General features: G+C 42.3%; 1 protein-coding gene across 1 annotated transcript; it reads right to left on the minus strand.

Moving 5' to 3' along the window:
* Nucleotides 1-5,155: 5,155 nt before the first annotated feature.
* Atg14 (autophagy related 14) lies at nucleotides 5,156-41,761 on the minus strand. Its single transcript, XM_051177100.1, has 10 exons — nucleotides 41,507-41,761; nucleotides 27,606-27,668; nucleotides 24,958-25,000; nucleotides 20,935-21,016; nucleotides 16,590-16,827; nucleotides 14,134-14,363; nucleotides 11,902-12,023; nucleotides 10,043-10,129; nucleotides 9,879-9,964; nucleotides 5,156-7,476 (listed from the first exon to the last, which is right to left on the minus strand). The coding sequence occupies exons 1-10, from the start codon at nucleotides 41,725-41,727 to the stop codon at nucleotides 7,170-7,172; spliced, it is 1,479 nt and encodes a 492-aa protein (XP_051033057.1). The 5' UTR covers nucleotides 41,728-41,761; the 3' UTR covers nucleotides 5,156-7,169.
* Between the last annotated feature and the right edge of the window lie 30,328 nt (nucleotides 41,762-72,089).

Genomic DNA, 72,089 nt, shown 5'->3' on the forward strand with positions numbered 1-72,089 from the left:
ATAGTAGAATTCTATCGTTTCAAGTCTGTTTCCTTCCTTTGGGTTCAAACGGGCTAGTATTTGAAGTGTGGGAAGTACACCATATCTTCTGGTGTACACAGCACTCCTAGCTTTATGGAAGTTTCTAGCCATAGCTGATGTTTGCAAAGCCTCATGGAAGAGTAAACATTGTGCCCCATGTCTAGTTGTGCCTAGCTCCTAGAGCAGAACCTCAATGGAGCAGCCCCCTTGGCCTTGTTATTTGAGGTGAGCAGAGTCAATAGTTAGGAGCTGGGAATAGAACTGGAATGGCATAGAGATGGCATCATTGTGGAAGGGAGGAGACCTACTTAAAGCCAATGAGAGCTGGCAAGAAGGTCTTCTGGAAAGGTGCTTTGCTGTATGAGCCTGGCATCCACATTAAGGAGGACAGAGAAGGGAGTCTCCAAAAGATATCTTTTTTCCTCCCTATTCTGGTAGTAGAAGTCCAATCCAGAGCCAGGCTGGGTAGATGGGTCTCCACTAAGCTGCACCCTGCGCCCTTTCAAGCTTGGCTGCTGCGTTTTTGAGATAGAATTCCAAGTTGTTCAGGTTGACCTTAACCTGTCATTCTGCCTCAGCCTTTTCAATGCTCAATGCTGGGTTAGCCTATTCATATCCCCCCCCCCCCCAGACCGAGTCTTCCTTTTTTTTTTTTTTTTTTTTTTTTTTTAAGATTTATTTATTTATGTATACAGTGTCCTGCCTGCAGGCCAGAAGAACGCACTAGGTCTCATTTCAGATGGTTGTGAGCCACCATGTGGTTGCTGGGAATTGAACTCTGAACTTCTAGAAGAGTCTCTCCAGCCCAGGATGGGGTTTTTCTATGTAGTCCTGGCTGTCCTGGAATTCATCACTTCACACTCAGAGATCCACCTGCCTCCAGAGTGCTGGGATTAAAGTGGTGCACCATCATTGCCTGGCCCTGACTTTTCAAAGATAGGGCTGACATCACAGGGATGTGCCATCATTCCAAGCTCAAACCATATTTTGAGATTTGAAATCAAAAGACCCTTGAACATTTCCTCTTTGAAATGATACACATGGGAACTACATTCTCAGGAAAGCACTGAAGGGAAAGTGGCACATGCCCAAAATTACTCTTGAAAATATGGTGCCCACCACTTGGCCGAAGGCAGCTATTAACAGTGCATACGATGTCATGTTGGCCAGGGAAGGCTAACTGCTATGGCTGGTGTCTGCACTATGCCAGGGCTTGAAGCAGCAACAGCAGGGCATACAATCTGCTGTGCCTTTAAATGACCTCCCTCCTTTCTCTTCTGCACACACTGAACCACAAAAGTCAAAGCCCTGAGGCTTAAGACCTGATAATGGTCTCCATTATGGAGGACATTGATGTCCAGATACAATCAGAAAGATGGGAGGTTGTATCTAATGCAATGTTTTTCCTGCCACATGTGCATCACATGACCTATCTGCATAGCTGTGTCTACAGTTTGGTAGGAATGGAGCCAAGCTTGGCTAACCAGCCTTCTTTATTCTGGGACCTCTAGCCTTCACACTATCCTTCCTCCTTCCAGTCCTCTCAGAGTGGCTGCAGTGAGTGCAGTCATTGGCTCTACTTTGACCTTATTTTCCCTCCCAAGCAGAGATGAGAGGCTGGCTGTCCTGAGGTTCAAACTGGGACCTGTGGCCTTTTCCATGGCTAGCAGTCTTGGCACTGGCCTTCTTGAGCCTCCTAACTAGATTCTGAAGAACAAATTACTACACTATGGAAATGAACAAGTTCATGTATTTATAAGGGTGTGGATATAGGGCTGTACCCATCACCAATATTTGCCAAATCCTGGGCAAAGACCAAAAACCCACCTTCAGCCCATCTACCACCACTGCCCCTTTCTGTCTTCTACACAAAGACACCAACAACACTTCAAGGTTTGTTTTGTTGAGACTCACTAGTAGCCCTGACTGTCCTGGAAATCACTATATAGACTAGGTATCTTAGGGTTTCCATTGTGAAGAGACACTATGACCACAGGAACTCTCATTAAGTAAAAACATTTAATTAGGGCGGCTAACATTTTCAGAGGCTCAGTCCATTATCATGGTGTGACATGCAGGCAGACATGGTGCTGGAGAAGTCTGAGTGTCCTACATCTTGGGATGCAGGCATATCTCATTGGGAGTAGTTTGAGCAACAGACCTCAAAGCCCACCTCCACAGGACACTTCAACAAGGCCACACCTTCTCATAGTGCCATTCCCTTTGGGGGCCATTTCCTTTCAAACCATCACATCTGAGTTGGAGGTTAGTCTGATGTGATGTAACCTCCAACTCAGATAGATACACCTGTCTCTGCCTCCCAGTGCTAAGAATACAGGCATAGACACCACACCTAGCCAAACACTTCTCCACAGAGGACAAAGCTCAAGCCTCATCCTTTAACTATCACCTTTGGGAGTCCCTAGGTAAGTCCAAGGTGGCAGCTTTGCTTCACAAGGTATGTTTGACAGAACTAAGGGTTCTGTATACACTGATGGGTCTGAGGGCTCATAGGCATGGGAAGGAATAACAAATAGATGGGATGGAGCAGGAAGGCATCAAAAATTAATGCCCTGGCTACTGAGCAAGAAGGAATGAGCCTGAAGGGGCAAATGAAAAAGATAACCCAAGAAAGCCCTGTGTGGGATACATGAAGCAGGGCTGCAGTCATTGTATCAGACCTTCCCAACATAGTCTCTTAAGGGCTACTTCATAATATTCTCCCTCTGTGCCTGGGAAGAAGGAACTTACTGCCTAAATCTTGAGGCTCTCCCAGAGGCCCTCAGTACTTAGATATTCCAATTTCAGAATAGGCCATTACTTTAATGAGGCCATGCACAAATCACTGCAGACATTTTACTTCCCCTTGACCAAGCAGCTCTACTCGACTGATCTTAAACAGTACACAGATGTGTAGAAGGGAAGGTTGTGATTTAGTGGATTCGAGGGAGTGCCCCACATGCAGAATTTCTAGCAAGTTCCCAGGTGATGCTGATTTTGCAGTTAGAGGCTCATACCAGTAGAAGTGAGGAATGTGAGAGCAAGCATCTTGGGCATGCCCGGTGCAGTGCAAGCTTGAAGCTCTTAGGATCTTTCTCTAAGGCCATCAAGGAGACAATTCCCTGATGCCATCACCATACATACCCACAAGAAAACATGCTTCCCTATCAACACTAGACCGCCTCTCCTCAACTGCTCATCAAATGTTACTGCTGACACCTTCTGGCTACTGCTGCCAAATCAGGTAGCAATTATCCAAACCAAGAGCTATGCATATGCTTGTTTATACCCTCAGAATGTCTTCAGAATCCTTTTAAAGTTAGGAAAATGCACTACTAAACAAGTGTAGGCAAGTTCTTTCCTCAACATCTGGGTGTCTTTGGAAGTCATGATAAATGTTAAAACACCACATTCAAAGATGAGGGGAGTATGGAATGATGATGTGGGTTCTGGGAGAGTCTTCACTAAAGAGTGTTCTCTCAACTGGCCCCAGCACATTCTCATCAGACCTTGAACCTCCAGTCAATTTCTTGGCTTTTGAAGAAAAAAAAAAAAAAAAAAAAAAAACCTTATAGCTTGGGCATGGTGGCAGACGCCTTTAATCCCAACACTCAGGAGGAAGGGGCAGGTCGATCTCTGTGAGTTTGAGGTTAGCCTGGTCTACATCACAAGTTTCAGGCCAGCCGGGGTTTCACAGTGAGACTGTTTCAAAAACAGAAACAACAAACAAAAAAATGGTGTCTAAGACTTATTTAATGTGTATAAGTGCTTTGCCTGCATCCAGATATTTGCAGTGCATGTATCCCTGATGCCCACAGAAGGCAGAGAAGGCCCTCAACCCCCTGGATGGAGTTAGGATGGTTATGAATCACCATGTGGGTGCTGGGAACTAAATTAAGGGCCTCTGGAAGAGCAGCCAGCACTCTTAACCTCTAAGCCATCTCTCCAGCCTCAATTTCTTAAATTTTAAATATATTAAAAGTTTCCACGAGAACCCCTCTCACATCCTAGTGTCTTGTACTCTGTCCTACAAACACGATGACATTTTAATGTGGCTCTTGCTGAATTACCATTTTAATTCTTCAAGAAATTTGCCCTAGGTTGCCAAGGTGGCCCAGTGGATGGATGGAAGCACTCACCAGGTCTGCTGACCTGAGTTCAACCCCTGGGACATAGGAGAATGAGAAAGACTCAAACACGTTGTCACTTGACATCCACACATGTATGCACACAAAATAATTTTTAAAATTAAGTTTGCCACCCTGGTGGTTTTTTGTTTCCAAAATATTCACTTTCAATCTACTTAATGCTATGAGTAAAAACCTTTACAGACAATTTTCTCACCAGATGCTTGAATGGAGGTAATGGTGCTCAGATGTCACACCCAAGCCTAGGTTCAAACTTCCTGTCACATTTTATTGAAGCACTTCTACCTACCGGGAAGTTATCCTTTTCTTCCCATCTGCCTCACTTCCTGCACCAGACAAATGTAACTGTGAATGAGAAGCCTCCCCTTTCCTTTGTAGGCTACATGGAAACTTGCTTCTGGCTGCTATCTAGGAAAATGGAAAGGCAAGAACTCTGAAACACACACACACTTTTAAGAGTCTTCCATCTCAGGGAAAGCAATGAATAGGCATGACTAACCCTTCAGTGTCCTTCCTGAGGGCCCAAACTGTTCACTGCAGTCACTTATCCCCCATTACCCAGAAACTATTGGTGCCCATCTGAGAGATTAATTACAAAAAGGATTTCCAAGGCTAGCAGACTCCTCTTGGCTTGAAAAGTCCTCTTAACATTTTCTCTCTTGTCCTGAAAGGGGTGAGCAGGTTCCATGTCAGCATCTCAGAGGCCCACTCTTCCCCAAATCAAGCACCAAGGTAATAGGTAGCTATCAAAGAAAAATACATCTTTTAGAGAATGAAATACATAACTGATCAGCAACTATGTTCTGTTTGCCACAATGGGCCATCATTATTAAAGGCCCCATAATCAGTAATTTTAAAAACAAATTTCTTACCTAGCAAAAAAATCTTTTACTATTCTTTAATTTATATGAAGTACTCCAGGGTTAGCTTGCACTCGTTAACTAAATGTAGCAGCAGAAATAATAGTGACTAGGAAAAGGCACACATAGCAAAGTACTGTTAAAGAATTTATTGCAGTAATACAATAAAAGAGTAGAAAACGTGTGTGACTCACCCTGACTTGGAAGTCTCAGACACAGCAGCACGGGGGTGTGATGCTGCAGCTCTTTCCCAAAGCACACCCGAATCCTCGCCCAATGCTGTCCACCATACCATACTGACTTATAGTCTCTCCAGGAAGTTACACTATTGGTTCTCTTCAATTACTTATGGGTGTTTTATGAGATTCTTTAAAGCAGCCTACATGGTGCCTCTGAGTTTCTATTAGTATTACCTTGTTTCAATAAACCATTTTAAAATGGAAAATATGACCAACTTCTATGGCTTTTGGTTTAAAAAAAAAATACCAGCTTCATCTTTTCAAAAAGCTGTTTACAACAAAGGTTTTGATGAGCAGCAAAAAGTATGGGAAAACAGTGGTTGAAATGTGTATTTAAGACTATTCACAACACGTGGATCCAGTGCAACACAATGAAACTCAAAGCATTTCTGCAGCCTAGGGCCACCATTTACTATGACATAAAGTGACAAAAGTGCCTCTATTTGATACTAGAAACAAAATACCCCGTCAACCCTACACTTCCTGCATCTTTTTCATTAATGGTTGTAGACATGAGTTGTGACCTCTGCACTATCTGTAGCTTCAGCTGAAGCTCATGGTGTTTTTCAGCTGGTTCGGTTCATTCCACCAGACTTAGTCTACAAACTCTAGAACTAGAGGGCAAAATGCAAGCCCAACAATTATGAAGCTGAGCAGAACAGACTCCAGCCAGATGAACACCTGCAAGAGGGAAGCTGCCTCCTCCCCAGATGGAGGATCTGGAGTTAGAGTTAGGGACCATGGGGCTCCTGGATAGGAGTAAAGTCCTTTCTACAAGTCTACCAACAGCAGAAGCTCTATAGCACCTCAGTCTGCAAAGTATCAACTCTAACAGCAGGAACCAGAAACGAGGGCTGGACAAACTGCTGAAGGACTTTGCCTGAGGTACCATCACACCAGTCACGCTAGAAAGGTGTGGCACCACCACCTGGAAGGGCGCTTCTTCACAGGATTTCTGTGGTCTGTTACATAGGACTTCTTTCTTTTTTGAAGTTATTAAAACTAAAAAAAGAACTACTTACAAACTTGAACATAATGCCTCTTGTGACAGTTGTCTGTAAGATTGTCCTTGAGCATTCCTGGTACAGCTGCACAGTACTCCACATTCCACACAATGTGCTGCCTCCAGAGCCTCGGAGACCCCAGGAACAAGCAGGGGGGGTTTCCCGGGAACACCTGATACTAGTTAACACCCACCTCCAAGAAACTGGACAGCAAGAGAATGACAGTGTTCAAACAGTGCCCAGGCAGCATTTAGCTCATATAGGGAATGACGAAGGGGGCAAGTCCCACTTTAAAATGAGTGCAGTACAGTAACTCCAATGACTTACACAAGAATCAACTTATTTCTCCTCCGAGTACAAGAAAACTGTTTAGACATTTCTATACATCGAAGCTAGGATTCTCCCCTTCATGGGTGTGGGTCTGTAGAATAAAGTCCATGGTTTCTTTGGTGTGTGGTAGAAAAATCAGGAATGTGATGCATGGTGACAGCAATAAGCTTTCACCTCCTCCCCTCCCCCAGATAACCGCCTCCCCAATAAGACTAAAACTGTGGCTGGAAAGTCTCTCAAAAAGACAACAGAAAAACAAACTCGGCTTTTGTCTTTCATTCCTCACCACTAAGAAACACTTCCTCGTGAACTGATAAAGTCTAGAACTTGTGTCGGGAAGACTCTCAGCATCCCAGGAACCAGCACACTGACAGGTATAAAGGGTAGGACCAGCTGTCCAGGAGGCCACAAGCTCAGAGCTGGCAGAGATCCTGAGCATGTCTATCACCATCACAGGCCACCCAACAGGCATATGTGCTGCCCTAACGCTAGGTTAGCCTCTCTGGTAACTACAGACAAGGTTATTAGAGTGCAGTGGGAAAGATTTCATGTTCTGGTCTACACTTATTAGCGGTGTCCAGTATAAGCTTTGAACCAGGAAGTCACCGAGGCTGCAGCAGAGGAGATCATCCCACCAGCGCTGCTGCTGGCTATGGGTGGGGATGCCTGGGTGCTCTGGCTCTGGGAAACTTCCACTGGCTGGGAAGGGATGTCACAGAATCGGGGGCTTGGCAGGTTCTCCCAGTCTGTGCCCAGGTCAGTCTCCTCGTCGCTTACACGCTCGTCTCCACTTACATCTGATTCTCCAGCAACTCCAGGGTCTACAAATTCCATTGACTCCTCAAGGTCTGCTCGCACTTCAAAAGGTCCTGACCTGTGAGCACACAGAGGGGCTGCATAAGCTGGGCATAACGCATTCCTTTCTTCTATAAAGTTTGTTCTTTAGTTTCTTGAGTCCTTTGTTTTTCCCTTACAGACCAAAAGACTGACCTACTACAGATTTGATTTGCTCATTATTATAGATGTTGCAAACCTGTATATTATATATAGGGCCTTCCTTACTAGATAGAGTCAGTTAGTTCCTGCATAGGAATGTATGTAGGTCTTTTAGGTCTCATTGTTTTTCTATTCTCTTGTTTTTGGTTTTTTGAGACAGGGTTTCTCTTTGGTTTTGAATGCTGTCCTGGAACTAGCTCTTGTAGACCAGGCTGGTCTCAAACTCAGAGATCCGCCTGCCTCTGCCTCCTGAGTGCTGGGATTAAAGGCCTGTGCCACCACCGCCCAGCTAGGTCTTTTATATATTATTTAAAAACAGGATCTTTTATTTCTGGAACTTGTTTTTGTATACAAAATATAATAAAAAACCAACTTCTTCCTTACTTGAATTCCAACTAACCCAACACTATTAACTATGATCATCTGATTCAGCAGGGAGATGAAACAGTCCTGTAAGAACATGATTTGCTTTAAGACTTGGATCTCTTCTTATATGCTAACAGCATCTTTCTTAATGACTGGAGATTAGTATTTGACAGTACATCTTACTATGTAGACCCAGATTGGCCTCAAAGTCATAAACCTTCTACCTCAGTTTCCCAAATACTGAGATGATACAAACATTTTTATCTTTTGTTTATATTACTGGGGGTGGGCATGCCATAGCAAGCAAGTAGAAGTCATAGTACAATTTTGGGGGTCGCTTCTGTCCTCCCACCATGTGGGGCAGGGAAATCCAAGTCTGGCAAAGCACCTTTACTCCTTTACTATGCCACTGCCCCACCTTCCTCAAAAACACCATTTAAAAATTAACTTGAAAAAAAAATTTAATTTTACCAGCACTCGGGAGACAGAGGCAGGCAGATAGAGTCTGTGAGTTCAAGACCAGCCTGGTCTACAAGAGCTAGTTCCAGGACAGCCTCCAAAGCCACAGAGAAACCCTGTCTCAAAAAACCAAAAACAACAACAATAACAAAAAAATTAACTTTATATACCCTGTTTGGAAAGGGGCCAGCCCTCATTATTTCTTACTCGATCCTTGCTGCCAAAGGTTTGGGGGTGAACTTTGGAATCAGTTTGTCAAAACTCTGAAGTACCTGCTGCAATTGTCACCAGTCTTCCTTTTGGGAAGATGTGGCACATCTTTAGCTGAGAAAATGATGAAGGATTTCACTGCTTCAGACCTGCTTCTTCCAGTCTATTCCTTATCCAGTACCAAGCCATTCAAGAAATGTGTGCCAAATAAAACCTCATTGTTTCTTTCCACAGAAACTTGAGAGTTGAAAATATAATGAGTCAAAAATGCAAACAAATCTTTTAAGTACTGCACATGCTAGGTTCGTGCTTTACTGTAACTCAGCATACACCTGCCCCCTTTAAGACAAGACCTTACTTACTAAGCTGCTCAGGCCGGCCTTAATTTTCAGTCCTCTTCCTCAGTTCCTGAGTGGCAAGATTACAGGCATCTGCCACCTCAGCCAGCTCAAAAACTCTAATATACTATAGTAACAAACAACAACATTTAGTGTAATCTAACTTAAACACACTCAGAGGGCTTACAACATTAGTCTATAGTTTGAGCAAAATCACCTAATAAAAGCCCATTTTCCAAAGTGTAGACACATCTGCTATATCCCCCTCTACAAAAACACATGCATATATGCATGACAGCAAGGACATGGGTCAGAGCCTAGAGCAGGTACAAAGATGAGCCTTGTCTGGTTTGTGCTCTTGTGACTAAAGTTATCCAGAGCAGACGGTAGAGAAGGTCGGTACAAACCATGGAGAGGGTGTGGTTTGTTGTTACTGATTCTGGTTTGAAGCAGATGACTTTCGAGCCAGCTCATTCTATGAAATTTCCCTACTTTTAACTAATGGTGACCATATTAACTTGGTAATGAAAAGAAATTCCATAGACACAGGATATGCAAGCACAAAGGAAAACACAGAGAAGACTGCACAGCTGCCAGAGGCAAGTCAGAAAAGAAATAAGTGAGGTTCAAGAAAAGCACAAGGTGGTGTCCAGGGCATGGAGTCTGCTCTACTACATGTCACATGCTAATTGTACTCTATTGCAACTTTCTCTCAGAAAAAACTGCAAAAGGATAGTAAAAGACCATGTATGATCAACTGCCTCCTGCACAGTACTGTATAACTTATGTCCTTGCCAGAGAATTTGGGACTTGGGGAACACCAGATACTTGCCAGTGTGTGCCCTGGTGCTACTTAAAAGCAGCCACAGAGAAAAACGATTAGAGAAAAGCCATACATACAACTCACCTGCCTAGGTGCTCGGAGTGTGGGCTGACCAAGTGCATTAGGTTCCTGAGTGTATGCAGTGGTTGCAACTGATCTAAATTCACATGCTAGGAAAAGCAAATGCTTGATTAATACTTTCAAATACACAGCAAATTAAAAATGAATTCAAAGCACAGGGCTCATACCTGAGAGGAACACAGGTAAAGGATGTTTGCGTTCAGTCTCCTCACTGCCCGAGTTAGTTTCTGTTTGCTGAGGTTTTCCCCACAGAACTCACTGCAAGACAAGGGTACGATTTCTTACATTGTTCCCTGAGGAAGGTCTATAATAAAACATTCCTGCTGAAGGTTATGTCTTAACCACAGTTTAGCAGCAGCCCTGTACATTCTTCCTCCTTAGTAAACTGCCTGAAACAGACACTTCCTAAGTACTGAACTACTGCCCTGATGGGGAGCAGTTCCCAGCATCTACAAAAACTGCAAATGCATGTTCCTGGGTGACTAAGCAACTCTGTCTCAGGAGCTCATTCCATGCCACACAAACAGGAATGCTATGGAAGTGATACCTGTGGGAGCCCATTTTAGGAAGCATCAACAGGAATGCGAGTAAGGGAAAACTCAACCACCACCTACTTTGTGCAGAATGACAGCTGAAAATTACATGGATCCATGGGGCACATGTGTGTTCCTCTTCATCTCTACTGCCTCCGCCTCCCGGAACTTTGTACCTTCTTTGCCAGCAGCTTTCTTCCTTAGGGTCCCCATCTATGGCTTGTTCCCTCCCTCCTTCATGCCCTGAGCTAGGGATACAGTTCAGTAGAAAAGCACTTGCCCATCTGGGTTCAATTCCCCAGTACAAAAAGAAAAAAAAGAAAAGAAGGAAAAAGTAACACATGCCCTCCTGGCCTTAATGATCTCCACATGCACTTGTCACCATCGTAAATTCTGGCTGTTAATTACTTGAACACATGCCTAAAAGCCCAGCAACCAGACTATAAGGCAGTCGAAGCCTCCAGGCCAAACCAGCCTGGGCTGTATGATGAGACCATTTAAAAAAAAAAAAAAAAAAAAAATCCCTTAAGTATAGCCTGCTAACTGTCCAGTGGTAAAAGGTTTACATTTGCCAGAAATGCAGGATAAATAGAGGGTGAGAGCTCTAAATGTGTAGTGTGTAGACTATGTCTCTGTGTCTTTATAATTTAAGCCTGAGGCCGGGGGTGGTGGTGCATGCCTTTAATCCAAGCACTAGGGATATAGAGGCCCTTTGAGTTCAAAGCCAGCATGGTCTACACAGCTAGTTCCAAGACAGCCAGGGTTATTACACAGAGAAACCCTGTCTCAAAAACAAAAACAAAAACAAAAAAAAAAAATTAACATGAAGCTTGGCGGTGGTGACACATGCCTTTAATCCCAAAAGGGGGTAGGTGGATCTCTGTGAGTTCAAGTCCAGTCTGGTCTACAAAGTGAGTTCCAGGACACCTAGAGCTGTTACACAGAGAAACAGTCTCAAAAAACATAAAAGGAAAAAAAAAAATTTAAACATGAGGCTGGGCACTAGTGGCACACCCCTTTAATCCCAGCACCTGGGGAGGCAGAAGCAGGCAAGTGTGAGTTTGAAGACAGCCTGATCTACAGAGTGAGTTCTGGGATAGATGGGACCACACAGAGAAACCATGACTGGGGGGTGGGAGAGAACATTAAAAAAAATAATAAATAATAATAGTAATAGTAATAATGTAAACATGAGGTTTTCCTAAGAATGAAACAACCTGCCCAGTCTCCACCCTGTCAAAATGTACTCAGCTCAGTGCACAGAGGCTGCAGCACCCTCCCTGCATACCCTGTTTCTTCCCTTGCTTATTTCCCCAAGAACCAGATGGGTTCTCAGTGGACTCTTCAGATTTCAAGCATGACTGTAACACAATGAAACTGGCAACATCTTCTGAAAATACCAGTATTTCTATTAAGCCTTCTCTTAGCTAGTGTAAGGGCACACTAGGAACACGACAAATCCATGATGAAGACGGTACTATCTCCTTAATTACTTGCCTGTTGCACAGCTTTTTAGGAAGATTGACATCAAGTATGTGAGACACAATGTTGACCAGCTGAGTGGCATAGCAAAGCGCAGCGCTGATAGTGTAGGCAGGGTTGTTATGCTCCATGTCTGAGAAGGGACACAAAAGTCACAAAGTACCTATACATTAGAACAAATATCAAGGAACTGAGATTTTTCATTTACAGTTTTATAGTTACATTAATGATACTAGCTTTCACTCTTACTGCATGGTGCATGGTCAGACACAAACAGTCTGGAATAAGCCAAGCATAAATGGAATTAAGGTCTAGATTGATTGGGTCTGGCAATGTGTCATATAACAATTAATGACCAAACTGTGGTGATTCCTATCTGCTAATGCCAACAATGGGAGGCTGAAAGAAGAGAATCAGAAGTCTGAGGCCAGCCTGAGCTAGATGAGACCCTGCCTTAAAAACCAAGGGGGAGGATAAGGAGGCTGGAAAGGTGGCTCAGCAGTTAAGAGCGCTTGTTGCAGGGGGAGCTCATGGACCCCAGTCTGATAGCTGGGAAACCAGCATAGGACTGACCCAGAACCCCTGAAAGTGGGTGTCAGGAGGACTGGGCAGTCTATGGGGCCTATGGTAGTGGATCAGTATTTACCCCTAGTATACAAATGGACTTTGGGAGCCCATTCCACACAGAGGGATAATTCCTCAGCCTAGACACATGGGGGAGGACCTAGGCCCTGCTGCAAATGATATGACAGACTTTGAAGATTCCCCATGGAAGGCCTCACCCTCCCTGGGGAGCAAAAGGGGGATGGGAAGGGGGGGAGGTTTGATGGGAGGACAGAGGAGGAGAGGAGGGTCAGGAACTGGGATTGACATGTAAAACAAGCTTGGTTCAAAATTAAATTTAAAAAATTATCATTAAAAAAAAAAAAAAGGGTGCTTGTTGCTCTTCCAGAGGACCTGAGTTCAGTTCCCAGCACAAGTGCTGAATGGCTCACGACTGTATGTAACCCCAACTCCAGGGTGATCTGAAACCTTCTTCTGGCCTCCACACTCATGTATATACATTCACACAGACACACAGGTACACAGTTAAAAAATAAATCTTTTTTAAACAGACAAGGGCTAGGCTACAGCTTATGATCAGGCATTTGCTTGATCTGGGCTTGATCTCCAGTAAAGTCTAACTCAAATGTCACCTCCTCAGAAAGGCCTTTCCTTTTGTTGTTTTGTTTTCCAAGCAGGGTTTCTCTATATAGCTCTGGCTGTCCTGAAGCTCAGCCTTGGAGAACAGGCTGACCTCGAACACAAAGATCCACCTGCCACTGCCGCCCAAGTGCTAAGATTAAAGGTGTGCTTGTCCCTTCCATTGTACCTCTGCCCTACCCCAAAATCTGCTGGCTGTTCTCTTAGCACCCGCCCTTCTCCATTTCTTTACAGCCTGGGATGGTTAGTTTTAATAAGTAACTTAACACTCCTAGAGTCTCCAGTAATGTCCAACTCAAAATACATGCTGAATGACTAAATGGGCCATTCTTCTCCATACAAGCCAAACTGTAGGGGCATTTCAACTTCCATTTAGTACTCCAATAGTTCAAAGCTATCTATAAACCAAAGCCAAAATACAAAGGGCATGATACACTTCTATAAATAGGAGTTTTTCCCCTTTGCCTTTCCCTCCCTTTCTTCCTACCTAAAGAGATAAGGTCTGGCTATACAGTCCAAGCTGGCCTTGAACACTGGACAATCCTCATGATTCAGCCTTCCAAATGCTAAGATAATAAGCATGAATCACCGGAATTGATCTAATTATGTCTTTTTATATGAATTAATATTAACCCTAAAGGTGAAAAAGCATCACTCTATCAAGTGATATACAATGTGGTATATCCAAACAATGGAATAATAGCCATAAAAACTAACATGCCATATGAACTTTGTAAAAGAAGGCTAAATGAAAGAAAGCAGAAGAAAAAAACAAAAAACTACACAATGCATGATTTCACTCCTGAGTTGTCAAGGATAGATGATCTATTGCCTCCTAGAGCTGGGGAAGAGGGGAGGGGATGTATGGCACCTGCACAGTGTGCCTGTCATCTGGGATGAGGAGAATGTTTACAACTACACAGCTCATGCTTAAAGAGTGCTGTGCATGCACCACACCCAACTGCACACTGCTCACTTTGCCATGAAAACTCTACCTCACAAAATACAAAGATATCTTCAAACAATATTTTGCTTCTCACCAGGCCCTTGGGTTGTCTTCTTCTCTTCTACCCAATTGTAATAGGCAGAGTAGTCCCCATTGTTTGGGAGGCTAATCCAAGGGCCTGTAATGCTAATGCTGGTGTCACCATTGTGGTCGTCACAGACCCATCTTCCAGAGAGGTAAGTTGTCCTCCGGGCCTCAGCAAGTTTGCTCACCATGCTGGAGGTCATGGCACTGTCACTCTCTGAAGACATGTCTGCAGGGTCTCTGCAGACAAACAAGGAAGATTACAGAGGAAACTCAAAGCCACCCAAGTTCATAAAAGAGCAACAGTGTACATCCAATATTCGTTAAGAAAAGGTTACCAGCTGGCACAAGCACAGGAAGCAAGGTTTTCCTCATGTCTTGTCCAGTCACAGAAACATGTACAGTCATGAGAAACACACAGTCACAAGTGTCACTGTGTAAACAGCAGAGTGCACGCATGCAATGAAGACCACATCACTATGTGGTACAAGACCATGGGACTACATGGTCCTGGTGACTGAAAGTCATGTGCCACAGGACTACATGTATACATACATGTTTTCTTTGTTAAAAAAAAAATTCAACCTTATGGAAAAGTTGCAAGAGTTTTAAAGTTTTACACAAATTGCCAATTCTGGAAAGTGTAATGATCAAAATTAGGAAGTCTAAATTCAAACCTCATACTGAAAACAAACAAAACACAACAAGGAAGGAATTAGTCTTTTTGTTGGTTTGTTTTCTGAGACTGGGTCTCATGTACCCCAGGCTGGCCTTGAATTTGCTATGTCACAGAGGCTGATCTTGAACTCCTAAAGTTATAGGCATGTGCTGTCATGCCTGGCTACTGTGGTATAAAAATCAGGTCATTTATACTAAAGTATTACTAACTTACCTACAGACCTGATTTCAACTCTGCAAGTGCCCTGTTAAGATCTCTTTTGCAGTCCAGGATGCAAACACAGAATTATGCCCTGTGCTTAGGTGCCTGCTGATCCATCAGGATGGAACGCTGGCACAAGGGTTCTTTCTGTTCTACCCGCTTCCCTCTAAGGCAAATGTTTAGTACTTTAACTTTCATCCACTGATCCAAAATACTTACCAACTTTGTATCTGGAGTTTGTATCTGGACTTTCTATCAGTGCTGAGGGACTAAATCTAGGGTCTCTTGCTTGCTGCCTGAGGGCTTTACCACTGTGCTATATCCCTGAACTTAAGGGTCTCCTTAAGTTGCCTAGGCTAGCCTTGATGTGCTGTCTACCTATGTAAACCTCCTAAATATCTGGGATCATACAGTCTATGCCACCAGGCACAGCTCTATCACCTCCTACTAGACACAGATTACTTGGCAAGATCAGGGAAGGAGTGGGTTTTCAAACATGAAGCACAAACTCGGATCTTTAAGTTTTTAGGAAGCCAAATCTGGAAACAGAGCAAAGAGAGAAGCAAGAAAGAATGGCTACTAGTATTACTAGTCACCACTGTCAGTCCAGGCAGAGCAGGAGAGCCAGGAGACACAAGTGCCCTCACTCAGGTTCTGTGGCCTGGGGGTTAGAGAGCACATGAGATTCAAGTGTCTGTTTCCATACCTGCCAATCAGCATCTACATGAACAGAATAATGAGATGTAAAGGAGGCTAGAGTGTGCACCCCCATCTAAAGAATACTGAGAAGGAGCAAAGGAACTAGAGTATTCACTCTGGTCTCTAGCTAACCCCCCCCCCTTTTTGAGTGCTGGAGAATGGGCATACTATGGGGCTCATGCTGAAGAAGATCTGAACTACAGCCCAGCCATCTTTTTAAGTTGAGACAGGATCAGTTAAATTGCCCAGGGTATCCTTGAATTATAATCCTCCTGGCTCACCATCCAAGTGACTAGACTTACAGTTTTCAGCCACTGGGCCCTCATGAGCTTTATCAGAAGCTCTCCAGATGACTGTGACAAATGGCAAGGTGGGGAACCACCGTCATCTATTTCCTGAGAGACCCTATGCACTAAAATGACAGTGCTGTTTCAGCAGAACAGAATAAATGCCCTTCATCAGGACAGGCTAAGTAAGCACCTAAGACTAGGCACTAGGTGTGTTCTTATACACAAGTTCACACTCTAAAGCACATGATTTTCATCCTCAGTTAATAGACAAGGAAATCAGGTTTGTGGGTTCAAGAGTGTCTCTCTCACATACACAACTAGTAAGTAGCCTGGCTGGCACTGTGATGACATGGCCCAACAGATGGCCTTTCAGCAGGATGTGAGTCAGCATCTAACCTGGCCGCCTGGTGACAGAACACAGGCTGCCCCACCTTGTCCCGGCTGCCTCCCTGGCTTTACTGTTTGCTGAGGAAGATAAGAATCAAATTTCATTACCAGGAAAACAAGGATGAGGCCCAGGAAATTAAGTGCTGACACACTGGATGGAAAAAACAGTCCTCAGAACCTAGTCCCGCATGCCAAGGCCTTCTTACTGACCTCACAGAAGTCTTCACTTCATCCATTGGGAAGATGACAGAGATGAGCTCTAGGATGTGGGACCTTCGCAGACGCGCCAGCCGCTCATAGTGACTCCTCAAGTCAATGGTTTTCTTCTCCACCAGGTCCCCCAGCTTGCGGTTGTGCCGCTGAATCTTCTCCTTCTTATCCTGGTGCCGCTGTGCTCGGCTGTAAAGCTTTTGGTTCTTTTCCTTGTTTTTGAGAAGGCCTTCAGAATCTAACAATAAATCACATGTCTCCATTAGCCCAGCAGGCCACATAGCACTGCTCCCCTTCCCACGCTACATTCACAGTAAAGCCTCAAGAAAAAACTCACTAAGGCCTTCCTGGAGAGAGCCTATGGGCTCTGGAGTCTGAGGCTTGCTAAAGTCACTGTATGTAGTTAAGCTTCATTTGAGTCAAAAAAAAAAAAAAACAAACCAAACTCTTAAGACAAATATCTAGGAACCACATTCTCAAGTTCAAAACCAAGCTCAGGGCCTTCCAGGAATACCACCTCTGGATACATGTGTCACTGTCACCTGTGTGATGCCTCAGCAAGCACCCTACAGTGATTCCATTAGCTAGTCTACATCCTGTTTGTGCCTTGCTTTCCACTCTCATTGTTGTTTTTAATTAACTCTCACTTAAATGCTGCTCATCTCCAGGGTGGCTCAACTCCAACCTATCTGTCCCCCCCATCCCACCCCACCCCGTGTGTGTGTGTGTGTGTGTGTGTGTGTGTGTGTGTGTGTGTGTGTGTGTGTGTGTGTTCTTCTTGCCTCAGCCTGATGAATGTTGAAATTACAGGTATATGTTACCTTGCATGGCCTTGCACAATCTTTATAAACTACAGCCAATGCCTGACAGTTCTCAAACACAAACCAAATTTTTAACCTCCAAATTGGCATAGCCACAGTTCCCTTTTACCCTATGTTCAATGCCTCCATCTTTCAGATCCCCTTAATGGTAGTGACTGGATGAGGGATGGAACACTAAAGTAGTTATCATGCTGCAAACACTCCTCCCCACATCGTCCTTCAAAGTACTGTCTGTATGGGACTATGCCTTATTTGCTCCTACTTTCCCGTTCCCCACTATTTATTATTTACTAGTTTTCCATCATTTCCATTATTTTTCTCATTAGCAAGGCTCTGCCCGTGAATGCCCCCCAGACCTGTTTCTCACAGTCTGGACTGTTTGACTTCTTAGTTCTTCACACCAGAGCCCACTGACACTTGTAACAAGCACCCAGTGACACCTACAGACACTAGCCGCTCCTTTCTCAGGACCCAAGCTTCTGGTTTAGCACAGGCATGAGCTTCCTTAGTTTTCCATCTCCTCTCAGAAACAACTCCAAGCCAGTTCCCTGCAGATGTCTTAGTAAAACATTCTGAGACTTAGTCCCACACAAGCTGAGTTTTACTTTTCACTCCTTCATGCCTGTGATTTCTATTGTCCCTTGAAGTACTCACAAGAACTTGTCCAGCCATGGTCCTGAGCCAGACACTTTTTTTTTGACCAGTTTAAACTAAGTACCTTCCCCCAGCACAGGTGACAAGATGTTCAGGCATCCCACCTGCAGCCGGTGCAGATGGAACTCAGGGCTCCCTCATCAACCCCTATTGTCTCCCCTGAAACACCAAAGCACACAATACTATTTCTAATCAACTCTGCAGCCAGATCAAGCCCACATTCACAAATACATAACCAGCTCTCCTGGCCATGTGATTCAATGTATGTGCATCATACTGCACTGTGAAGCTTTGAATCAAAGGTTCTGGAGAAGTAATTCACCAGGCTCTACAGCTTCCAACAACACAGCATTAAGATAAAGATTACTGGGTAGCAGCCTCTTCATCTGTGAGCTTGGGGTCACAAATCACTTCTAGAATTTGTGAACTCCTTTAAAATGGCTTGCAACACTGCACTGGCTGTAGAGGGCAGGCACTAAGACTGTAGCCTCCATCTATCAAGCAACAGTTTTTAACTCAGGCAGCCATCAGAGCCACCCACAGCAACCCAAAGTGAGGTCCATGGATTGGAGCTGACAGCATTATGGAATCTACAATAAGTGTGTACAAACTTTTCTCAACAGAGCAATAAGTAAGCCTAGAGTGGACCCTAGATTTCTCTGCTCTGATTAAAAATGGTCATGAGGTCACACTCAAAATGTGCTACAGTCCACTGCTTTATGACATGCTTTTATTTAAAGTTTAGAAACCTGTTAGAATGAGCTGATTAAAGTTTTACTCATGCACATGATCAAACACACTGTGCAGCACCAGAAGGTCGGGACACCCACCTGAGCATCACGAGAGGTTGCTGGGGGAAATAGCAAGTCAGTGTTAAGTAACTACTTCTGGTACTGCTGATGAACCCAACACCTGGAGAAAGCAAGCAAAAGTCGAGGATCCCTGTCCCTGAAGATCTGTATCTATATATCATGCCGCCTTGCTGCTCTAGCTGTCCAGCCCATCTAACACTATACAAGTGCTTCATGAGAGTAAGGACCTTCCTTCCAAAGGAGCTCTGACACCAACACCTCAAACCACAAAGTAACTAATCTAAATGAGAAGAGACTCGTAAACATCATGGGAACCAGTGACGATGGTCTGAATGAGAATGGCCCCATAGGCTCACTATGCTTAAATGTTTGGTCTCCAGTTGGTAGAAATGTTTAGGAAGGTTTAGGAGGTATGACCCAGGGGGTTGGGTCTGAGGCTTAAAAAGCTTCCTGCCATTCTCACCAAACTGCTTCCTGCTTATGGTTTGAAAAGTGAGCTCTTAGCTGTTCCTGCAACCGTACCAATTAAATATCTTTTAAAAGCTGTCTTGGGATGGTGTTTTATCACAGCAACAGAAAAAGTAACTGAGACACTAATCTTGAGGACACGAAATTTAACAGTCACCTATGATAACATTGAGAGTATTTATTTATCTATAATGTGAAAACAGTACAAATTTTATATACAAGAGTCCACTAAGGGGCAAAAGTCTTGGTTTCATGTTTCTGCATGAGTACTGAATATTACAAGTGAGTCTCAAGGCAGATTCTGCCCTTCTTGTCTACTACTGCACAACAGCAAATGTGCCCCAGTGTCTAGTTTTACGGTGTAGGTGATCAAGCCAAGAGCTGAAGACAGGCAAAGCTCTAAGTGAACTGCATTCCCAGCCCTTCTGTTTAGATTGAGACAGCTGTAGAAGACCTGCAAAAATCCCCTACACGATTGCCAGAGAAAAGCAAGCAAGCAGAGAGACATGGAAATATGGGGCTGTGCACGACATTCAGGATGAGAGGCGGCTAGGGAATTTCAGGCCAAACTGGGCTATAGAGCAACACCCTTTCTCAATTAAGAAATAAATCTGAAGAATGAAATGCTCTAAACCCACAACTTTTTTTAAGACAGAGTCTTACTAAGCCTTAGAATTTGATGTATAAACCAGGCTGGCCTCAGACTCAAGAGATCCATCACCTCTGCCAGCGTGCTGGGGTTAAAGGTGGATGTCACCACACTCAGCCTTAAAATCTAGAACATTTTGAGTGCTGACCTGATGCTACAATTTTAACTCTATACTTGTTCTCAAAGTCAAGATGTAGGCTCACTAAAAATACTCTATGAAATTACCTCCAGGGTACATGTATAAGGTATGTATAAAACACAAATGAATTTCATGTTTAGAGGGCCCCAACACCATGATATTTCATTTTACACACACACGTGAGCACAAGCATGTGCACATGCACGCACACACGCATGAGCATACACAAACACACACATTTCCAAAATTCAAAAAAATCTAAAATCCAAAATACTTGTAGTTTAAAGGTATTTCAAATTAGGGATTTGATGTTTTGAACCCATAATAAACTCTTCAAACTTACTGATAGCCTGTGATGGTCAATACTGCCAACTTGACAGGATCAAGTATCACAGGACACAAACCTCTGGGCATGTTTATCAGAAATTTCTAGGCTGAGTTAATGGGGTGAGGAGACCCACCTTGAGTGCAGGCAGCACACTTTCTTGGGTTGGTTCCCAGACTGAACAAAGAGAGAGCACACTAGGTGTATACACTTACCTCTCTTCCTCCGGACTGAAAGCCATGTGCCCTGCCCTACTACCTCAGGCTCCTGCCACCATGACTTCCCTCCAGGATGGAATGTACCCTTCAACTGTGAGCTAAATAAACCCTTCTTTAAAGAAGGCACTCTTGTCAGAACAATGAGAAAATTAACCAATTCCTGTCCAACCCTGCCTCTCTCACCATCCCTCTAGCTCATTAACCCCACCAAACTCACTCAGGCCTCTCACTGGGGCTTCAGGGAGAAGAAATCACTTACTTTTCTTCATTTCTTCATTTCCTTTACATATTGTTTGTTTCAACTGTTCAATCCTCATCTTGCAAGACATTATTTTCCATCTCTTAAAAAAAAAAATACACAACAAATGTCACAAGCATCAGTCTCATGGGATTGTCTATCTTGAATTACTGCTTATTTTCAGGTCTACCTTAGGAGACAGTGAAGAAAAATCTATCATAACTGCATTTGCTATGACTGTTTGTACCTATGGTGAATTACAAAGAAAAGTATCTTTCTGGTTCAATACAGTAGCTGCTAAGACATTAACAAGGAAGAAATCCATTCAGTTCTTTCCCATGGGTGAAAGCACAGAGGAAAATGTGTTCAAATGTTCCCTATGAAGTACATAGCTGCCTACCAACCTGGCTAAGCTGGTGTGGTGGTATGGAACTAGAATCCTAGCACTTGGGAGGTGGAGATACAAGGTTCAGGATTTCAAGGCCTTCCTGGATGGAACAGTTTGAAAAGATTCGATGTAACCTTGTTGGCCGAGGCAGGCTTGGAAGTTTCAATTGCCTACCAGAAGCATCAGCTTGTCACCTCCCAACCCTGCCTCGTGTATGTGGATCAAGATGTGAATCCAAAATTGTTCCTTCTATCCCCATAATGAACTCTTAATGCTCTGAAACACTAAGCCAAAGTAAATGTTTTCTTTTATAAGTTGCCTTGGTCAGCGTTTTGTCACAGCAATCACAATTATTTTCCATTGTCTTCCTAGGTTTGAGTAATTAAGTCTTAAAATAAAGTATTATAGTGTTAGCATTTATATAAGTAGTCCAATGACACAAAATACAGAACAGTGGCAGGGGGTGTGTTTTCATTTGTCTTTAAATACTGGCAGGGGGTGGGGAGGCAGGCAGGCAATGGACCATGGAAGTCAGGAAACAACTCTGTAATGTAGTTTCTCTCCTTTCACTTTTATGTGAATTCCGATGAAGGTCATGAGGCTTGTGCAGCAAGTCCTTTGCCTGTCTTGCCCACTCCATTGGTCTTAACATGGTTCCCCACAATCCTGAAGCAACTGGCCTGATAGAATGATGGAATGGCCAGCTTTTTGAAGAGAGGTACAGGGCTAATTAAGCAGCAGCATGGAAGGCTGGGGCAGAGTCCTCCAGAAGGCAGTATATGCTTTGAAGCAGCATCCAATATATGCTACAGTTTCTCCCATAGCCAGGATCCACAGCCATGAATCCAAGGGTGGAAAGGGAATGCTTCCACTCTCACTCCTAGGGACCAAATGTTTGCTTCCTGTTTCCATGAACTTGAGTTCTGCTGACCTACAAGTTTGGTTTCCAGAATAGGGAGTGCTCCTACCAGGAGACAAAACAACCATTCCACTGAACTGGAAGCTCAGACTCCCCTGGCCACTTTGGGTTTCTGATGCTCCTAAGCCATCAGGTTAAAGAAAGGGATAACAGTGTTAGGAGGGGTGATTGCTCCAGATCACCAAAGGAAATTGTATTCCCTTTTGGCAATGAAGATGCAGGAGCTCCTTTAGGATAGAATGCGGGGAGATCCTTTAGATCATATCTTGTTGCTGCCAGGTCCTGTGATCAAAGTCAACTAAACAATTCAACCCAGGTACGGTAACAAAGGTCACAGACCCTCAGGAATGAAGGTGTGAGTAATTCTCCAAAAAAGAACCAAGACCTGCTAAGGTACTTGCTGGTGGTGGATAAAATATAGAATGGACAGCAGAGGAAGGAAGACATAAATACCAGTTAAGGCCACTTAACTAGTTGCAATAATGTGGGTTATAACTAACATGAGTGTCTCTGTTTTATTTGGTTTAGAAAGTGCTTGGGCAGAATTTTTTCTTCCTTGTTTGAGATATATCAATCCTTATCATATTTAAGTTATCAGATACTAAAACAATGTCCCTCGAGTGACACTGGCATCCATTCTAAAATATATAACATGTTTGCAGTTGTATGTGGAATGTTTATATCATGTTAGGTATAATTATGACCTGGTTATTGTTTTCATTTGGATATTAAGTATGACATAAGCAGACATGATTGTATGTAAAGATGGCAAGGGGTGGAGGACTTGTAATGACTATTCTTGGTTATCAACTTGACTCCATCTGGAATTAAGTAAAAACCCTAACAGCTGGGCATACATATGAGGGATATTTAGTTAAATGAATCATTTGAGGCTGGAACCCATCCTAAATCTGGGCTACCTTTCATAGCAGCCTATATGAAGGATATGAAAAATGCTTTTGCTTTTTGCCTGCTAGCCCTCAATCTTTCTGGCAAGTTCATCAATCCTGCTGCTGAGGCATTCTTTCACTGGCTTTAGAGCCTACTTCTTTGGGATCCCAACATATACTGAAGACACAGCTGACACATCCAGCCTCATGGACTGAGCATCTACTGGATTCTGGATTCTTGGAATTTCCATGAGGAGACAGCTCTAGCTGGACCACAGCCTGTAAGCCACTCTAATACGTCACCCTTCTAGATAGACAAGACAGATAGATTTGTCTGTTCCTTTATAGAGCCTCAATATACCTGCCCCTATTTTTATTTTGAGAGGACTAAGCTATTGCATAGTGCACCTTGGACTTGAACTCATGATTCTCCTGCCTTAGTCTCTCCGATGTACACCAACAGGCCTAGGATTATACAGAAAAGTGTGTATGTTATAAGGACTTTAAAAGATTTTTCACTGGACATCTTAATTATAATATTCACATCATGAGTCACCTGTCTTTTTTGTTTGTTTGTTTGTTTTTTGTTTGTTTGTTTTATTTTTTGAGACAGGGTTTCTCTGCCCAGCTCATAAGTATACATTAAGTGTCATGGGGGGGGGGGGGGGATTAGACGCTGCAGGAAAAAGGAAATTTGACTATTATACGGATTCTGCCCTCATCAGGGGCAAGCTCTTCCTTTGTATGGCTGAGGCGGCCCAGAGCCTCATGAATGCTCAGCATGCAGTCCCCCCACTGGCCTACCCCACATTGCTAATGCCAGTCCACCATGGGTCATTTTTACAGTATATTTAAAATACACATACAAAGGGAATGACATTCCCTTACCTTTGTCTCATTAAAAATTTTACCTCAGACATACTTCCTTTTGGGCACATGTATACTAACCTTGTTTTATATATCGTTAAAAATCAGATTGCCACACTAATTTGGACACAGTTATGCGACTTGCCGTGATATCTCTGTACATGAATACCAAAGCAGCTCCACAGGCTTGGGTTCTTCGAGAGTTCATTTGTTAACTTTACAGAGGTGCTACAGTCAGTTTGCTACCCAAAAGTCTCTGTGTCTGTGTCTATTTCTTAGGAGAAATTTGCTGAGCACACAAGTGTTGTGTAAGCATCATGGACTCCCTCCCAAGTCAAGTGTGTCTCTGTGATGCTGCCAACAGGGAACAAAGTGTCAGAGCCCTGCCAAAGTCCCTAATTTACACATTTGCTTCCTTTTCTCAGTTTAGCAGTTAATTTTGTTTAATGCACAAGATTTTTAAATTAGTTTACTATGCCAAATGCTTTTTGCTGTGGCTTCTAAACACCAAATTACATAAGCACACTACAATATTCTTGTTTTGTTTTAAGCTGGCATCTCATGTAGCCCCAGATGGCTTCACATCTCAATCCTCCTATCTTCGGCTACCAAGGATGGGATTCTAGGCACACATCACCATGCCCAGCTACTCCTGACTCTCTAGTGTTTTATATCTCATCATTAACTCACCTGCACATGTGTTCATTGTAATTTTTGCAAACTGATGATCTACTTGTTTCTATATTACTATGCCAAGAGTAGACTTGTATAATTATCTTTTATGATGGTTATATAACTTAATCACCTATCCCATTTCTCTATGTAATAGTATAGAAGGCCACACTACAAACATACTTAGACACCAGACCGTCAAATGTGGTGAAAAACTAAGTTAAAGAATTATTTCTTTAATCTCTACTACCTTAAAAACATGTAGCCTCATGAATGATGAGTTAACTTAAATACTTCCTAGAACTTACCAACTGATCTGTTAGCTGTTTTCCTTCCATAGCTTTTAGTACTCTGTATGGGAAAGAGAAAGATTGACGTTCTTAATAAAAATCTTATAAAGCTCAAAAGATATATATCAATGTTTAAAAACTTACTATGTATGTGGGTGTTTTGCCTACATGTATATGCCTGGTACCTAGAGAAGCCAGAAGAGGATGTCAGATCAATCTCCTAAAACTGGAGTTACAGAAGGTTGTGAGCTACTATATGGGTGCAAGCAATGAAACCTGAGGCCTCCTGAATTCAAGAGCAGCCAGTGCTCTTAAAGGCTGAGCTATCTCCAGCCCCTACTTTCCCTTTTGTTTTCAATACTGGCTGTTGCTATGTGCCCAGGTTAGTCTTGAATGCAGCCTTGTAATTATAGGTGCATACTGTCTGGCTAATGGATCAACTTTTTAAGGCAGGTGCGGAAAAACCTGAAAATATCAAAGTGGCTCTTAACAAATTATTTTCCAAATGCTTTATTCCTTACAATTTTTCTGCCTATAACATTACCAAGAGGTAATGGTCCTAGGAATGAAGAACTCTGGGAAAAAAGATTCTGTGAAGGAATAAGCTAGAGAAACAGCTGGGCCAAATACATTCAGGCAGGTTTTTATGAAGCATGCTTTTCTTAGAGGGTTTTCTTCTGCTCATAAATATGTCTAAGAGGAGCCTGTTGACATTCAGTCTGAGGATTACTAGACATGGCTGGACATTCAGTCTGAGGATTCATAAGGACAGGACTGCTCCTTTGGTCTGAGGATTCAGTAGAGTTAGTTGAAATGGCAGGGGAAGAAATGAATAAAGACCATCCTGTAGAAATTCATGAATCTTATCAGCCCTGGAGAGCTCCCTGGGTGGTGTGGCTGACATGCTGAAGACCATGATGTCTGTATCTACAAACGAGTTATTGCAGCAGTTGGACCCACAGGAACAAGAGGAGGAGGATTTAGTTTCTACACACACATTAAGCCCAATGTTTTGGGTTTATTTGGTAACTCTAGGAGTTAATCCTAAGGAGCATCCAGTGAAGCAAGAATTAGAGTTAAATGAACAGAGTTAAAGAAGTAACAGACAAGAAAAAGGCTGCCAAGCTGGCAGAGGCACTGCCTCAAGATGTGTCAAAAATGCCTCTGGAACCAAACCAGAAAACACACCAATTAACTTTCTGCTTCTGATGTACATGTTTTCAAAAAGTACATCGTTTTTATTAGTTTGCAAAATAGGTAATTATGTGGCAATGCAAGGTTTAAATGGATTCCTTTTTGAATTCACATATGAATTCACACTTTAAATTTGTGATACTGAATCTCTCTTTTTTTGTTTGCTGAGATTGTCTTTATTTTCATATAAAGCATCATGACGATTTTAATATTGTAAGGTATTCTATAAGCAATTGTGAAATCCAAATGTTCTTTGTAAACTTTTGTAGTGTTTTAAGTGAATAATGATATTATGAAGTGTGCTGTTATAAGGAGTTATAAGGACATCTGTTTTCACTAATGACAATAAATGCAATGACTTAAATACTGACTTTATTTTCTGTTTAGTTAGTTCAACATGTTTCTTTGATTGTTAGAGTAATTGCTTTCTTGATATTCAAAGTGCAAAATTGAAAACTTAAGGATGTGCTTTAATTCTTCATGTTCCATTTAAAATATTCTCATTACCAAAGTCAGAGCAGGGGTCATTGTGGAAATCAGTGGCACAGATATCAGTAGTCTTCACCAGTAAAGATATTTCCATATTGGCCTGGTTTGGGAAAGGTCAGCAGAGGACCTCAAGTGATGGGCAAGACATGCATGGAGAAGAGAAGGCCTTAAAAAGGCTGAGCCATCTCTCCAGCATTTATTTTTCCTTTTGTTTTTAATTCTGGCTCTTGCTTATGTTCATCTTGAACTAAGAACTAAGCCTTCTGGATGTAGGTGAATACTGCTAAAGCTGACTAAGATCAGCTTTTAGTAAGAGTCAAATGCCAGCAGGCACCTCAGGATAGCTGCTACCAGGTCATTTTAGGCAGAAGGTTCTACAGAAGAATCCTCAAGCTTAAGGGGTAAGGCAGTCATAGAGTGATGATTAACAATTCAGAGTCTTGGGCCTCACTTAGACTTACTTCATCAGAATATCTGAGGCTAGGAGTCCAAGAATCTGCATCCTAAAACATATCTTGGCTACTGAATTTTGACACCTAGAACTTTACTGCTCTAAACTGATTACCAAAAGATACACTGCCTTTTACTGATTGCCAAAGAAGAACATAAAGGGAAGCGATGAGGTCCTATGTGAACCACCTCTGTGAATACTAACTTGTAGGCCACCATCAGTGAATAGGGCCAAGGGTGACTCCCCTGTCCAAAGACCAAGTCATTACTGTGGGAACGACGCCAGTCTTTGGCCAAGATTTTCTAGAAACTTGGTATTCTCTCTTGCTTCACTTCTCTCACTCACACACTCCCTCTCCTTCCCCCACACTTTAAGTCTGATGTTCCACCCAGTGAGCTATCAGGGTGTGCTTCCCAGCACCTTAGAAGATAGTCTGCTAAATGAGCTGGCAATTCACATATCAGCAACCACAGCAACAGACTAAACTAAGTAGCTCCAGACAGCCTCTACAAATTAATGAATAAAAACTTACTCTTTCTGAAACTCTTCTTGCTTGCTCTTAAGCTGGCTTAGCCTTTCCTTCTTGTCAATAAACCTGTAAGAAAAAAAAAAATCTTGGTTTACTTACATGTCCTTCTCTTCTCCACCAAGTTTAATGAGACTCCTACCAATTCCTGAGGTGATCACTTCTGCACACTGCTTTGGAGACACCTACATCCGGGAGTATAAACATGTTCCAGATAGGGTGTACACAGCTGGGTTCATTTGTTTTTACTTGTTTGTCTATTTATTTGAGACATGGTTCCTCAGTGTAACTAACAGTCATGGCTGTCTTCGAACTCACAGAGATCCACCTGCATCTGCCTCCTGAGTGCTTGCCCTAAAGGCATGGAATTATCAACTTTAAAGTTCTTTCCTGGCTTTATAAAGTATGTTTGTAGACTCTGTATCTTGTAACTCAATGCTGTTTCCAAAACACATATATCAGAATACTAACATGCATTTTTGTTGTTTTTGAGACTAGGTTTCACTGTATAACCCTGGTTGGTCTAGAACTCCCTATGAAGACCAGAGTAGGGTTGAACTTTGAGAAACTTGCCTGCCTCTGCCTCCCAAATGAGATTAAAGGAATGCACGACTATGCAAAGCACCACTGATATGAATCTGAATACAAGAAAGTTGAGACTTGATTATGAAAAGAATCTTAAGTTGCCAAACTTAATTTAACCCTGCTTTCCTCTACAAACTGCATCCCTAGAACTTCTAAAGTAGAAGTCTTTTTCATTAATTTCATTGTTAGTCACTGGAAGCTTACAAGTTAGTAAAGAAAGATGTACCACACTACTTTTTCCTAGGTTTGTTAGTCTTCTATTGCTATCATTTTCATTTTTTTCTGGCTACTTCACTTTGGATTTGTTTTTATTTATTTATTTTTGTTGTTGTTGTTTAAAGTGATAATTTAGAATAACTTACCCCTCTCTTAATTTAAAATTTATTTGACACATTAAAAATTAAAAATCAGGGCTTGCTCAATGGTTAGAGCACTTGTTCTTACAGGACCCAGGTTTGATTCCCAGCAGCCACATGGCAGCTCACAACCATATGTAAATCCAGTTCCAGGTGATCTAATGCCCTCTTTTAACTCACACACACACACACACCAGGTACACACACCACAAGCATAAATATATACATAAAACAAGTAAGTCTAAAAACATTTTTTATTTTAAAACTTACCAGGTGATATTTTATACATAAACAGACTGTGTAGTGTTCTCCTCTAGTTACGCATATCAATCTCCTCAAACATTTATGTCTTTATGGTACAGATAATCAAACTCTTTCAAGATTTAAATCTAGCTTACACAATTATCTATTGTCATCTACTACACACCAGGTCTTCCAGCTCTTACCTAACTATAACTGACCAAGCTTTTGGCACACTCCCTCCTTCCCAGCCTCTATAACTACATAGCATCAGAAGTTCAACTGAGATAAACTCTTTTAGATCACACATGCAAGTAAGCCTGTAGGGCACTTATTTCTCTATGCCTAGCTTCTTTCATTTAACACTACAATCTCCAATTCTAATCATGTTGTTGAGAATATTCTCTTCCTATTTTAATAGAATGTGAAATTGTATGTCCCCTCTCAGCATTGTTTCAGTTGTGACCTACAATTTCTGATAAAGTATATTTTTTATTATCATTTAAACGTCTTTGCCCCATAATTATATAGTGTCATCCTGGTTTCCATATTTGTAGCCATTTTTAGGTAGCTTCTTATTGCTCTGTTCTTTGGTCAGTTTTTGAGACAGGATCTCACACATAGCCCTGACTGGTCTGTAATTCACAACAGAGATCCACCTGCCTCTGTCTCCCAAGTGCTGAGTAAGTCTTATTACTATTTCCTAGTTTAATATTGTTAGTCACAGATTATACTACATGAGATTTCAAGGTCTATATTTGTTCTGTCTGTGAAAGTTCCATGTACACTTGAAAGAATATTTCTACAGCCATTGGGTACTGTCAGCCAGTTGACAGTGGCTGATAATCTCTCTCAGATCTTGTTTGTTTGTTTGTTTGTTTTGTTTTTTTCAAAACAGGGTTTGCTGGCTGTCCTGGAACTTGCTTTGTAGACCAGGCTCACCCAGAACTCACTGAGATTCACCTGCCTCTGTCTCCCAAGCGCTGGGTTTAAAGGCCTGCCCGGCTCTCAGATCTTCTTGATCTGTGTTCAATATGGTGGCCACCCAACACATACAGCTGCCAGACACCTGTGGTTTATTATGTAATTAGGATTTGAGGGTGAAAGTGTGGCCAACATCATGCAAACAATTAGGAAATGAGCAAACAGCAGCTAACATGGTGTAGAATCCAAAAGCAGGTTTTTGGTGTTTCCTAAAATCCCAGCATAAACAAAAACATGGAACAAAACCACTATCATGGGGGGGGGGGAATCAACCCAGACAAATAATTCTATAATGATCGCATTTAACACATACCAGATATTTACCTCTAAATGGTTGGGATAACATGATCTAATCATGACCTTATATAGCACTGCAAACATACAACATATACTAAATAAATAAACAAAGCCAGCAATTTAGTACATGACATATTAAATAACTCCTTAGAATAGCCCCACCACTATAGAAATTCTCACTAGACAGCACTAGAGTGTCCAGGAATAACGGTGACAACTTCATGGAGCTGTTCAGAAATCAAGCCCATGAGACTCAGCAATTAAGCAGGCATTTGCTTAAGATCACTTGGCAGCAACACAGAACATACATACATCCTCCTGAGTTCTGAGAACTGCTCTATACTATTGTACAGTATGTGTGTCCCCATGCTTCACCTGCCTAGCAAAGGACTACATATAATAGTCCATGCCTGTGATCCTGTTCTCAGGAGACTGAGGCAGGAGGATCATGAATTCCAATTCAGCTTGGGCTAGAGGGTAAGATTTGGGGAGAGGAAGACTGAGACTGAAGTGGTATTTGCTTTAACTTCAACAAAAGGCAACAGTAACTTATATTCAAACTCACAGGGCCAAAAGAGGCAGAAAGATGGCATGGAGGATAACATCTTGCTTTCATGAGTTATAAAAGTGAGGTAACAGACAGATCTAACCAGAAATATTGTGCTGGTTGAGTCTCATGGGCTTTCTTAGAAAATGTAATGAAAAACAAAACAAAAACACCCACTACAACAACAAAACCTTAACATACACTACAACAACAAAACCTTAACATACAGATGACAGCAGGAATAATAAAGCAAAAATAACAATAATAAGTTAACCTGATACTTCATGAATTATGTTATCTTTCATGAAAGAAATTAAAAATAGGTAGTGCTTAAAAAAAAAAAAAAAACAAGGCAGAAGCTGGATGGTGGTGATACACGCATTTAGTCCCAGCACTCAGGGGGCAAAGGCAGGTGGATCTCTGTGAGTCTGAGATTAACCTAGTCTTCAAAGTGAGTTCCAGGACAGGCTCCAAAGATACACAGGGAAACTGTCTCAGGAAACAAACAAACAAACAAAGAATAAGGCAGGCAGCCCTACCAAAGCAGGAGGAGTAGACAGGAGGGACTATGGTTGCTTGGCACTTGCTCACCTGAACACTCGTTCATCCATTCTCCACATTCTCCACTCCATTGCTCAAAGATATGGATTCATTCCACCATCCTGTGCTTTCTCAATATGGTTTCCAAGAAAGAAAAGAAAAACAACCACCACACTCAATGAAATCTTATCTTCTATCTTAAAGAAAGGTGTGGGAAGGTGGATTCGTATTTTTATGCATTGTTTTGCAAGTTGGTTAGTGTCATAGATTATCTTGTTATCTCTCCCCATTGCAAACAAACCAAGATTTATCTGATTCTTCCCTGCTGGCTAGCACTAAGCTGCTTATACAAGCCCTTACTGGCCAGCACACTGCTGTTTCCAAAGGCTCACTGCTGCCAGTAATATAATAGATGCACACCACAGTGTGGCCTTTACACACTTTTTTTTTTAAAACTTTATGAGAAATTCTTACAAATGAGACAAGACATTGGTCAAAGAATATTCATATGCCAAATTTCCTCTAGAACATTTCACAAATTTATCATCTCCTCAAGAGTGGATGGACTAATGGGACCCATTCTGACTCCCCAGTTCTGAACATGTGTCTTTTTGATCCTCTTGACTGCTTTACCTGCCTGTACTTCACTGTCAAAGGCTGGGCACCTTCTGAGCCAGTGGTGCCTTGTTCTTCTGCTATTCCCTGTCAACATTCTTCACCCATTTTCTACCATCCTTTTCCTTTAAAGGTTATCACCACAGAAAGTAGGTCTTTTTTTCAGTCACTCATGCTAAAATCATGCTTTTCTTATTCTGTTTTCTTACTGCTTGATAAATTCTGTCACATTCTTTTGTTGCTGCTGTTTAATGACTCTAGCTGTGTTGTTTTCTAAAATGAGTCTGCCAGTGAATTTTGTTTTCCCTCCCAAGTTAAAAATGCTTATTTTTTGAGACAAGATCTCACCAAATAGCCCTGGCTTGACTTGAACTCGCTATGTGGTTCAAGCCCTGAACACACAGAAATCCATGTTTCTGTCTCCTGGGTGCTAGGATTAAAGGTGATGACTTCTAATGCCAAGTGTGGTGGCACAAGCCTATATCTTCAGACTCAGGCATTTATTACATTCCTCCTTACTTACACTTTTGGGGGAAATTACTCTTTTAAATGGATATTGTCTAAATTCCTCCACAATTTTGTGACTTTCCCCATTAAAAAGTACCTGTGTGTCCTACTGCTGTGAAGAGACACCATGACCAAGGTAAAAACTCATAAAAGAAAGCATTTAATTGGAGACTTGCTTATAGTTTTAGAGACTTAGTCCATGAACATCATGGCGGGGAGCATATGGGAGTAAGGTGGCACTCAAGCAGGCACGGTGGCAGAGAAGCAGCTGAAAGTCACATCCTGATTCTCAAGTAGCAGGCAGAGAGTGAAAGACCCTGGATTTGGCATGGGCTTTTAAAACCTTAAAGCCCACCTCTAGTGACACACCTCCTCCAACAAGACCACACCTCCTAATCCTACCCTGACAGCTCATCAACTGGGAACTATGCATGCAAATGCAGGGGGTGTACGGGGCCAATCTCATTCAAACCACCACAGCAATCCTTCCAATCAATTGTCAAGTAGGAGGAGGTGTTCACATACAAGTCAGTGTGGCCTGTAGACTCGTGAGCTCAGAACTCCAGGAACGTCCTGAGAGTGACACCATTTTACACTGAGGTATGAGGATAACTGAAAAACAGCTGGTGGGGAAGGCTAGCATTGCAGATAAAGGAAACTCTGCTGTGTGAAACGTTACTTTGAACCATGCCAGGGCTTTCTAACACTCTAAGCAGCTAGCTATGACAGGACTGTGGCGCTAGAAAGGCAGTGATTAGGAGACTTCTACTCCCACTGATCTCCAGTCACAATTGTGGGCAACTACGGAGATCTGCCCCTCATGTCAGACCAGTCACATAAATCTGTACCATATTTCTAGAAAAACCACAGACCCCACAATCTTCCTGTATTGTTAATTTGGTGCTAGAAATAATTAGTAATGAGCAATAACTTCCGCTTACTGAGTACTTACTATTTTCTAAGCAAATTACCTTTAGTAAAATGACAAGTCTTTTGATCTACCTATCATCCTGGGGCTAAACTCTAGGATTACCACAGAGATAAATTTTTATATTTTTTCCCCCAGAGAGGCAAAAAACTGTAACTTTTTGAATAAGCAAGCGACAGTCTGAAAAATAATCAAGGCTCTCAGCCAGTTAATTCAGGGCAAGGAACCAAGGAACCAAACTAGACATGAGTAAACGTTTATGTCTGAAGATTCAACTATGGTCAGTTATAAGAGCAAAATATTAGGAACAATTTTAATGGTCAATAGAAAGTTTAATGATATCATGCTGCCATGAATATTAAAAATATTTTATAGTAAGAAATATACACATATGACCACGAACACTCACACGCACGCACAGGCACACACACAATTCTGGAAGAGCACATTGTGTCCCCAGAGCTGGAATTACAGGCAGTTTGTGAATCACCATGTGGTGCTAGAACGGAATAGGGGCCCCAAGCAAGAGCAGCAGTTCTCTTAACCAGTAAGTCATCTCTCCAGCCCTATCCATTTACCATTAACACCAGGGGAAATACATACTGGTCAATAATTAAAATTACATATGCTTCCCTTCTGAGGTTGACATACACTATACACACATACACATAATTCCTGTAAATCCCTTAGGTTCTTTGAGAAATTACACTCTCTAGGTTCCTTAAATTTGGTGAAGGCGAGTGAGAATTAATAGCTTTCTAGTCAATGGGAAGAACTTTTTTCATCCCTAATTTCAACACATGTGGTAGAAGTATTCATGATGACGTTCAGCTACAGAAATAAGGCAGTGTGGCATCTCTGGCAAGTCAGAGAGCAGATCAACCGCTCAGTGTATTACCAAAGCTTTGTGAGAAGGGAGGGGCACGATGTGGCCAATTATAGACTTAGAGACAGATAAAGAACTAAATGTTTCTTTTTAAAAAATATTTTAATTTGTAACATGATAAATAAAAGACCCCAAGACTGATACTGTGGTTCAAACTTCAAGGTGCATAACAGAAAAGCGATGCAGCTGGTCACTAGCTTCTTACCTCTACCTCAGGCTGAATGGGTTGATCCTGTCTCCACAAGCTCACACCAAGCCTCAGACTGTAACCTCTCCTCAGCGTGGCCGGAGAATGAATGCCTGATACTGACTACTGGAATGAATGCCTGATACTGACTACTGAAGTTCCTGCTTTTATATCTTTTATACCCTCTAGTCCTGGGATTATAGGCATGTGATCTTTTACTCTTTTAGACTGATTCAATCTCTTGTATCCCTGGGTGGCCTTGGACTCACAGAGATCAGTCTGCCTCTTAATCCTGAGTCCTAGGATCAAAGGTGTATACCACCACCTCCTAGCTTCTGGCTGCTGGGATTAAAGGTGTGTGCCTGGCTTCTATGGCTTGTGGCTGATTTTGCTTTATGACTCCTTGGGCAAGCTTTAATAAATCATAAATAATATATCACATTATTTTTTTATTTAATGCATACGGCTGTTTACCTTCATGTATGTCTGTATACCATGTGCTTGCAATGTCCAGGAAGTCAGCAGAGGGCCTCTGGATCTGAAGTTACAGTAGGTTGTAAGCTACCATGTGGTGTTGGAAATCAAGCCTGGATCTTCGAGAAGAGCAGCCAATGCTCATAATCACTGAGACATCTCTCCAGCCCCTCAAACTAAGTATTTCCTGAACTCTGATCTAACATGGTAACAGTTAAACAGTTACTAGCCATTAAAGTACTTTAATTTTTTCTTTCTTCTTTCATGTTGGAACTTGAACCCAGAGCCTCACAAATACCTAGCACACACTATACAGTGAGCTAAGCCCCAGCCCTTCTCACTTGAACTCAAGACAAGAAGGAACAGATATGCAAAAGCAAAGTCTTATCAGGAAGTTCAGTCCCTCTCCAACAGGACATCACAGACGTGAGGGAACAGGGTAGAAAGTACAACACAGGGCGGAGCAGCACTTGGTGCCCTCATGCAGATGGCTGAGACACTCTGTACCACCTGTCCATAGGACGAGAGAACCCAAAGCACTGTGCTTGGATATCAGCACACAATGCATCATGCATGGAACTAAAGCACAGAATCATGTGGGGATTAAGGGGTTAACAGCTGGGATAAGGCAGTCCTCACCCTTGCTGCTTCTACAAACAGAGACGCATATGTCACTTCCCTCAGTTTACTCTGAATGAAGACATCCTTCATTCAGGTAGGAAAATTCCTTTTTGTTGTGAGAATAGTAAAAATAAGGAGAGATCTTAACGTTGGGCTTTTTAAAAATGCTTATAGTTATATTAACTAGTATTCCATAAATTAACAGTTATTAAGTACAAAAAATTAAGATCTGCGAAACAGCACTGTTGCATGGTCTCATGTTGGCATGGAAAGAAAAATAGAAGATGACCTATTGTGGGGCTGTGAACCGTATATATCAATGATCAACTCAAGTTCAAATACTGCATTTATACTTAATTTTCTCTTTTAAAGGTGCCCAGTCATGTATAATGATTCAGAGGACTTGGTTTCTGCTTCATCTTGTGTGAGAGAGCATGCTGTCATAAAGTTACATCCAGGTGGAGGACTCACTGACATGACCTTCCCAGAACCATATCACAGAGCTGGGTGCAGGCAGATCAACCCCATGACACTCACAAGCATGGTGCAAGAAGACTTCAACTATTAGCAGAACTGAAATGTTCAGTTCTAAGACTCTGGACTACACTGGTACTGGGTGCTCTCATCCAGCTCTAAGAAGGAGAGCAAGCCCATCTAAAAGCCCCACTAAACGCTTATATCCCTGGAGTCTTGACCCCTAAAGCCTTCTCTCATCTCTGATTGCTAAAGGAAAATCCCAGCTCCAAGTTACACTAGCACTGCCCTGACATACTCAGGTAAGTGCTAAGCATAGTGTCATCACATCAACTCAGAACCTTCCCTACCACCATCCAACAGCAAGCCCCAGAACAGCTTCAAAATCAGGATATTTTTCATGAAACGCTAAACACCTCTGGTGCTTTAAAGAGATCTGACTATGACAGGCTTTGAAAACAGCACCGAAATCTTGGCAATTAGAGAGGATCTTCTTAATGCTGGGCCTGGAAAGTACTTGACTATGGCAAAGGAACAGCTGGAGCAGCTGGAGCTGAGAGGAGCCCTCTCAGCAGGAATTTTCGCAGGGACAGGATGACAAGCCAGAGGTGATGGCTCTTGGGGCTTGACGACAACCTTTGGGTAATTCATCAAAATGCATGTGGCCCTTTTAGATTCATCTGAAATCTATCTGAAAAAAAAAAAAAATCAAAGGTTTTTCTTTCCAGTTTTACACACCTATGTACACATAACGAACACAGTTCAAATGTGGAAGTGAACTTGAGAAGCAGCACCGCCCAGGACCAAGTCAGCCACCAACTCTGAGCCTCTTTCCTCATCTTTAAAACAAGTTCATAATTTGAGAGGGTGTGGTAGGGGGAGAACTGTGATACTAAATGGAAGAGCCTTTTATAAATTCTAAAAGGTGTAATGATACTTACTAAAAACAAGTGGTGTTTTCTTAACCTATTTGTACCTGTTGATGGGATAGCATTAAAAAAGCAGTATGGAATAGGAATTCTGGAAGGACATCCATGCAATAGAAAGACTGATAAACTCACTTCCGCAGCCTGCAGTACTGAACTCTCAAGACAAGAGAGTTCTTCCCCCCACCACAAACAAGTGGCTTGTTAAGTGTTCTTGTTACTGAATCTCTACAATACTGACTGCATTTATCTACATTCAACTATAGAAACACTAGCAGGGCCATAAGAAATGTCTCAGAGGTTAAAAGCACTGGCTGTTCTTCCAGATGGCCTGGGTTTGCATCCCAGCACCCATACATCTGCTCACAGCTGTCCATAACTCCAGCTCCAGGGGATCTGAAACCTTTTGACTTAAGGTCAGCAAGCACACACATGGTGCAGACACACATGCAGACTAAATCCATATGCACATAAAAAAATAATTTTTAAGGAAAAATCTTAGCAAACACAGACTCCTTCCTGTCAGTCAGTCATCAGACACCCCAGAAACTATTTCCACAGGACAGAGACTGACAATCAAGAAGATACTGGAAGAACACAGGTATTTAATGCAGTTTGGCTGTGCCTTTATGTTGAAATCTATGGCAACATCTAAACTTTTCCTTAACCTTTAATCCGGCTCAATTTGGGTAATCCCTGTATTTCTACTTGGGGGGGGGGGATGCAACCTTATATTTTTAAGTTATTGGTGAAGGTAACACAGCATCATTCCTATAAATGTACTTCTAAAGCCTCACCATATGGCCAGGAATCAGGTCTTTCTCTCTGCTCCCCACTAGAAGACCACTGGCCCTAACCCAGAAAGCAGATCCCCAGCTGCCCAGACCAAATTCCCGCTCCTAGTCTTCTACCTATTGAGAAATGATCAACAAGTGTTTCCCAGATTTGAGGGAAAAGATTACTCAACCTGTCAGTTTTCTATTGCTTAACAGTGCTATTTTGGGAGTTAGATAAGTGCACACTCCAGAAAAATTAGGCTCCTGTTAAAACAGCATAAACATCCTACAGCACACAAGATGCAGAGAGGACTTTGCTAGAACTGCTACATATCACAGAAGTGGTGAAGGGATACGTGTTCCTCTTCATTCTGTATGGAACTGTGGTTGACAAGGCAGAAAATAAAACAGGTGCTGCTACTGACAAAAGAAAGGCAGAGGTGAGACCAACAGTCTCCTGAACAATAAAAAAGAACTGTTTCCATGTCTGTCAAACTCATACCATCTCCAGTAGTACCTAAAGACATGTTACCTGGGTTTAATGCCTATGCAAACTCAGAATCTCAGCACTTGGCAGGCTAAGAAAGAGAGACTACCCAAATTCAGGAGTAGCCTGGGCTACATAATTCCAGATCACCTCCCTGAAACCAAAACAAAATGACACATATTTCTTTCAAAGGACCTAATTGCTGTGAGACCTACAATTTTACTATCTAATTTTCCCTAATTTCCCAACTATTAAACCCTACATATTTAACTGGTCTAGGTTAAACAAGGGCTTAACTGTACTGTGAGGGCTTAACTGTACCATATTTCATTTCTAAGCAGATCCGCAGTGAGAGGCTTTTCATGAAGTTGAAAGGAAAAAGAGCCCAAAGGCAGGCACAGAATACAGATTATTTACAGATAATGAAGACAGTAACACAAGCAACATTTGCTCTAGGTTTGAGGCCTGCTAGAACCAGCCAAATCCTTGAAAGCAGGCCAGGCTTTCTCCTCAGCAACTTGCCAGGATAGTTTATACATGTTCTGGAATCCAACATGAACACCTGAAAAGCAGCTGGCTACCAGGCCAGTGGTCCTGGCTCTCTAGAGATTCTTTCATCCTATTAGACACTGGGTAATGTTCTGGAAACAAAGGAAGACTGACAAACTGCTTCTGAAGGCACACATAGCTCAAGAAAGTGAAGGATGAGAGTGAAGGGAAGCTCACCAGTAAAACACTGTGGTGGTCCTATAAAATGTACATGAGTGAGGCACTTGCTCTTCATTTTTCTGCTTAGTAAGGGAAAGAAATACACTATAAACACATCCCTCTTCAGAAAATTCATCTTAATACTCTGAGTTAGTTGAGAATTTTTGTGTAAGATTGTGCTTGCTAGTTTGCAATGCTAGGGATCAAAGGAAGGCTTTGCACATACTAGGTAAACATCTACTACCCAGCCACATTTCCAGGACTGTTTAAATAGCACTACCTCTGCCATGCCTATGTGCTACATCCTGCCACTGAGCTGATCATGTGACAGAACAAGAAGTTGTGCCTAACTTGACAGTGTGTTGCACACCTTTAATCCCAGCACTCAAGTGGCAGCGGTAGGCAGAACTTTTTGAGTTTGAGGCCAGCCTGGTCTAGAGTGAGTTCTATGACAGCCAGAGCTGTTAAACAGAAAAATCCTGTCTCAAAACAAACAAACAAACAAACAAAAACCAAAAAACTTCTTCTTCCTCCCAAAAAAGAAGCTATGCCTTCATTGGAAGCCTTTTTGGGTGCTGGTGTTTTACTCAAATAGCATGACACATGGAAGAAGCATCACATCACCACAAAAGCACTGTGACAGCAAATGGGATGATGGAAGTGACAGCCTCAAAGAGGACAACCAGGATGTGACATTTAACTTTAGAGGTGATCACTCTACATGTCCACCAAGAGATAATGAAAACACAGTACATATACATGAGAGTTTATTTGGTCATAAATAAAAATGAAATTATGAAAACATGGGTGGAATATAGTACTAAACAAGGTAACACCGTCACAGAAAGACAAATACTGCATAATCTCACTCCTATGCAGATCCTAGCTTGTGTGGGGGGGCTAAGACCAGATAGGAGCTGGGGGGGGCACAAAAGAGGCTTTAGGAAATGGAGTGGAGGGTAACAAAACTCATGATTGTGGAAAGAACAATGGTAATAGAAAGGTTCAAGTGGGAGGGAGCAGGAGCATGGGGAAGGGAGGAGAAACAAGAAATAAGTATGTGTGAAATGCTGTGAGAAGGTTGAGCGTGGTGGTGTACACCTTTAGCTTTAAAACTTGGGAGACGTTCTCTATGAGTTCACCACCTGCCTTGTCTACTAAGTGAATTCCAGTGGCTTAGTCTGTATAATGATGAAAGGATTAGATTGAAGACAGGCTTTGAAGAGACAGAATTGTAGATGGGATTAGACATGGTGCCTTAACGAGGATTGGAAGGGTTTTTGATGTTGTTGTCGTTGTTTTGGTTTGGTTTTTGGCCTAAATGAAGGATGGTATTGCAATTTACTGTATTGAGATGTGAAAAACAGATGTTTTTAACAGAAAATTTGAAGTTCAGATTGTCATGTTAAAACAAATTAACTAACACAAACTTAAATACAGGTGATGAAAAGGGAGAATCAAATACAAATGTTGAGCAGCTGTGTTCTGGACTTTAGAGGTCTGGGTTGGAGATCCAAGACTGCTCATCTTCAGCATCTACATAGTATTAAAATTACAAGAATAAATCTAGGAAAGTGTAGATGCTAAATACTTGATAAGGTTCAACAACTAGACATTCCCATCTCCTACCTGGTTTTCTTAAAACAGAACTGCTGTCCATGCTGTCCATGGTCTAAAATCACCAAACTCATCCATAAAACACAGCAGTGAACTAGAAAGATTTTGTTACACCAATATCTTCAAAAGAAAAAGAGATGAGCCCACCCACGATCATAGGAATACTGAGAACTCAAAACATCCCCAAATCTCTATGTTGTATAGTTTAGCAGTTAAATGCACAGGTACATGGATCCAGGTGTTTGGGCTTTCATTCTGCATGACTCCGGGTCAAGGTACTTACTAATGTACAAGTCTCAATAGTAAGTTGAGGATAACTTATGTGGTTGCTGTAAAGGAATAAATTCTTTAACTTTAATGCTAAAAAAAAAAAATTACCTGTCTTATCCAGGCATTGTGACACATACCTTTATATTCAGACCTTGGGAGGCAGAAGCAGGTGGATCACTGCGAGTCAGGTCAGCCTGGTCTATATAGTGAGTTCCAGAACAGCCAAAGCTACATAGTGAGACACTCTCAAAAACAACAAACAAACAAATCAATCAAACAAAAATTATCTGTTTTACTATCATTTGAAACTCATTGTTGAAACAAAGTTAGGTTACTAAACTCAATTATTTTAACTAAAGGCTTGCAACTCAAAATATATTCCCAACTCCCCAGTGTCACAAAATCACCTGAGGCGACCTCCTAGTCCTCACAGTTTAGAGCTAGCTGACAAGGTCCACCTGTGACAGAGAACCCAGGACCCAACCCCTCCTAACCAATTCTCTACCAGTCCCTTCTGAAGAAAAGCATAGACGTCTTAAGATGAGAAAACTAAAGCAAGCTTCTAAGTGGGAGTGCAGAAAGAGCTAAGACTCCTCTACATAGCAGCAGAGACTTCTCCAGAAGGACACTATTTCCTTTTCCCTAGTACCCAAGAGGGCCGTGGAGAAACTCTCTGGTGGGTGATGGGAGAACAGCGACCTTCGCTCACCTGGCTCCCACCCCCACCCTACCCAGTGGCAACAAAGCGCCGGCGCAGAACAGCCACACTCTCTCCTTCCACAGTCGCCGGGCCCTGGACTGGGTTGTCCAGGCTCTAGTCTCTGGTCGCAGGAGCAGAGAAACACAGAGGCAGAAACAATAGGGCCGTGGCGGCCGCCGTACCTCTCCCTGTCGCGGCCGTCGAAATAGACGAAATCACCGCTCTGAACGCACTTGGCACAAGTCAACCGCCGACGAGTGGTGTTGCACAGTGGACACCGCTCGACCGCTACATATAGCCCCTCGGCGTCGTCCACCGAGTCCACCAGGTCCCGAGGTAGCGTCCGCGGCCCGAAGCCAGGAGCCTCGGGCGTCCAGGATCCCTTCCCACTGGGAGACGCCATGATAGTCTGAGCGCAGGGCCAGTCACGTGGGATTTTGTTTTCATCCAGGTGCATCCTGGGCACGGAGGCGGAGCCTGGGACCGGGGCGGGGCCTGGAGGCGGGGCAGGGAGGGGAGGGGCGTCTAGAGGACGGAGGCGGGGCCCAGAGGCTCGGGGCGGGACCCGAGGCCGACTGTCCCGGGATGCTGGATCCCCAGGTCTTCCTCCGCGTTCTCCGAGGCGGCTGCGCAGTTTGGCCCGCTGAGTGGAGCTGTGCGAAGCTGGTACATTACGCAAAGTGTAGTAATGGATACCCCAAGCATCCTCTGTGGAAGGCGCGGGAACACAGAAAGGGAATTCATTTCATTCACCAAGGTTACTTTTAGGTTTTAGCGCGGAAACATAACAAGGGAATTCTTTTCATTCACTAAGGTTACTTTTAGGTTTTGGCTAAACTTTCCATGAAGCAAAGTTGGGAGAGAATTAATTGGATCTTGGAACTAGCTGAAGTTTGACTCAACTTCCTCCTTAGGAGTTGTGGGATCTGAAGGAAAATCCTTTAACAACTCTACCTGTCTTGCTCCGAGTTCGTGAATATAATTGCTGTACCTCCATAACCCCGAACGGGTTAATCAAAAACCTCCATAGCAAATCAAAGTTGTATATATATATATATATATATATATTTTTTTTTTTTTTTTTTTTTTTTTTTTTTGAAAACTGCCTTCTGCCTAGCCTCCATTTACCAGGAGTCCCAATCCTCCTGTGGAAGGGTCCTGTAGAAGGGATTACAGGCATGTACCACCAGCACAATTAGAAAACTTCCCCCATCCCCTGGCAGTGCTCTAAGAGAATTCTAGCTCATCGCTTAGGATTTCCTCTAGTTTTTACAGAGAGAGGAGGTCCCTCTGTGCCTCTAAACCAGGGGGGAACAGAGAAGGGAGGCTGCAGGTCCAGTAGGACCAGTGATTCTCGGGGATGGCTTCAGCAGGCTGTCCATCGATGAAAACTGAATTCTCTCCAGCTGAGTTTTCTCCAAGTCACACAGCCCAGCACTCAGAGCGGCCTCCTAAGCACCAACTGATATTTCCTCATAATCCACTTTGGGACTCAAGTCTGCCTTAGAAAGGGCAAGGTTAGTAGCCATGTAGGGTTTAGAGCCTGAAACACATGAGTTCCTTTCTTACCTGTCAACCTTCCCATGCTAGTCATCAAATGTTGGTGATAACAGCCTAGTTAGATCTTTGGTCTGAACTCTGCCCCTTCTCCAGTGTCTGTTTAAATACAATTAGGTAGAATTAGAAAACTAATTTTTAAAAACTCAAATTCCCTATATTGTTTTCCAAATAGTTTCTCTAACCTTGAATGGTTCCTGAAAGTTTAAGATTTTAAAATAAACAGATTTTTTTTTACTTAGTAAAGTTTTATTTTTCCAAATGTACAGCTGATTGAACCTGTTTATGCATCTTCACTAGCAGCTGGGGCATCTCCACCCTTTGTGTTTCTGGTGTAAATTACTTGGGCTCTGTGCTTTGAAACTAGCTTGATAAATCCTTTACTAATTAGCTCCTGAAGGGCTGCTCTGGTCGAGGAACCTGTTTCTCATAGACCACAGCTGGAGTAATAAGCTTGTAATTGGACACTTCCTTACAGAGTTTGTCATACATAGCTTTGCCAAACAGGACTAGATTGTTGAGCTTGTCGAACTTTGCCTTTGGACCACTTCTTTTTTGCTTTGCCACCAGACTTATTTACTGGGTCTTTGTCTTTCTTGGCTGACTTTTCAGCATCTTTCTCTTGTCATCCTTAAGAGGCATGATGGAGAGTGGCGATGACCCCTGCAGTCTCCCTAAGATGCTGGCGGGGGGAGGCTAAAATAAACAATTTTATATGATCATGTCAAACACATGATTTTAAGGTTTGGGATATTTCATTGACTCTCCCAAGGCAACCTTCTGTTACCAAAGGGTGGTCAGCATGCATGTATCTCTTCTACACTTCAAAAGGCAAGATATACATGATTTTGACTGATAGCTGTTGTAGTACAGATAGTATCCAGATATACAGTACTTGAAATTTCTGTATTGCTGTTTTCAGAGAACACTTTTTAATGTATCACATGTTTAAGAATAAAGCATTGACTTTAATACCTAAGTCTTGCAAAGCCTGAAATATTTCAAATTCTGGAATAACTTTATTCTTTCATTTTTTTAAATTAAATAACACATGAGTCATTTTGAGCAAGAAATTTCCATTTCTTCAGTATGGTTGTCCACACAGAACCACACAAGTGCACTTTGGGCTACACAGCAGACCCTGTTTCAAAAACAAGGCACACACACAAAACAAACAAACAAACAAACAAACAAACAAAAACCCCACAATCCTATTAGCATACTAATAGAAAACAACAGACACTGGTGGCTGACAGAAAACATGAGAGACTACTACAATAATGTGCAGAGGAAACCAGCTCTTTCTCTGTTGTACACAAATCCAAGTCACTATGATCCAAGGAGCCCAGTGACACACTCAAGCTTTCTTAAAAACCTTTCAGAATAGGATATTTGTTTCCTTCCTTCTTTCTTTCTTTCTTGCTTGTTTTCTTTCTTTCTTTCTCTTGTTCTTTCTTTCTTCGTTTCTTCTTTTCTTTCTTTCTTTCTTTCTTTCTCTCTTTCTCTCTTTTTTTTTTCTGAGGCAGGGTTTCTCTATATTGCTTTGGAACCTGTCCTGGAACTAGCTCTGTAGACCAGGCTGCCCTTAAACTCACAGAGATCCACCTGCCTCTGCCTCCCGAGTGCTGGAACTAAAGGCATGTACCACCCAGCTAGAATAGGATGCATGTTTTCAAATGCTTCATAGATTTCAGGAAGATCTTTGGCACCTATAAAGAAATCCAAGAGATCTTTAACATAGGAATAGTGCCAACATCTTCTTAATGCTAAAATACCATGTCATGTTCAATTACTGTTGTCTTTTGTTTTTGGAAGTGGTCTAGCTAAGGATCCCAGGGGTATACAGACTAGAAGCACCTGTGTCTGCCTCCCCAGTACTGGGATTCCAAGGATGTGCCACCATGCCCAGTTTTCTGATAATTTCAATATGACATCTCTTTAGCTGCCCTGAAAAGTGGCATTTCTTTCCAGTAAAGAAGATAAGTGTGGGGGGGGGGGGAGGATGACACTATAGCCACAGTCTCTCAAAACACATGCCCTAGGGCAGAAAGTTCCCGTGAATTTTGTCTTTAGTCATAACAAGGCTTGGTACAAATCCGGATGGAATGTTATCCCAGTGTGTGAGCCACAATATAACCTGAGGGTGACATCATCAGCACCAGTGCACACTTAGCTATCAGCAAAAACAACTTCCTTCCATCCACCCATTTCTAGCTACTGTCTTGTTTTCCTGATTTTAGACAAGGTAGAGCTGTTTTAAGAGTTTGTGATTTAAACAGATAGAAGTAATTAGGAAAAAAATGTACATATTGTCATTCTTAGAGCTTAGGAGTCAGCAATCATTAGCTATGCCATGACTCACATGGATCTGAGCACAGAAAACACAGATTAGACACCCTGCCTTGAGAAATATCAGTCCCTATTCATCTCTCTCCACCTTCACATGTAGGTAGGGCACAACCCAGTGAGTGTTATGGACTGTTCTGTTCTTGGGGGGGGGCTTTGCCAATTAGGAATTAGTATCTGACATTCTTTTTTATTTAAATTTTTTCATTTTACATACCAACCCCAACTCCCCATCCCTCCTCTACCCCCTGCCTCCCAGCTTTCTCACCCCCCCCATCCACTCCTCAGAGCTTATAAGGCCTTCCTTGAGAAGTCAGGAAAGTTTGGTATACCAAATTGAGGCAGGACCAAGCCCCTTTCCCCTGTATCAAGGCTGAGAAAGGTAACCCACCATAGGAAGTGCGCTCCAAAAAAGCCAGTTCATGACCCTGGGATAAGGTATCTGACATTCTTGTGGGCAGAAAGCAAATAAGAAAGGAGATTAATGGAAGCGACAATAAAAACCTTTAGCACCAGGTGTGGTGATGCATGCCTATAATCTATCGCTTGGGAAGATGAAGCAGGAGGATCATAAGTTCAAAGCAGATCCTGTTTCAAAAACAAGACAAAACAAACAAAAAACAACAACCACCTGTTAGTGTGTGAATAACTTGAAATACCTGGAGTCAGAAGACCCTTCCTTCAGAGACTTGGAGATAGAAAGGAAGAGAGAAGGAAATCTGAGAGTGATTATCTGGATTAGGTTGAGGCCTAATGAGGGAAAAGACAGAAAAAGAGGATCAACCAGAATTCAGGACTAAGAATGTGTTGCAAGGCTTTTATTAAAGGAAACCTCAGCTGACAGCCAGGACGCAAGGTTCAGCACCCTGCTGGAGGGAATGTAAAGTGGGTTCAGCTCCAACTTAGGTGCTCCTCAAAAATGAAGGGATCACCACACAACCCAGTGACTGTACTTGGGTCAACCCTTCACAAAAATACAAGCAGGTGTACAGTGAAGATTGGAATTTCAGTAGCAGTTGTAGTAACAAAGAAATGGGAATCTTGGGGAATATTATTTTAAGGTGTGTTACATTTGTTTAATCCTGTGAAGCTGTGACTCTTTGCCTGTCTAAAACACCTGATGATCTAATAAAGAGCTGAATGGCCGATAGCTAGGCAGGAGAGAGGATAGGCTGGAGGCAGAGAGGATAAATACGAGAAATCTGAAAGGAAAAGATTCAGGACCGAGAGAAAGAGGAGGAGGGTTACAGGGGCCAGCCACCAAACTACACAGCCAGACAGGGAGTAAGAAGGAAAGAAAAGATATACAGGAATAAAGGCAAAAGCACCAAGACCAAAGATAAATGGGGTCAATTAAGTTAAGAAAATCTGGCAAGAAACAAACCAAGCTAAGGCTGGGCATTCCCAACTAAGAATAAGCCTCTGTATGTGATTTATCTGGGAGCTTGGTGGTGAGCCCACCAAAGAGTCCAAAAAAAATCAAAAGATTTTAAAAAAAAATTATACTACATGGAAACAGCCTACATGGCCATCAGTTGGATTAAAATCTCGTGTATGTACACAATAGAGTATTACTCAGCCAAAAATAGAATGAAATTTGGATATGCCTTGACATTAAAAAAAAATGGCAGCCATACACACAAAAGTTAACTATGATTGCATGTAGATGAGGCATCCAAAATAGGTAAATCTATGGAGACAACAAAGGCTAGAGTCTTCTGGAAAACATGGGGACTGTTCAATGATAAAGGGATTTATTTAGAACAATGGAAATGTTTTAGAACTGGAGGTACTGATATTGTCATATTTCAGAACACTAAATGACCCCAAACAGTTCAGTTCACTCTTAAGTGATTAAATTTCTTATATGAATTCCATTTTTAAAAAGCTTAAATGATGAGGAAGCCTTTGTGAATCTAATTTATTTATTTATTGGTTGTTAATAACAAGATCGTACTTATTCCTTCCTAGGGAGCTTCCAATTTGTAAGTCTCCTGTGCCGAAAGATGGTCATGCCCAGGAAGGTGAGTTACTAAGAGATAAGATAAACTCTGGACCTTTGGGTGGTGTTAAAGTTCTCCTTTCCAAGAGATCAGTTTTATGTAAAGCAAACAGTGAGATGGGGCTACCATAAGTACAAGGCTACTGACAAGGAATTTGTCTCTGGCTTTGTGGACATGTGCATCTGACAGGCTTCTTGCCATCAGAGGATGTGTGATAGGTGAGACACCAGAGCAAACCCCAGGGAAGACACTGCTTTAAAATTCCTTGAGGAACAGGGTGTCCAGGTCTAGTGTTTGGAATAAACACTGCTTTGCTTTTTCCACGGGGCTTTATATAAAATACTGCACCGAGGAACATTATATTCAAACATGATGTTCATATCACGTGGTGATCTCTGGGAAGCAGAAATATGGCCATTGTTTTACATCAAAGAAAAATGATTTCTGACACAATAGGAAGTACAGTTTTCTCATTTCATAAATGGGGTAAGTGAGGCCCAACAAATTGTTACCTAAAGCAAAGCGGCAGCTGCAATGAGACACACAGCCACTGTTTTTCCCTCTACACAGAAGCCATCAACCAAATGCCACCTGTGCTTATTACCATGTGCTAAACAAGATTTGTTAAGTTAGTGCTAGTTCTGGTGCTGGGGATTAGACCCAGGTCCTTGTACATTCTGAGCAAAGCCTTTCCTCCTAAGCTGTACCTCAGTCCTTATCCAACACTTCCTCACCAACAAGTAAATGTCAAGAGAAAACTTAGTCTCATAGTCCAATTAACTATCAATAATGAAACTTGGGGTGGGACTTGCATTTAAGCAAAGCTTACTTCCCATGCTTTTTCTGTGTGTTGTAATGACTGCTGCTTTGGGACACACACACTATGCCACTGAGGTGGCAAGTTGTGGCCTGGTGCACAAGAGATAGAGCTGACTTTGAAACAAAGTAAGAGCCCAAATGCCAGCTCCACCATTAACTAACATTGAGATCACAGGACTCTATGTGACCAGAAAGACAGCAATAGGGAGAGGACTATATGGACTAATATTTGTGGCAAGTCTTTTAAAAACCATAGCATTTTACAAAAACCTAGGCCATTTTATTGTCCTTGAAGATCATATGGCAGGATTAGAGACACTTGGTGATCCAAATACACATGGTTTATCTTTTGGTTCAGTGAGAGCTAATCTAATGTAGGACAAGTCCATCATCTGTCTCCTCCAGGCCTTGATTGCTGCCAGATGGATAATTGCACCCTAACACAGGACATTTATCTGGTAGGCACCCCAAATTAAGACTTTATCATTTAGACACTAGGTTTGTGAGTTTATCCACATATCATAATAGCCAGCTGGCACACCAACAAACAATGACTTGACCTAGCCAAGATTTTGATGTTTGGGGCGGGGGGAGGGGGGACGACAGAGATAGATAAACAGAGCGAGAAAAAGTGTTATAGAATATTATTTTAAAATTTATTACATTTAGCCAGGTGGTAGTGGCACATGCCTTTAGTCCCAGCAAATCAGGAGGCAGAGGCAGGCAGATCCTCTGTGAGTTCTAGACCAGCCTGGTTTACAAGAGCTAGTTCTAGGACAGCCTCCAAAACCTCAGAGACACCCTGTATTGAAAAAACAAAAATAATTTAATATATATACATATACATATGTATATATATTACATTTGTTTATGCTGTGAAACATTTTGTTGCATTTGTTTAACTCTGTGAAGCTGTGTTACTTTGCCTGTGTAAAACACTTGATTGTTCTAATAAAAAGCTGAATGGTCAATAGCAAGGCAGGAGAAAGCATAGACAGGGCTAGCAGGCAGAGAGAGAGTAAATAGAAGAAAAAGAAGATCAAGGAATGAGAGAACAAGAGGAGGATGGTAAGGGCCAGCCACCCAGCCATTCATGGAGTAAGAATGAAAGTAAGATATACAGAAGTAAGGAAAGGAAAAAGCCCAGAGGCAAAAGGTAGACAGGAAAATTTAAGTAAGAAAAGCTGGCTAGGGCAGGAGAGATGGCTCAGAGGTTAAGAGCACTGGCTGCTCTACCAGAGGTGCTGAGTTCAATTCCCAGCAACCACATGGTAGCTCACAACCATCTATAATGAGATCTGGTGCCCTCTTCTGGCACTTACACTTACATGGAAACAGAATGTTGTATTCATAATAAATAAATAAATCTTAAAAAGAAAATAGGAAAGCTGTCTAGAAGCAAGCCAAGCTAAGGCCAGACATTTATAAATAATCAGTCTCCGTGTGATTTTCTTTTCTTTAGGAGCTGGGTGGTGGACCCCCAAAAAAGATAAGAGTCAAAAAACAACAACAGGAAAGAGAGATTTTTTTTTTTTTTCTGGAACAGGGTTTTGTTGTGGCTGTCCTGTAACTATCTCTCGTAGACTATGCTGGCCTCGAACTCACAGAGATCCACCTGCCTCCCGAGTGCTGGGACTAGAGGCGTGTCCCACCACTGCCTGGCCAAGAGAGGTTTTTGAGACAGTCTTACAATATAATGCTGGATGGCATTTGTAGACCAGGGTGCCCTCTTATAGAAATTCTCCTGCCTCTGCCTCCCCAAGTATCAAGATTAAAGGTGAGTGTCACCACACCCAGCCTTATGTACAAAATTTTAAATGGTGCTGGAGGTTTGGTAAAAGACATTTAGATACATTGTTGGAAGGAAGGTTTAATATAGGAGAATATATCATAGATGCCTTTGAAAGAATATGACAATTTATGTTAAGAACTTTGAAATCAGTTCACTTCTGAGCACTTAGACTAATAGGTCTTCACAAATAAAAATAGTCAAGTGCTTGTCCCATTTATACATAGCAACTACAGAGGAACACAAAGGCACCTTGCAATGGGGGGATAAGTTGTATTCAGTCACCTGTGAGAACAGGAGTCAGGAAAGGCAGGGCAGCTGGCAACATCAGTGTACTGACTGTGTGTGTGTCAGCTTGTGACCCAGGAATGACACCCATGTCTTTAAGTGATGGGGAGAAAATAAAAGGGTACTATCATGTGACACATTTAAATCATAGTCACATAATTCACAGCCCAAAGTTCATTCCTCTATATGATGCTAGTTCCAGTAGAGACCATTGGGGCCACAGAGCCTAACTATTTAGTGTTTGGTTTTTTACAGATAATGTTGGCCAACCCCTGCCTTAGAACATTGTGCAGCTTTATTAAAAACAGTAACTTAAGTTGCATAATAAGTGATAATGGTTGATATAAAGCAGGATGACAATATAAGCATACATATCAAATAATATGAAACATGAAAAATGTATAGTTTTAGGAATAGGGACTGTTTTAGTTACTGTTCTATTGCTATGTATAGACACTATGACCACTCCACTCTTTAATTTTTTTATTATATATACAGTATTCTGCAAGCATGTTTGCCTGCATGCAAGAAGAGGGCACCCGATCATTACAGATGAGTGTGGTCACCATGTGGTCGCTGGGATATGAACTTGGGACCTCTGGAAGAGAAGCTACTGAGTGCTCTTAACCACTGAGCCATCTCTCCAGCCTGACCACTCCACTCTTAAAATAGAAAGCATTTAATTGGGGCTGGCTTACAGGTTCAGAGGTTTAGTCCAATATCATCATGGTGGGAAACATGGAGGTGTGCAGGCAGACATGGTGCTGGAGAAGGTGTTGAAAGTTCTACATCTGGATCCACAGGCAGCAGGAAGAGAGAGTGAGATGCTGGGCCTGGCTTGAGCGTTTGAAACCCCAAAGCCCACCCCCATAACACACTTCCTCCAACAAGGCCACACCTCCTAATCCCTGTCAAGCATTCAAATCTATAGGCCTATAGGAGCCATTCTTATTCAAATCACCTATGGGTGATGTCATTGTCCCTTCTATTTTTCATTTCCCCAATATAGCAAAATATACCTTTTTATGGAAGAAAGAAAAGCATATGCATAGCTTTACATCTTATGAAGTGAGATAATTAATTACCTTAGAATTTACCTGTCAACATAACTTTTCCAGCTGCAAAGATGCATAACACCACCTGTTGATTTACCATCTTATAAATAAGGCAAGGAAACAGTCCCAGTTCATAACTGCTGAGACAACAAAAATATTGTGGGACAATCATTTTATACATTATGAAGATAATTATAACATAATTATACATTATGTTAAGGTGCCTTCTTATTGCTTTAATAAAAAGCTAAATGGCCAATAGCTAGGCAGGAGGTGTAGGTGGGACTTCCAGGCACAGAGAAGACTCTGGGGAAAAGAGAAACAGAAAAAGCAGCCAGATTTGGAATGAGACAGACACAGAATGGGATGGTGGTAAAAGACACATAGTGGATCATTGATTAATTTTTAAAAATGAGTTTTTAAGTTATAAGAGTTAGTTAGGAATAAGCCTAAGCTATAGGCTGAGTTTTCATAATTAATAAAGTCTCTGTGTAATTATTTGGGAGTGGTAGGCCATAAAAAGAATTGTTACACAAAAAGAAATGATAAATAGGGCTAGAGAGATGGCTCAGTGGTTTAGAGCATTGACTGCTCTTCCGGAGGACCCAAGTTCAATTCCCAGCATTCACATGGCAGCTCACAACTGTCTGTAATCCAGATCCAGGGAATCTGGACACCTTCACACAGACACACATGCAAGCAAAATACCAATGCACATAAAATAAGAATAATTTTTAAAAAGATGAAACATGTACTGTAAGTCTACAAAATACCCTCAGTTGAAAAAGTGAACACTTGAGAGTTGATATATATTGCACAAGGAAAAGAGGAACTTGTCCACAGAGTTCAGACATTAAAAAAAGGAAGATACTAGAGTCACTCAAGAAGCAAATTGGTATAGAAGAGAGAGAAAAATGAAAATACAGTTAGGAAGGGGAAGAAAACATTGCCCAAATTAAATATCAGAGAATGTGGTACTGTTCTCTGAAGCCTGTGCTGTCCTCTCTGAGGGTTGAGCTGAGGACAGTGAGCCAGGCTGCCTAAGGGGATGAGCAGTTAGGACTAAAGAAACTGCCAGGTCCCAGCTCTCGGGAAGCAGGAGCAGGCCAATCTCTGTGAGTTCAAGGACAGCCTGGTCTACAAAGCTACACAGACAAAGCCTGTCTCAATAAATAAATAAATAAATAAATAAATAAATAAATAAATAAATAAAATAAAAGCCAGGAAGGCTAGAATGCTTCCTTAGGCTAAGAATATAGTAAAGGCAGCATTGTTGTGGCAGTTACAGATACACAAAGATCCCCAAATAAACATGACTTCTGGGATATTACTGTACCAGGCCTGACCATGTGGATGATGGCAGATTGTGATGTTTGGCACTTTGAACTAGAAAAGCAGTCAAATCCTTTAATCAGATCTCAATGGTCCATGCTAGTAGGAGCATGGAGGACAGTGGAACTGAGCAATGCAGATCATGACAGCCTGGCTCAAAGGGTTTTGGAGGAGAATAATATTACTTAAGTGGCCTAGAGAATGTCCTAATGATATTTTGGCAAAGAATGTGGCTGCTTACTGCCCTTGAACAAAAAAATATACCTAAGGCTAAATGGAAAAGTTTTGGATTAATGGCATTAGCAGAGATTTCAAATCAGCTTAGTGTTGGCCGGGCGTTGGTGGCACACGCCTTTAGTCCCAGCACTTGGGAGGCAGAGGCAGGCAGATCTCTGTGAGTTCGAGACCAGCCTGGTCTACAAGAGCTAGTTCCAGGACAGCCTCCAAAACCACAGAGAAACCCTGTCTCAATAAACCAACCAACCAACCAAACAAACAAACAAACAAACAAAAAAGACAGCCTAGTGTTGACTCTGTCATGTGGTTAATAGTAGACACTCTTACCCAGATCTATAATGAAAAGGAGCAAACTGATCAAAGAAAAATATAAAATGTACAGTTTGAGAAGAAAAGAGGCATCAGGAAGTGTAATGGAATGAAGTCCAGTGCTCAAGGAGATACAAAGTAAAGTCTGATGCTACGTGGAATAAAGAGAGTGGTCCTCTCAGGGCAAGAATGCACCCAGCTAAGCTTCCAACTTGTGCAAAGTAATTAAATAAAAGCTTAAGCAGTAAAGGAAATGATCAACATAGAAAGCTGATGTAGCTATACTTGAACTGGGTGGGGGGCATGTTTCAGCCCCAGCAAGCATTGGAACTTGGCAGCTTTGGTCACACAGTTCTGGCTTTAGATCAAGGATATAAGAAAGGGGTTATAGAAACTCACTCCATTGCTAAGGAAAGCCACTGAGCCCAGGTGTGTGTCAAAGCTGTCCATGCATGAAGACTCAGAGAAGCTATTTCATGAAGCTATGAAGATGAAACCTGGATTTGGACAGAGACTCCAAGATGTCAGAGATGCCAGAGTCATGGGATATCTGCCAAAGAAAAATGCCAACAGTGTGTGAAACCAGATAAAGAGAAGAAAGTGCATTGCAGTCAACAAAGCTGAGAAGTGTAGACGGCATTCGGATCACCAACCAGCTCCCAAATAAAGACACCAGACCTATTATTAACTATGAATGCTTAGAGTTAGCTTAGACTTGTCCCTCTTTCAGCTTAACCTGTTTCTATTCATCTATGTTTTGCCTTGGGGCTTTTATCTTTTCTTTTCATTCTGTGTATCCACAAATCTTCCACCACTGAATCCAGGCAACTGTTTCCCAGTGGGATCCAGGTGTTACTCGTTGGACTAACACAGGGCCGAGCTTCAAGCCCTGCCTTCTTCTGTAAGGTATAGAGCCTGATAAATCATTAAATGTTGGTTGGATTAACAAATCCAAATCCTGTAAGCAAATAAGCCTAAGAAAATGGTATGCCTGCCCTTGTCCAGACACAGGGAACAGATTTTATTAAACTTTAGCCAAGGTGGGCTTTTTGGATAAAAGAAACTGTAAATGGGAAAATATACAAGTGTCAGCTTCGTGGGACAGCATTTAGGAAAACAGTATTTCCAACCAGGCATGATGACACAGACTTGTAATCCCAGCACTTGGGTGGCTGAGGCAGGAGAATTCCAAGTTCAAGTCTAGCCTGTGTTGTCTATTGAGATACATTGAACCTGATAGAAGAGAAAGTGGGAAATAGCTTTGAACACATAGGCATAGGAGGCCATTTCCTAAGTGTAACACCAATAGCACAGACCCTGAGAGCAACAATCAGTAAATGCGACTTCCTGAAACTGAACAGCTTCTGTAAGGCAAAGAACACTGTCAAGAAGACAAAATATCAGTCTACAGAATAGGAAAAGATCTTCATCAACCCCACATCTGACAGAGGGCTGATCTCCAAAATATATAAAGAACTCACTGGGTGTTGGTATCGAACCCCTTTAGTTCCAGCACTCGGGAGGCAGAGACAGGTGGATCTCTGTGAGTTTGAGGCCAGCTTGGTCTACTAGTTCTAGGACAGGCTCCAAAGCAATACAGAGAAAGCCTGTCTCAAAAAACCAAAAAGAAAGGAAGAAAGAAAGGAAAAAGGAAAAAAAGAAAAAAAGAACTAGAATTCAAATTATAAAATAATCCAATTGAAAAATGGGATAAATCTAAACAGAATTCTCACCAGAAGAATCTCAAATGGCCATAAAAACGACTCTGAGATATCATCTTACACCTGCCAGAATGGCTAAGATTAAAAAAAAAAATACTGAGGACAGCTTAGGTTGGAGAGAATATGGAGTCAGGAACACTCCTCCACTGCTGGTGGGAGTGCAAACTTGTATAGCCACTTTGGAAATCAGTATGGTGGTTTCTCAGAAAATTGGAAATCAATCTACCTCATGACCCAGCAATACCACTTTTAGGCATATACCCAAAGGATGCACAATCATACCACAAGGACATTTGTTAAACTATGTTCATAGCAGCATTATTCATAATAGCCAGAACCTGGAAACAACCTAGAATGCCCATCAACCAAAGGATGGATAAGGAAAATGTGGTACATTTACACAATGGAGTATTACTCAGCTGTAAGAAACAATTAAATCATATAAGGCAAATGGATGGAACTAGAAAAAAAAAACAAAAAACAAAACACAAACAAACAAAAACAACCTGAGCGAGGTAACCCAGATTCAGAATGACAAACACAGTATGTATTCACTCATATGTGGATATTAGATGTAAAGCAAAGGATAATTGGACTACAATTCCAGAGAAGCTAGGTAACAAGGAGGACTCTAAGAGAGATGCATGGATCACCCTGGGAAAGAAATTAGATGAGATCTCCTGGGTAAACTGGGGGTGAGGGGTGGAGGCAAAGGAGAGGGGAGGGGAGATGAGAACATGAGGGGATGGGATGGTTGTGGAGGGTAGGAATGGAGTGGAAGAGCAATGAAAGAGATATTTTAATAGAGAGAGCCACTCTGGTGGCTCGTAACTCGTAACCTGGTGCTAGCATAACTCCCAAGAATCCTTCCCCAGCTGAGACTCCTGGCGATAGTAGAGTCTTAAAACAACACACTTCAGCTATCATGAAAATTCAAGAAAACTAGTGTTCCTACGCAGCTGAAAACTAAAATAAAAATTAAAAACACTGTCTCACCGGGGTGGTGGCGCACAGCGGGCCAGCAACTCGGGAGGCAGAGGCAGAGGCAGAGGCAGAAGAACCTCTGTGAGCTAATTCCAAGACAGCCTCCAAAGCCACAGAGAAACCCTGTCTCAAAATACCAAAAACAAAAAAACAAAAAACACTGTCTCAAAACAGAAACCAAAAATCCAAAGGAGTTTGCAAATCAAATTCAATTTTATATCTTTTTGTTTACCCAGCCCTAAGTACCATTTTTAGCAACTTCAGCACTCTGGTATAAACACAAATGTTCAGAATGTGCCTGTTCATCTTGAACTTCCTCTTAGGGACCAAGAATTGGTGCTTTCTTTTATAAGTAACCAGAGTGTCCTTAGTTATAATCCATTAAGAACTGAAAAAGAATAAGGCAATCCTCCTCCGTATGCCATTATCCAAAATTAATTGCCATGTTTAAAACATAAGCTATGCACCCAGAGCATCCCTCACTTTAGAAACAAGCACTTACTGTAGCTGAGGCACAGTTCCAGAACATTGTGAAACAGGGTTCCTTGGTGTCAAGGTACTATGGGTGTCACAGGCAAGTCAGCAGAGCTTTGGTGGATCCAGCCCTGTGCAGAGAGCAGAGGCCGTTTTCCAGGCACTGGCAGCACAGCAGAGCAGGGCCATCAGGTGAGCTGATAAAGCAGCAGGGACAGCAGGCTGGAAGTGATGTGCAGTGAGAAAAGAATACTTGTTCTCTCCCCAATTTTTCCTTTCCTTCTCCCCCTTCCTTTCTCCTCTCCTTCCTTCCTCCTCCTTTTTCTCTTCTGTAGCTCAGGCTGGCCTCAAACTGTATCCTCCAGCCCTTGAGTGCTGTGATTACAGGGGTCACCACCATCCCCAGAGTCTCGTTTTTATTTTTATTATGTTCGATGGAGAGTTCATGGAGTGTACACACTTCAGAACACATGTGAAGGTCAAAGGACCACTTTCAAGAGTAGGTTCTCTCTTTAAAGCATGTGGAAGGAACTCAGGGATCGAACTCAGAGTGTCAGCTTGGTGGCAAGCAAATCTACCCACTGAGCAATCTCACCCACCCAGATGTGATATTTTGTTATTTTTCACCTTCACACCCCAGGCATATTTTCACAAAATTCACCTACAGCCACATACAGAACTGTGTTGCTCCACAGTTAGGGTTCAGACGACTCAAGAAGATAATGCAAAAGCAGATATCCAGAGATTTCTCTTTCTTGAAATCATTAATTCCAATGCCTTGGCTTTAAGGACTTAACTGTGCTGAATGGTTCTATAAACAGACACATTTATGTAAGTATTTCAAGAGGTTCTTGGAGACTTAAAATAACATCTTCCCTACTTGATTCTATTGCTTAGGAGAAGAAATTTTAATTATTCATCCGTGTGTCTTTGTACCAAGCTCATTTGCTCAATAGATCTTGGTTAATGAAGCAATCTACCCTAAGAATGGAGCCGGGAAGCATGCTCAAAGCATCAGATTTTCTAATCAGAATAAAGGGAGCTGTTTGGCCAACCTGGGATTTTATATAATGGTGCATGATTTAATTTAATAGTGTATGCTAAATGAGCAGCAGGCTCAGTACCTGCCTGGCAGATCAGTAACTGTTGTGTTCATAATTGCACTTAGGCTGCTTGTCCCCAATGGTCACAGGTGTAAGTTCCAATTCAATATATCTGGTATCATCCTAAGAATAGCAAGTTAGGACACACAGAAACACCAACATTGTGCATGTACAGAGACACACATGAGAGGAACAACAAGTTACCTGCATGTACCTTGCTCTTGGATGTCCAGCCTCCAGAAATGTGAAGCAGGAAGTCTGTTGTTTATAGTGCCTAGTGTGTGGTATTTTATTTTGGCATCCCAAACTAAAACAGATTACATTTATTTTATTTTATTGTTTATCTCCTGCCCCATTGTGTGCGTGTGCATCTGTGTTTGTGTACATATGTCATTCGTGTATGTGTGCGTGCATGCCTGTGTCTGTGGGTGTCTGAGGAGTTCAGAAGAGGGCATCAGATCGCCTGGAACTGAACTTGCAGGTGGTTGTTAAAAGTCCCCTTATGGGTACTGGGAACTAGGCCCCTTATCTTCTGAAAGGGCAGCAAGCACTCTTAACTGCTAAGCCATCCTCTAGCCTCTAAAGTAGATTTACAACTATGTCGCATCATATATGATAGGCAGAATGCTGAGGGGGCTCCACAAATTCTTGTTCCAGTGAACCAAATGTTTACACATCTCCCAGTTTTCCAAACCCAAATCAAGGGGCTCTTGGGTTTTGCAGATGTAATTAAATTCCCAATCCACTGTGAGGAAAGAGTATTCTGGCTATGGCTAGCCTTACCTGCTGAGCTGCTCTTGAGGAGGGATTTCAGATCGAGAGGTGACTTCGCCATGGGGAAGATTCTTCACTGCTGACTTTGAAGATAGATGGGGCCATGGTACAGGAAATCTGGGTAATTTCTGGGGCCTGAGATTGGACCACATTTGATAGCTGATAAGGAAATGGGCATCTCCAACTATGGTTATAAGGAATTAAATTTGTCCATCAGTAAAGGATGATCTTTGAAGTAGCTTTTTCCTAGAGCTTCTCAAAAAAACCATTCTCTGATCTCAATGTGTTATTGTCTAGCCCACATTAACTGTACAAAATTCTGGTTTTCTGTGGTTGTTTGAATGGCTCCCATAGGCTCATAGGATGAATGCTTAGGGGATGGCACTATTTGGAAGGATCAGGAGGTGTGGCCTTGTTGGAGGAAGTGTGCCACTGGGATTGGGCTTTGAGGGTTCAGAAGATCAAGTCAGGTCTAGTAGCTCTGTCTTCCTGTTGTCTGCAGATATAGATGTATAACTCTCAGCTCCTTCTCCAGGACCAGGGCTGCCTGCATGCCACCACACTCCCCACCATGGTAATAATAGACTAAACCTCCAAACTGTAAGCCAGTCCCAATTAACTGCTTCCTTTATAGGGCACCCACTTTTATACAATATAATATTCTTAGATAGCACAGCACCCTCACATACCCACCCCTCTGCTTTCCTCTCTCTTGGTTTCTCCTTCCACTTTTCTATCGTTTCTGTGTTTCTGAGGCCCTGTGCATGGCAAGAAACATGTCATACTTGTGTTTCTGCATCTAGTTTTGTTGTGTGGCTGTCTTCTCCAGGTTTGACATGACCATTGCCAACTTGGCAGTTTTTCACAAGTCCTCCATGCTGCAGGTTGGACTCTTCCATGCTGTAGCTGCCTGGAAATTGCCCCAGAGCCTCCTGGAGATGTAGCTGCCTTTGAGTCACCTGTACTTCTGTAAGTAACCCCAGTAAATGTATTGGTTCACTAATTTGGACATTTCCCCTTGCAGGGATTTTAATGAGCTCAATATCATGCCAGTCACGTGCAGCTCTGTGGTGCCTTCCCTGTCTGAATAGAGATTCTGCAACGAGCATACTATACTCAACATGATTATCTCCGGTTCTATATCTAAGATGATTTTGTTCTTCTTTGTAGCCAAATGATTCCCCATTGTATTGTATGTGTATGTGTGTGTGTGTGTGTATTCCTTATATATTCATAATTAACAAGCACTAGACTATTTTAGTTAGGGTTTCCATTGCTATGAAGAAACACCATAACCACATAATATACATAATAAGATTTATTATGTATATAGTGTTCTGCCTGCATGTATGCCTGCAGGCCAGAAGAGGGCGCCAGATTTTTATTATAGATGGTTGTGAGCCATCATGTGGTTGCTGGAAATTGAACTCAGAACTTCTGAAAGAACAGCCAGGGCTCTTAACCACTGAGCCATCTCCCCAGTCCTCCTCCCAAGGCAACACTTGTAACGAAAAACACTTCACTGGATCTGCCTTCAAGTTCAGAGGCTTAGCCCACTATCATCATGGCAGGACATGGTGGCATGCAGGCAAACATGGTGCTGGAGGAGAACCTGAGAGTTTTACATCTTGATCCACAGGCAGCAGGAGCAACTACACCAAGCATATCTGGAGCAAAAGAAACCTCAAAGCCTGCCCCTACAGTGACACACTTCCTCCAACAAGGGCACTCACTATTGGGGCCATTTTCTTTCAAACCACTACATAGGCTGATGCTATAACCTGGCTGCTGTGAATACTACATGAATGTGCAGGCATGTCTTTCATCTGGTGATAGATGAGCATAGGAATGCTATAGCTGTGTCATGTGTGAATTCTATTTTAATTTTCTGAGAACTCCAGATTGATTTCCATAGGAACTGGATTAATTTATGTTCTTACCAATGGCATATAACCCACACCTGAGAAACCTTACCAGCATTTGTTGCTTATTTTCCTAATTACAGCATTCTAACTAGGGTGATGGGAAATCTCAAGCCACTTGGGGTTTTGCTTGTCTGTCAGTTTGAGACAGGGTCACACTATTTAGCTCTGGCTGACTTGGAACTTGGTGTGTAGACTAGGTAGACCTGAAATTCACCTGCCTTTGCTGACTTTAAAGGTATGTGACACCACACCTAACTCAATGTGATTTAGATTTGTATTTCCCTGATGCTAAGGTCATTGAACATTTCCTTTTGTGATGAGAAAAGCCAGTCTTTGGGCTGGAGAGAGGGCTCAATGGTTAAGAGTACCAGCCTCTCTTCCAGCAACCATATGGTGGCTTCACAGCCATCTGTAGTGGGATCTGATGCCCTCTTCTGGCCTGCAGTGTACATGCAGATAGATCACTTATATATAAAATAAATAAATAAATAAATAAATATTTACCAAGCAGTGGTGGCTCAGGTTTTTAAACCTAGCACTCAGGAGGTAGAAATAGCTGGATCTCTGTGAGTTTAAGCCCAGCCTAGTCTACAGAGCAATTTCTAGGACAGTCTCCAAACTTACAGAGAAACCCTATCTCAAAAAAAAAAAAAAAAAAAAAAAGAAAGAAAGAAAGAAAGAAAGAAAGAAAGAAAAAAGAAAAGAAAAAGAAAGGCCAGTCTTTGATTTTACATTTAGCAATTACCCGTAGTTACATTTTCTCAAACCTGGGCTCTAGACAAATGAGAGCTTAGGAGCTGATAGTGTTGTAAATTGATAAATGTGTGCTTACTTGTTGCTTAGCAATGGAAAATGAGTAAATCTTGAGTCATGAATAGTCTAGGTATTGTGGTCCATGCCCGTGATCCCAGCACTTGACAAGAGGATAAGTCCAAGGCTAGCCTCAGCTACCTAGTAAATTCAAGACCAGCTTGGGCTACACGATACCTAGTCTCAAAACCCTGAGACAAACAAAAAGTTATCGGTAATAAGCAGAGACCAATTTGCAGTTCTCTGCAGCTCAAGTGGTAAAGCAAAGGGATATGATGTAAAAACTTAGTAAGTGAATGTTCCTTCTACTTTGATCTTTATAACTTTTTGTTAGTTTGAAATCATTTCAAATGAAAAGATTCAAAAGAAAAGGTTAGTGACTGTCTTTGTGGGGGGGGTTGTTTTTTGTTTTTTGTGGTTGTCTTTCAGTTGTTTTGGTGAACATCAGTTTATCTAGAACCTTAAGTTGTTCATTGCTAGTGATGAAAGGTTGCCATGGTTCCACAGAATAAGAGCTGATTGCTAGCATCCTTAGCAGGGCTCACATGCAAGGCTAAGGGCTTTGCCTGTCTGGACTCATTACAGTGTTACAAGCCTGGGAGGAAGTACTCTCCCCATCCTCTGCAGTGCTCTGGTTTGAACCCAGGACCTCATGGATGCCAGGCAAGCATTCTGCCACTGAACTACACCACAAGCTGGTAGACATTCTTGTTATCCCTATTCTGTTACTGAGCCTGTTCCAGGCTATAAACTCCTACTCCAACCATCCGACCCTAGACCCACATTCTCCACACGGTCCATCATTGATGCTCTATGTACAGCATTTCAGATCAACACTATGCCTCTTAAGCTGGTTTGAATCTGACTTATTTTTGATTGGGAGTTTAATAATATTCTCCTGGTCTCCATTTTCACTTTGCCAAAAAGAAGATAAAAAACAAACAAACAAACAAACAGAAAAACAACAAACATTAGGAGAACCTTATCTAAAAATTAAGAATCACTGTTTTTTTTTTTTAACTTCTTTCTCGTCTTACTTATTTTGGTTAACTTATTAATAAGCTTTGTTCTTTGACAGTTTCATAAAAGCTTTAGTGCATTCTGGTTCTTCTCCAACTTCTCCAACCCTCATTCCCTCCCATGCCTGCCTGCTCTTCCCTCCCCTATACATCCCTTTCCCATAAGCACCAGTCTCATTTAAGTCCCAGAGAGTTCAACTGGGGCCTGTGTCACCCCAGGGCTAACTGGAACTAAAGGTCAGAGCCCAGTGGACTCACCAGTGGGCACACACAGGGGCACTGTGCCTCCTTCTCCTTGAACCTGTTAGTTGCAGTGAGTCCCTCCCCCTCCATAGCTTGACCATTCAAAGGGCCCAACTTATGAAGACCCAGTGGTGGGTCACCACTGCTATGAGTCCCGTGCCATGCCTTGCTTAGAAGATGGCATTTTCAACCCTTCTCCCTAACCTCTGGCTCTTGCCTTTCTACCTCCTCTTCTACAGCGTCCCTTGAGTTATGATGAGGTGATGTGAATGCCTTGTTTAGGGATAAGACCTTCGCTGTCCTTTCCCCTCAGCATGTTGTGCAGACATGGGTCTCTGTGTTCGCCTCTGTTCACTACCAGGAGAGAGATGCCTCTGCTTAAGGCTGTAAGGATGTGGATATAGCTATAGATACTTAGAAAGTGGTTTGATGATCTATCGGTTCAGCTTAGCAGCGGTTTTAGGCTTCCCCTAAGGACTAAGACCTCTGCAGCCATGTGTTTGGTGCTGGGTTTACAGTGCCCTGGGTTCCCTCTTGTTTAGTGGGCCTTAGATGCAATCAAGGAGTTGTTGGTTACCCCATGACAATAATATTACTATTGTACCAATGCACATCTCGCCTGTCAGGTTGACAATACAGTTTGCAGGTTTCATAGCTAAATAAGACCATCAATTCCTTTACCTTTCTTTCCGTCCCATCATCCTCTCTCCTTCTTCTTTTCCCTCCCTCTCTCCTTCCTTCCCAGTAGACTGCATGACACCTTCCAACACTATGAGAGTCAGCCAGCCAGAACCAAGCTGGCAAATCAGTTCCAGTTTTATTTTCCATATCTTGGGCTCAAGGTAAGTGGAATCTTCATCAAAAGGGTCTTTTAAAAAACTTTTTAAGTCAAGCATGATAGTACATGCCTTAATCTCAGCAATCGGGAGGCAGGGGCAGATGTATCTCTGTGAGTTCAAGGTCAGCCTTATCTCCATAGTGAGCTCCGGGACAGATAGAGCTACACAGTGAGAAGTTTATGTGTGCTTATTTTGTACATACTGTGTGCAGTGTGTATCTGATGCCCATAGAGGCTACAGAGCATTGGATCCCCTAGAACTAGATTTATAGATGGTTGTGAGTCACAATGTAGGTGCTGGGAATTGAACCTGGGACTTTTGGAAAAGCAGCCAGTGCTCTTAACCATTGAGCCATCTCTCCAGCTCAACCATAAAGTCTTGCCAATTGATTATGGTGGGCTAGAGCAATGGCAAGAGGCTGTATTGTTTTGGGACCTCTATGGCCTCCCTGATCAGCAACTACTTTATCTCACAGGTGGCACTGGGATTTTGTTCCGAGACCCATTGCTTCAAGGACTGGCTCGTGGAGGTGCAGGCAGGTCCCACCACACCTAGCTACAGACTTTTTAGAAGTAAACTCTAGGAAATATTTCCGAGGTAAGGCTCGCATTAAGTTCATTCCCCAGCACCCACCTCATCAAACCTGTCTCTCCAGCTTCCTTTTAGGGGCAGAGACATGGAATGGCAGTAAACAGTGCTCACTGCTCTTCTGAGGGTTTGAGTTCAGATCCCAGTTCCCATGCTGGGCTGCTTACAACTGCCTATAACTCCAGCTTCAGGGGAACTGACACCCTCTCCTGGCCTCCGTGGGCACATGCATACACACACACATAAGTAAAAATAAAATCTTCAAAAATGGAAAATATTGGCCAGGCAAAGTAGCACATGACTTTAATCTCAGCGCTTAGAAGGTAGTAGCAGGCTGATCTCTATGAGTTCAAGGCCAGCCTGGTCTGTATAGCAAGTCCCAGGTCAGGCTACACAATAAGACCTTGCCTCAATAAATAAAGATGTGTATGCATGCACATGTGTCTTTAGTTCATAAATTGAATGATAAATTATAAAATGTATTTAAATGGGTCATAGCCCACATTAAATATAATTTCCATATAAATAAATATTAATTACTTGCAACTAGTGGTGGTTTGAATGAGACCAGCCTCCATAGATTCATATATTTGAATATTTGGTTCCCAGTTGGAGGAATTATTTGGGAAAGATTAGGAGGTATAGTCTTGTTGGAGGTGTGTCACTAGGAGTGGGCTTTGAAGTTTCAAAAGCCCACATCATTCCAGCTTCTCTCTCTCCTCTCTCTCTCTCTCTCTCTATCTCTCTCTCTCTCTCTCTCTGCTTCCTGCTTGTGGATCAGATCTAAGCTCTCAGCTCCTGCTCCAGCATTATACCTGCCTGCCTGCTGCCATGATCCCTGTCACCATAGCCATGGTCAATAACCCTCTGGAACTGTAAGTCCCCAATAAACTCTTTCTTCTAGATGTTGCCATGGTCTTGATGTCTTATCACAGCAATAGAAAATTAGCTAATACACAGTTGATATTTTAGAGAAATTTAGCCAAATTTATTAATTTCAGTTTGAGAATTTAAAGATTTTGGGGGTGGTGGAGAGATGACACAGTCTGTAAGGTGCTTGTTACACACTCGTGAGGACTTGAACTTAATGCCCAGCACCAATGTGAAAGCCACGAGTGCCCCTGTCATCCCAGCACAAGGAAGGTGGAAACAGCCTCGGATCCCTGATGTTGGCTGCCCGCTAACTGTATCTGGGAGCTTCAGGTTACAGAGAGACCCCGGCTCAAAAAGCACAGTGAAGAGCGATAGAGGACAAGACTGATGTCAACCTCTGGCTTCCACATGGTACATATACATATTTATCAAGCCCCTCATGAATGCACACACATACACATGCAAATAAAAACCCTAGAACTGGTAGGGGTTTTGTTTTTGTTTGTGTTTGTGTTTGCAGCTCCTAAACAATAGCTTAAATTTTCTAGGTCCTAGACACCTGGCCTCATTGTCATACCAATTTTAGGCCTAGAGTTTGACAAGAAAAATAGAGCTGTCTGGTCAACAAGTTCAAAATTACAAATATTTAGGAGTAGGTTCTATTATTTTACTATACCCTAGGATAACTAGTTGACAACCATGGATATTTCAAAATTCTAAAAGATTTCAAATGTTCCACCAGAAATAAATGATGAACATTTGAGGTGTTAAATGTGTTCAGTACAATTATTTGATCGTTATACAGTATATTCATGTATCAGAACATCATATAGCTCCCTATAAACCTGAAGAACAATTATCAGCAACAGAAAACTGTAACTAAAACTGCAGTGTTGAAGGAAGGTTAGGAAAGGCTGTTTCACCAGGGGGTGCTCCTTCCCCTCCGTGAAAGGAAGAACTATTTTGGGAAGCAAACCGGTTTGGGGTTCAGAGCAGGAGGGTGGTTAGTACATGCCCTAGATGCAGAAGACCAGAGGATACTTCCTCAAATACATCGGATTAACTAATGTATTAGTTAATGCAGATATGTTTGTGCATTTTATACTGGCAGATTCGGTTTACAGCCGCTTACTTGGAAGTGCTGGCAGGGCAATTGATGATCGTTAAATGTTGGAAGCAGTTTTTGGCCTAGGAAATACCTGACAACCAAGAATCCACATGAATGCAGTGAGGCCTCTGAGGCCACATTAGACTAGGACAGTTTTTAATTGAGTGGCAATTTTGCTTGGTGCAGCCTGTTTTTTTTTTTTTCCTGGGAGCCAATGATATGGCTGTGATTAAGTCTGCCCTGAGATGTCAGTTTACAGATAGGGTTCTACAACAAGAATATGGAGGTGGATTTACACATTGCTGCATGGTCATTTTGAGATCAAAATTCATCCAATTCTTGTCCTTTCAATAACTGGTTAAGCTCAACTTCCCTGCTGCCCACTAATCCACATTTTCCCTCTTTGATGGTTGGGTAGGCCTGGGGCACAGGTAAGGAGCCTGTGCCTAGTTTGGCATAGCCTAAGCACCCCCACCTCAGTCCACTGAAAATCCTGAGTCATGATGGCACCTCATTCCTCCCTACAAATGCCACATGTTCCAGGCAGGGGTTGTGCAGGTAGATGCACCCCTTCCCTGAAGACTTGTTGAGTTTGAATTTCCCCCAGGAAAATGTCTTGATTCCATGTAAAACTAAAGACAAGAATTAAGATTTCACAAGCTCCCCTTTTTTCTGTGAACTCTCTTCAGTTGTCCTTCTGTGTGAACATCTCCCACTAGAGAGTTGCTACAGTGAAGAATGCCTTGTTTTGAAAGTGTATTATAACTGGGAAGTACTATTTATCAGCATAAGTTTGGCTACTGTGGGTGGAGACAGAGCCACATTAGTCATCATGGATTCTAGGTAGGAGAGAATTGCTATACCATTTCCCACATTCAGTACATCCAGGGAAATCTCATCACAGACAGCAGCCACTGGCCCTGGGCTTTAAGTGAGACATGACTTCCCAGCATGGTGTTTTCCTTCCTTCAGGAATTAGCATAGGACACTTTGTTCTGATAAGCTTAAGTCATATTTACATCATGAGGAATCTATTATCAAATGGAAGTAGTATATATATGTGTTTAGGTCCAAGCAGGTCCTGAAGACACAAGCAAGTTATATGAAGAAGTTGCCCAAACACCTATGGTTTCTATTCCTATTTGCCATCTGTTGCTAAGCTTGTAGGGTGTGCCCACGATCAGTTGACTGACAAACAGAAGACTGGGGCCTGCTTTACTGAATGTTCTGCATGCTATGTAGGCACCACCCAGAAGTGGACAGCTGCAACATTGTTACAACCCTGAAAGACACTGGTGAAGGGAAATCTTCACAGTGTGCAGAGCACATGATCATACATTTCATTTGGAAGGACAAATTGCCAGGTGTGCAGTAGCTCGAAGATTCATGGACTGCAGCTAATGGATTTGCTGGGTGGTCAGCAACTTGGAAAGATCATGATTGGAAAATCGATGAGAAGGAGAAATGTATGGATAGATCTCTCCAAATGGGTGAAGGGTGTGAAGATATTTGTGTTCTATGTCATCAAAAGGTGACTTTAGCCGAGGAGGAGTTCAACAGTCAAGTAGATCTTAGGATGACTCATTCTGTGGACAGTCAGCCTCTTTCCCCAGCCATTCCTGTCATTGCCCAGTAGGGCTATGAACACAGTGGCCATGGTGGCAGAGAAGGGGGTTATGCACAGGTTCAACAACATGACTTCCACTCACCAAGACTAAATGACTACAGCTGCTGCCGAGTGCCTAATTTGCCAACAGCAAAGACCAGCACTGGGCCCCAGATATGTCACCATCACCAGGGTGACCAGCCAGAAACCTGGTAGCAGGTTGACTACATTGTACCATTTTCTCCAGAAAAGGACAATAGTTTGTCCTTACAATTGCAGACACTTATTCTGCCAATGGATTTACCTTTCCAATATATAATGCTTCTGCTACAACCACCATCCTTGGACTTACAGAAGGCCTTATCCACCATCATGACATTCCACACAGTATTGCTTCTGACCAAGGAACTCACTTCAAAGGCAGAGAATAGTGCAGTGGACCCAAAACCATGAACACTGGTTCCCCACCATCCTGAAGCAGCTGACTTGATAGAAAGATGGAGCAGCCCTTTGAAGACACAGTTACAGTGCCAATGGTGTGGCAGCAGCCTAGAGGGCTGGGGCAGGGGCCTCCAGAAGGTGGTATATGCTTAGATTCAGCATCCAGTATCCAAGATGCATGGGTCCAGGAATCAAGGGGTGGAAAAGGGAATAGTTCCTCTCACTGTCACCTCGAGTGACTCACTAGGGAAATTTTTGCTTCCTGTTACCCATGACTTTAAGTTCTATTGGCCAAGAAGTTTTGATTCCAGAGGGGGAAGTGCTCCTGCCAAGAGACACAACAACATTTCACTGATACTAAAATGATGTTCCTTAAGGGACATTGCCACCTATTCTAAAATTTTTAATGTGTTTGTAGTTGTATGAGGGATAGTTACATCATGTTAGACTTATGATCTGGTAAATATAAATGCATTTTCAATTATTACTTGGGATACTTATATCATGTTAAGCATAATTATGACTTGATTATTGTTTTCATTTGGAAATTAAGCATGGCATAAAAAGATATGGTTCTGTGTCAAGTTGACAAGGAGAAGACTTGTGATGTCTATTCTTGGTTGTCAACTTAACCAACTCTGGAATTAACTGAAACCCAAACAGCTAGGTACACCTGCATCGGATTTTTCTTAATTAAATCATTTGAAGTGGGAAGACCCATCTTTTGAGATGGGAAGATCCACCTTTAATCTGGACCACACTTTATTTTTTTGTTTTTGTTTTTTGGGTTTGTTGTTGTTGTTTTGTTTTTGTTTTTTTTTGTTTTTCAAGGTTTCTTTGTATAGCCTTGGTTGTCCAGGAACTCACTCTGTAGACCAAGCTGGCTTCAAACTCACATGGATCACACCTTCTAGTGGCATCCTTTATAATAGATATGGAAGAAGGAAATGCTCTCTCTGCCTGCTTGCCCTTACTCTCACTGACAAGTCCATTCCTTCACTGGCATTAGAGCCTGCTTCTTTGGGATTCTGGCATATACTGCAGACAAGTTGAGACATCCAGCTTCATGGATTCTAGGACTTTCTCTTGGTAGACACCATTGTTGGATCAGCTGAACCACAGCTGCTAAGCTACTCTAATAGATTCCCTTAATATAATTTCATTCTATAAGTTCTGTTCCTCTAGGAAACCCTCTCTCTGTCTCTGTCTCTGTCTCTTTCTCTCTCTCTCTCTCTCTCACACACACACACACACACACACACACACATAATTAAAAAATAAGTCACACCATGCATAGGGGCACATGCCTTTAATCCCAGCACTTAGGAGACAGAGGCAGATGGATCTCTATAAATTCAAGGTCAGCCTGGTCTACAGAGTGAGTTCCAGGGTAGCAAGAGCTACATCATGAGGCTCTGTCTCAAACAAAACAACAATAAATCTCTTAAGAGGATGGGGGCTGGAGAAATGACTCAGGCTCAGAGGTGAAGGCCCAGGTTTGGTGCCCAATGCCACATGGTAGCTTACAACTATTTATAATTGAAGTTCCAGGGAATCCAACACCCTCTTCTGGCCTTCTTGGACACCTGGTATGCATGGACAACATACAACCTAAATAAATAAATAAATAAATAAATAGAGGGAACTGATCTGTTGAAGCAACTAACCCAGAGACAAGCTTTGCTGACAGTAACAGGCAGTGGATTCAGTGAAGAGTCTTGGCAGACTCTAAGAAGGCGTGGTGGCTGAGCCTGGATGATGGGATACACTTCACAGAGCAGGCAGCACGGAGCAAAATCCTAAAGCAAAGTTCATAGTTATTTAAATCAATAGTCTCAAGTCACATCACCTAGAAGCTGTGAGTGTGACTTCATTTTGCAAAGGCCACTGTGTGATGTGAATGAGAATGGCCTCCAGGGGCTCTGATGTTTAAGTACTTGGTCCACAGTTGGTGGAACTGTTTTGGGAAGGATTAGGAGGTGTGGCCTTGTTGGGGAAGTGAGGTTTCAAAAGCCCAGTCTAGCTCTCTCTGCCTTCTGCATGTGGATCAGGATGTGAGCTCTCAGCTACCGTCCCAGCTCTGTGCCTGCCTGATGCCATGCTCCCCACCATGATGGTCATGGACTTCACTCACGCCCTGAAACTGTAAGCAAACCCCCAATTAAATGCTTTCTCTTATAAATTGCCTTGGTCATTGTGTCTCCTCACAGAAATAAAAAAGTAACTGAGATAAGCCAATTTCCAGAGAAACAGAACACTGGAAAGTTACAGGTCAGAGGCATTTGTCCATTCCACTTAATGGCATTCTCTTCTGAAGTCTGAGTATTCAGCACTGACATACCATTCTAGTACCTCTGTCCTTAGAGAACACACTCCAGAATGGAGAGCCAGGACAGGCCCCAGACATTCACCACAGGGGGGCCATGGTCCACCACCACCCTGCTCTGCAGTTGTTACAAGGTTGCATATCTCAATTCAGGACAATAAGGAAGAATGTGAGGCGGACCTCACTATTTGATATCACCTGGCCTTACTAAGCTGTAATAGTGCTAATTGTTAACCTGATAGAGTCTACAGTCACCTGGGAAATAAGCCTTGAGGGATATGCAGGTTGAGGTGAGCCTCTGACAATGGCTGTGGGAGATACCATTATGTATATATGTTTCTCATATTGGTTAATGAATAAAGCACTGTTGGCCAATAGGAAAGCAAGGTAGGAGGGACTAGGAGACAAGGAGGAAAGAGGAAGTAGTAAGGAGGAGTCAAGATGGAGAATCTGGAGGAGGCAGAACCGCCAGCTGCCTCTCCCTGGTAAGACCACGTGGAAATACATAGAAATGGGTTAATACTTAAGACAGAGCTAGCCGATAAGAAACTAGTACCTGGCCAACAGCATTATATCAAATACAGAGTCTCAGTGTGTTAATCGGGGCTGGCATGGCGGGAAAAGACCAGCGGCGGGAGGAAAAACCTTACTCCTTACACTTGGCTATGTGAATTGATGTTTGAAGACCCATCATAGCTGAGGGTGGGACCATTCCCTAGATGGGGATATTCAACTACATGTAGTGCAGATAGAACACCCTAAAACTAGAAGCCATCCTTGTCTGCTTCCTGACTGTGGATGTGATGTGACCAGCCACTTCAAGCTCCTACTGCCTTGACTCCCCTGCCATGGTAGACAAAATAAACCCTTTGTCTCTTGGGTTGCTTTTTGTTGGGGCGTTTCATCACAGCACAGGAGAATGGCTTGAGACATGTGACTTAACACCACTTTACCTTACCATGCTTCTATCTTTCTTGGCTTGTGCTGTCATAATAAGCATTGGTGTGAGCAGTTACTACATGCCAGAGATCATGCTAAACATTTCATAGCTCTTATTTCAAGTCACAGCAGTCCTCCAGGAGAAGTACTGCTCTGATGTGCATTTTACAGGTAGGGAGCTCGCACAGAGCTCCTTAGTCCACACAACTACAGAGCCAAAGAGCGAGGGTCCAAATCCCGGTCTCCTTGCATCAATTGCATGCACTTTTGTTACAAAAGGAAAGAATAATTTGTTCTGATAGATGAAGGAAAATAGTCATAGTGTTCTATTAGGCTGAATGATGTAAAAGGGCTGTTTTGATTAAATCAAAGCAGTAAACATTTCACAGAGTCTTATCAAAAACTTCACAACTAAGCAACTAATGAATCTTATTTTTCTTAACCTAGGCATGGTAATGGGACTAGTCTAGATACAATTTTAAATTGCTATTAAGTTCTCACACCATCCTGAGAACAAGGAGGGTCCCCAGGGAGAAAGCATAGACCTTCATTCTTTGTTGGCCACATACATACCATGAACACATGCTTTCCATCTTGCCTTATCTGTGACAAGATGCTTTGGGGTTTTAGTGCCTCTTATCTCCAAAGACAAAGTATTTGAGAGCCATTGAGGTGGCTTAGAAGGTAAAGTTCCTGCTGCCAAGTCCAATGACCATAATTTGGTCCCTGGGGACCACGTGTTAGGAGGATTGAATTTACTCCAGCAAGTTGTCCTGTGAAGACACACACACACACATCCAACATTTATACAAACATGCTATTTTTTTTAATAGAAAGTCATTAAAAAGTGACTTGAATTTCTTACTGCTTTTTTACAGTTATATTGTTAACTTCCACATTCTCTGTGTATACACATAGAAGTATGGTGGACTGCAATAAAAGTTCTTTTCAAACCAGTATATTTTGACTCTCTCTCTCTCTCTCTCTCTCTCTCTCTCTCTCTCTCTCTCTCTCTCTGTGTGTGTGTGTGTGTGTGTGTGTGTGTGTGTGTGTGTGTGTGTGTATGTATGTGTAAGCAAATTTGGGAGGTCAAAGGATAATGGGAGAAGACTTGGCTCTGTTCTTGTAACAATTGTGTATCAGGGATGGAACTCAGGTCTTGAGATTTGATAGACTTGACATCCCAAAACCTTTGGGATGCATGCTTTAACCTTTCTTTTCATTTATACAAAAAAGTTTTTAGATCCCCAAGGAAAG

Source organism: Phodopus roborovskii, unplaced genomic scaffold, assembly GCF_943737965.1.
Source record: "Phodopus roborovskii unplaced genomic scaffold, PHOROB, whole genome shotgun sequence".
Taxonomy (NCBI): Eukaryota; Metazoa; Chordata; class Mammalia; order Rodentia; family Cricetidae; genus Phodopus; species Phodopus roborovskii.

Coding starts and splice junctions, on each gene's coding strand:
- Atg14 (XM_051177100.1), bottom strand. CDS start 41,727: ATGGCGTCTCCCAGTGGGAAGGGATCCTGGACGCCCGAGGCTCCTGGC. Junction 21,017..24,957: donor AACAGCTAACAGATCAGTTG/GTAAGTTCTAGG, acceptor TTTTTTTTTAAG/AGATGGAAAATAATGTCTTG. Junction 9,965..10,042: donor TTTACCTGTGTTCCTCTCAG/GTATGAGCCCTG, acceptor TGCTTTTCCTAG/CATGTGAATTTAGATCAGTT.